Source organism: Salvelinus alpinus, chromosome 1, assembly GCF_045679555.1.
Source record: "Salvelinus alpinus chromosome 1, SLU_Salpinus.1, whole genome shotgun sequence".
NCBI lineage: Eukaryota > Metazoa > Chordata > Actinopteri > Salmoniformes > Salmonidae > Salvelinus > Salvelinus alpinus.
Window position 1 is genome coordinate 74195240 of NC_092086.1, and position 60101 is coordinate 74255340.

Here is a 60101-nt window from a genome sequence, read left to right on the forward strand (position 1 = left end):
TTATCATTTTAAAAGGCTAGTTGATCATTAGAAAACTATTTTGCAATTATGCTAACACAGCTGAAAACTGTTGTTCTGATTAAAGAAGCAATAAAACTGGCCTTCTTTAGACTAGTTGAGTATATGGAGCATCAGCATTTGTGGGCTCGATTACAGGCTCAAAATGGCCAGAAACAAAGTTCTTTCTTCTGAAACTCGTCAGTCTATTATTGTTCTGAGAAATGAAGGCTATTCCATGCGAGAAATTGCCAAGAAACTGAAGATATCGTACAACACTGTGTACTACTCCCTTCACAGAACAGCGCAAACTGGCTCTAACCAGAATAGAAAGAGGAGTGGGAGGCCCCGGTGCACAACTGAGCAAGAGGACAAGTACATTAGAGTGCCTAGTTTGAGAAACAGACGCCTCACAAGTCCTCAACTGGCAGCTTCATTAAATAGTACCCGCAAAACACCAGTCTCAACATCAACGGTGAAGAGGCGACTCCGGGATGCTGGATTTCTAGGCAGAGTTGCAAAGAAAAAGCCATATCTCAGACTGGCCTATAAAAATAAAAGATTAAGATGGGCCAAAGGCCAGCATCCCGGAGTCTCCTCTTCACTGTTGACGTTGAGGCTGGTGTTTTGCGGGTACTATTTAATGAAGCTGCCAGTTGAGGACTTGTGAGGCATCTGTTTCTCAAACTAGACACTCTAACGTACTTGTCCTTTTGTACTTGTCCTCTATAAATAGTGTGTTTTTTCAAAAATGAATAATTTTGCAACAATGCATAGCCTAATTATGTGTACAGTAAGAGTAGGCTTCTAAAACAGAAATTACAGTAAATTAAAAATGATCAGGGTGAACTATGCCTGTATGGGCAGCACAGTTCCGCTACTGCCTAGATGGCGCTGTCTTGCGGAATGCTTCTTGTCCACATTGTTTGTAGGGTCTCTGCACCGTCATGAATAAGAGCACAGATGGAACAATGAGACAGATATTTCACCGGATGTGTAAATGTGAAGCATCCGCATGGCGTTTCCACACACTACCAAAAATGTTAGTAAGAGGAAGTCCAGTGGCCAGCAGTGGGAGAAGATGTAACAAGACGGATTTTGGCTGACATAGCACATTTTGTCATTGATGAAACCTTTGCTCTCAATACAGTTTTCTGATCCCAAAACTATCATTTGTTACAAACAGAGTGGACTAAGTTTTCTAGACTTTACCCATTGCTAAAGTTTTTGAAAATTGCGTTGTTTAGATGTGCAAAAGGAATTTAGTTATTGTACACGCGCATATAGAAGGCGTTTCCTATCGGAAATATGCAAATACAGCTAAAACGCGCCAATAGGATCTTGCTAGCTCGTGCTTGACTCTGCCCACCTCCTTGCTTGTTCTGCCCACTATGACTCATTTGAAACGACAGGCTGTGGTCTATCTTGGTTAAGTTATAGTTATCTTTGATAAGAGAGCGCTTGTCGAGTCGTAGGTGGTTCGCATAGCAAGGTACTCCAACTCGGAGAAACCGACGCGTAGGTCGAACCTTGCCTCGGTTTAATTCACATATGTATTATTTTTTCCCCAATTTTTTTTTCTGGTAGAATATTCTCAAACCTCGATATTAAATTGTATTCCGCGGCATGTAGTTAGCGTGCTGTCTAACGTTACCGGCTTTGCGCCAGGAGTGAAGACCAATCAATCAACGGGTACCTTCGCTAGCTAGGTTGTGTGTACAGTGTGGTGTTGCTGAGGCAAGGGAAAAAACGCAGCGGTCACCGGTGACTGGATATTGTGGCGTGAGCACTAATGCTGTCTAGCAAACACGGCGAATCCCAGTCGCCGGTGTAAAACGCGGTGTGTAAAATACATCTTGCAGCCCTCGACCCATATTATAAAAATAGATAGGTCGATAGCGGGAGAAGCGAAACGCAAGGATGTTGCAAGTGCTGGCTTGCGGCGTCGTAGTTTTTCCCGGACTCTTCTTCGTCTTTCGGAGGGTACTCCCGTCCATTTTCAAACAGTGGACCGATGCAGACGTTGTACTGGTCAGCGAGAGGTAATTATTATATATATTTTTCAGATGGTAAACATTTAATCCTGGACATAGCTGGTCAAGCAGTAGCTGTCCCTAGGAGGCTATGCTAGCTATTACGGCCATGTAAGCTGATACAACAAATTGCTGAGTCTCGAGCTTGGCATGGGTTTTAACCGAATTAGCCACAGTTGCTATTTCAAACAGTGCTGGAAGATATTAGATTAGAAATTATGCTTTTATACATTTCATATGTCGTCATGGCCATTATGTCGTACCCGATAATGTTATTGTAGGCTGCGTTATCACAACGGTGGTGGCTAGCCCTGTGAATTACAACATAGTAATACCATGGGAATATTGCTGCGTCTTGGTCAAAATTACACAATCACATGCGCAGGGGTGAGTTCGATGCTCATTTGTACTCTGTCACTCTCTAGCTAGTTGATAATTCCCCATCAAACTCGATCGCTGTGGTGGCTACTGAGTTATGCAATGTAAAGTGCTGAACTACAGTATACTGAGCCGATCGCTTGGCCTTAATCACGCTCCTATTAATTCGCTAATGCTCATCAAACGGAAAATGCATTTCTTAGACGCATGTGTTGATGCCTCGGGGGATACATAGCTAAATAGCTAGCTCAGTAACCCTGTCAAGTCAGCCTTGAATGCCTCACCAGTTTGATTATGTCACATATCCCGATATATAGCGGGAGAAGCTATCGGGCATTATCTGGCTGCAATAACGTAGGCTAGGTTACAAAAAAAGACAACTAATGTTATCATGTTGAATGCCCATCAGCAACGTAATTAATAGTTAATTCATATACGTTTGTTTTACGATCTCTTGGCCTGCTACTGTAGGTGTTGCATTTGTTTTACCTGCCTGTTAAAGTGCCAGTGAGCATCTGGATAAGCTGCAGTGTGCTGCCCGAGCTTTTCTCGCTCTGGCGGTATTTTAGGCAGTGACATTTTTTTAAACAGATTCTATAACAAGATTAGACCAGACCATTTCGCGTGCCACATACACTATATATATATGAAAGTATGTGGACACCCCTTCAAATGATTGGATTTGTCTATTTCAGCCACACCTGTTGCTGACAGGTGTATAAAATTGAGCACACAGCCATGCAATCATTGTCAATATGATGGCCTTACTGAAGAGCCTAGTGACTTTCAACGTGGCACGGTCATAGGATGCCACCTTTCCAACAAGTCAGTTCGTCAAATTTCTGCCCTGCTAGAGCTGCCCCGGTCAGCTGTGCGTGCTGTTATTGTGAAGTGGAAACGTCTAGGAGGAACAACGGCTCAGCTGTGAAGGGGTAGGCTACACAAGCTCACAGATTGGGAGTGCTGAAGCACGTAGCGAGTTAAAATCATCTGTCCTCGGTTGCAACACTCACTACTGTATTCCAAACTGCCTCTGGAAACAACGTTGGCACAATAACTGTTCGTCAGGAGCTTCACAAAATGGGTTTTCATGGCCGAGCAGCCGTCGGCTGGAGGGGTGTAAAGCTCGACGCCATTGGACTCGAGCATGCTTCACCATCTGGCAGTCCGACGGACTAATCTGGGTTTGGCAGATGCCAGGAGAACGCTACTTGCCCCAATGCATGATGCCAACTGTCAAGTTTGGTGGAGGAGGAATAATGGTCTTGGGCTGTTTTTCATGGTTCGGGCTAGGCCCCTTAGTTCCAGTGAAGGGAAATCTTAAGCTACAACATACAATGACATTCTAGATGATTCTCTGCTTCCAACTTTGTGGCAAAAGTTTGGGGAAAGGCCTTTCTTGTTTCGGCATGACAATGCCCCCGTGCACAAAGCAAGGTCCATACAGAAATGGTTTGTCAAGATCGGTGTGGAAGAACTTGACTGGCCTGCACAGAACCCTGACCTCAACCCCATCGAACACCTTTGCAATGAATTGGAATGCCGACTGCGAGCAAGGTCTAATCGCCCAACATCAGTGCCCGACCTCACTAATGCTCGTGGCTGAATGGAAGCAAGTCCCCGCAGCAATGTTCCATCATCCAGTGGAAAGCCTTCCCAGAAGAGTGGAGGCTGTTATAGCAGAAAAGGGGGGGACCAACTCCATATTAATGCCAATGATTTTGGAATGAGATGTTCGACGAGCAGGTGTCCACATGCTTTTGATCATGTAGTATATATATCCCCTCTATATTGTTAAAATAGAAGAAAGGTATTGACATTTGTAATGAACAATAAACACTTTTCTTCTCAATTTTCCCAACTCCCCTCGAGACGGTTGTGAACAGCATTCGTCGGGGGTTTTGTGACATGTGGGTAAAGTGGTGTCTTATGGACAATTCCATTGTGGTGAGAATGATTTTTCACTTAAAATGTATGCCAAAAAAAACAACATTTACAATGTTGTTGATCCGTCCTCCGCTTTCTCACATCACAGCCATTGAACTCTAGACATTTTTATATCACCAATGACCTCATGGTGACATCCATAAGCAGTTTCGTTCCTGTCCTGTAGCTCAGTTCAGAAGAACGACAGCATCTTGGATGTGTCTGGGTGACTTAATACATAATCCACAATGTAATTATTAACTTGACCATGCTTAAATATATAGTCAGTGTCTGATTTGTTATTGTTACCCATCTACCCATCACTGCCCTTCTTCGAGGCTTTCGAAAAGCTCCCTGGTCTTTTGTAGTTGAATATGTGCTTTAAATTCAGTACTTGACTGGGGGACCTTACAGTTGTATGTATGGGGGACATAAAAAAATAATGTCCTATTATTTCACACAGTGAGTCCCTATAACTTATGTGATTTGTTATGACAAAGTTTATTTCAGAACTAATTTAGCTTTACCTAAGCAAAATGGGTGAATACTTATGCAACTACTATTTTAGTTATTAAATTAGTATTAATTTGTAAAAAGTTATAGATTATGTACATTATGGAGTATTTTGTGTAGATCGATGACAAACAATACAATTAAATCGTTCAATCCCACTTTGTAATGCAACGAAATGTTTAAAAAAAATAAGTTAAAGGAGATGTAGACTTTCTATATAGCTTTCATTTGAAACCCAATTTCACATGTTGGTGCTCATGGGTCCCTTTACATGGAAAGGACCTTATCTCCACCTGCAGTGCACCATGTGTATGGGACTGATGTGAAGGCCTCCTCCTATTGATGGGTTCAGGCAGGATAAGCCCAGGTCTTTCCATCATGGAAGAACATAAGATCACCCATGTAGCCACACTGTTCGTAGCCATGCCTAACATAATAATATAGGCCTCATATGAATTATAATATGGTCATTTTGTCAACATGCTTATCCAATGAAACATACAGTTAAAGATAGATCCATACTGACCAAAAGTATGTGGACACCTGCTCGTCGAACATCTCATTCCAAAATTATGGGCGTTATGCTGACGTTGCTTCCAGAGGCCATTTGGAACTTGTTAGCTAGTGTTGTAACCGAGGACAGTTGATTTTTACACGCTTCAGCACTCGTTGGTCCCGTTTCTGTGAGCTTGTGTGGCCTACCACTTCGCGGCTGAGCCGTTTTTGCTCCTAGTCATTTCCACTTCACAATGACAGCACTTACAGTTGACCGGGCAGCTCGAGCAGGGCAGAAATTTGACGAACGGACTTGTTGGAAAGATGGCATCCTGTGACGGTGCCATGTTGAAAGTCACTGGGCTCAGTAACGCCATTCTACTACCAATGTTTGTCTATGGAAATTGCAGGGCTGTGTGCAAGATTTTTATACACCTGTCAGCAACGGTGTAGGGGTGTCCACATACATTTGGTCGTGTGAGTGTGTTCAGTAAAGTAAAACAAATGTACGCTCATAGCAGTCAATACAAACTGAAATCATTGCGCATACAAAATATGTATGATTTAAGAGGTTGCCAAAATACAAAAATGTATAGAAATTATACAATTATGAATTAAGAGGTCCAGCGATCTTAGTGACTAATTAATGAACAGGTATGGGATTGGTGACCTTCTGTATTGTTGACTTTGGGGTTGTCAGTTGATTTTGGCTGCGGGTGTTCCTACCTGTTGCTGTGTTTCGGTCAGGGGGTAGATGGTCTCTGAATGGAGAGTTGAGGAGGCTGACAGCGAAGTCTACAGAGCTGTGTCCTCCTTTTCAAGAAGCCTGGGTAGGGACAGGGTCAGTAGTGCCTCAGTTTAACTGGAGTATCCTCCTAGGATGATGCGGCATGCATGCTCTCTTCTGAATACGCTCCGGGTCATCAGACTAGGCCTGGGTCCATGAGCTGCGGCATATTCCAGGGTGGGGCATATGTAGCCGGTGTTAATGTTCATCAGGTCTTGTGGCGCATTGAATCTTTTAAGGTAGAGGAGGGGAAAAAAGTGTTTTGCTGCACTTAGTTACCATAGATGCAACCTGCTCGCTCCATTATAGGTCCTTTTGTACAACTATCTATAAAATCTAAACATTATCACACACTTGGAGCTCCTGCCCCGCAATATGTGGCTATTGGCCAATGCAGGAATAATATAGGCCTAATAACATGGTCCTTTTGTGAACACTTGTATCCAATGAAACATAGTTAAGACGTATTCAGTAGGCTATATGTGGTAGTGATGGGGGAAGAAATCGATAGTTGCATATCACACTATTATTTTAGATGATATTATATTGATACCATATTGATATTTTCATAATCTAGCTGGTTCTCCAGCTTCCTTTTTTAAATAGTGAGCATGTTTTCAGCGCTTTTATTTCCATGACTGATCAAAACTCATTTTCTTATGCTCTTGTAACAGATGTGATCGTACTTCTTAACTCCCTTGCATTGTTTTTTAAAAGAAAGGAATGCTCAGCCAGCAGTCCCAGTTGATTGGAGTTTATTCGCTTGTATTGAATAATCAGACTGAGCTTTTGTAATCAAAGACAACAATTACAAAAATAGTATAATATACAATAGGTGTAAATACCTGAAAGTAGACAAGAACATTTAGCTGTGGAGGACAACTGTATTACCCTCCTGTCTGTAGCAAGACCAATGGCATAACACCTTATTGATATGTAATCTCAATTAACCAATATAAATACATAAATGTTGAAATAGATTTATGTAGTGGCAAGTAGAAACAACCAACCTTGTTAGACAAGAGTGTATCTCCAGCAGACACATACTGAACAAAAATTAAACGCAACATGCACCAAAAGATTTTACTGAGTTACAGCACCCCCCCATCAAGACGATCCCACAGGTGAAGTAGCTTGATGTGGAGGTCCTCGGCTGGCGTGGAAACACGTGGTCTGCGGTTGTGAGGCCGGTTGGACATTCTGCCAAATTATTAAAAACAACGTTGGAGGCAGCTTATGATAGAGAAATTAACATTAAATTATCTGGCAACAGCTCTGGTAGACATTCCTGCAGTCAGCATGCCAATTGCATGCTTCCTCAACACTTGAGACATCTGTGTCATTGTGTTGTGTGACAAAACGGTGTATTTAAAGTGGACTTTTATTGTCCCCAGCACAAGATGCACCTGTGTAATGGTCATACTGTTTAATTAGCTTCTTGATATGCCACACCTGTCAGGTGGATGGATTATCTTGGAAAAGGAGAAATGCTCACCAATATGGATGTAAACAAATTTGTGAAAAAATAGAGATAAGCTTTTTGTATGGAAAATTTCAGGGATTTTTTTTATTTCAGCTCATGAAACATGTGAACAACACTTTACATGTTGCGCTTTATATATTTTTTCAGCGTAGTAAGCAATATGTTTGGAACATCAAATCGCAGTATCGAATAGAGGTCGACCGATTAATCGGAATGGCCGATTTAATTAGGGCCGATTTCAAGTTTTCATAACAATCGGAAATCGTTATATATATATATTTTTTACACCTTTATTTAACTAGGCAAGTCAGTTAAGAACACATTCTTATTTTCAATGACGGCCTAGGAACGGTGGGTTAACTGCCTTGTTCAGGGGCAGAACGACATATTTTTACCTTGTCAGCTCGGGGATTCAATCTTGCAACCTTACGGTTAACTAGTCCAACGCTCTAACCACCTGCCTCTCATTGCACTCCACGAGGAACCTGCCTGTTACGCGAATGCAGTAAGAAGCCAAGGTAATTTGCTAGCTAGTGTTAAACTTATCTTATAAAAAACAATCAATCAATCATAATCACTAGTTAACTACACATGGTTGATGATATTACTAGTTTATCTAGCGTGTCCTGCGTTGCATATAATCGATGCGGTGCGCATACGCGAAAAAGGTACCTAACCATAAACATCAATGCCTTTCTTAAAATCAATACACAAGTATATATTTTTAAACCTGCATATTTAGTTAATATTGCCTGCTAACATGAATTTCTTTGTCACTTCTCATGCAACAGAGTCAGGGTATATGCAGCAGTTTTGGCCGCCTGGCTCGTTGCGAACTGTGTGAAGACTATTTCTTCCTAACAAAGACAGCCAACTTCGCCAAACGGGATGATTTAACAAAAGCGCATTTACGAAAAAAGCACAATAGTTGCACGACTGTACCTAACCATTAACATCAATGCCTTTCTTAAAATCAATACACAGAAATATATATTTTTAAACCTGCATATTTAGCTAAAACAAATCCAGGTTAGCAGGAAATATTAACCAGGTGAAATTGTGTCACTTCTCTTGCGTTCATTGCACGCAGAGTCAGGGTATTTGCAACAGTTTGGGCCACCTGGCTCGTTGCGAACTAATTTGCCAGAATTTTATGTAATTATGACATAACATTGAAGGTTGTGCAATGTAACAGGAATATTTAGACTTATGGATGCCACCCGTTAGATAAAATACGGAACGGTTCCGTATTTCACTGAAAGAATAAACGTTTTGTTTTCGAGATGATAGTTTCCGGATTCGACCATATTAATGACATAAGGCTCGTATTTCTGTGTGTTATGTTTTAATTAAGTCTATGATTTGATAGAGCAGTCTGACTGAGCGGTGGTAGGCAGCAGCAGGCTCGTAAGCATTCATTCAAACAGCACTTTCGTGTATTTTGCCAGCAGCTCTTCGCAATGCTTCAAGCATTGCACTGTTTATGACTTCAAGCCTATCAACTCCCGAGATTAGGCTGGTGTAACCGATGTGAAATGGCTAGCTAGTTAGCGGGGTGCGCGCTAATAGCGTTTCAAACGTCACTCGCTCTGAGACTTGGAGTAGTTGTTCCCCTTGCTCTGCATGGGTAGCGCTGCTTCGAGGGTGGTTGTTGTCGATGTGTTCCTGGTTCGAGCCCAGGTAGGAGCGAGGAGCGGGGCGGAAGCTATACTGTTACACTGGCAATACTAAAGTGCCTATAAGAACTTCCAATAGTCAAAGGTATATGAAATACAAATGGTATAGAGAGAAATAGTCCTATAATTCCTATAATAACTACAACCTAAAACTTCTTACCTGGGAATATTAAAGACTCATGTTAAAAGGAACCACCAGCTTTTATATGTTCTCATGTTCTGAGCAAGGAACTTAAACGTTAGCTTTCTTACATGGCACATATTGCACTTTTACTTTCTTCTCCAACACTTTGTTTTTGCATTATTTAAACTAAATTGAACATGTTTCATTATTTATTTAAGGCTAAATAGATTTTATTGATGTATTATATTAAGTTAAAATAAGTGTTCATTCAGTATTGTTGTAATTGTCATTATTACAAATAAATAAAATAAAATGGCAGATTTAATCGGTATCGGCTTTTTTTGGTCCTCCAATAATCGGTATCGGCGTTGAAAAATCACAATCGGTCGACCTCTAGTATCGTGATGGTGTCAAAATTCTGGTATTGTGACAACACTAATAAATACTAGATAGATGGATAGATACTTTATTGTCCATAGGAAAGAAATGATAGGCCTATTAAAGCTGCAATATGAAACAAAGGTCTGTGGAGAAGGGTGCCAGCCTCCAGAGCAGCAGGTCTCAACAGGAAATGGCTCGGTGTGCCTTCTCCCTCCTTTGACCTAGCCTGGAGTGAGACTACTGTACTGCTAAATACAATCACCTTTAATAATTTGGAAATTGAGTGATTCATAAAAGGCGTGAATAGCGAATGGCTGTGGGTAAGGGTGAAGGAATGTGATTTCAAGCTGCATATTGCCAGAGATGCCAAGATCTGTCAAACTAAGCCGGAAGTTGAGTGCCTGGTTGAACAAGCCCTTCGTCCACAATTTTAAGGCGAACTCCTTGGTTGTGTCTGAAATAGCACCCTATTCCCTTTAGTGTACTACTTTTTACCAGGGCCCATAGTGGTGCCATTTTGGTCGCAGCCCATATGAAATAGAATTATTTGGTGTTTTGGTCTTTGAATCTGTGCAGAATGAGTGGTGGTTAGATTTGTGATGGGCGATCCATATCAAGTCTCTGCGGTGTCTGTCAGTCACACATGTCTGTTATGTTCCCATTGAATTGGCCCGGAGTCCAAACTGAATGTCGCTATGTTTTACTAGCATTTTATTTCCTTCACTATAAGGATTAAGTCTAGAGCTGCTCCAATAGGGGTGCACTTGGACAGTCTAGAAAGTAACCGGTCCAATCGTTGTCCTCTAAGAAACGATGTGCTGGTTTAGCTTTAGTCAAAAGAGAGACAGGGTTGGGGTCTATTCGAATTAAGGTCACCCAATTCAGCAATTCATTTAATTGGAAAAACGTTTGAAATATATAGCTTCTCCTTTTCAGTTTATTCAGAAGTCATTGAAAAGTAAATGCCTCTTATGATTAATTGGAATTTCAGGCCACTTCCTGAATTCCAACTGAAGACACATTTCAGTTGAATGCATTCAGTTGCACAACTGACTAGGTATCCCCCTTTCCCTATCTGAATTGACTGACTCATATTATTATTATTAATAACCCTGGTTATAACCCTTTAACCCTGGTTAAAGCAGAGGTCCCATTAGCTTTCAGAAATATGTATTTTCAAAATGCTGACTATAAAAAAAGTTATATATTCCTTTCCTGTGTGGAAAAACGCAGGATTGGGTATTATTGCAACCTCTGTGAAGATGATCCAATCGCTGACAATTTGCATAACATCTCACATTACAGATATTGGGCGCAAATGTTTTCAATAAAGGCAGGCCCCGAATGAAAGGGAGAAGTGAAACGGAGTATTCCATTCTCTTATATGTGAATTGCACCTCTCAGAAATATAGTTAATAGAAGTTTGCAGACCAAGACCAAAGGAAATACCAAATGGAACGGCAAACTGATGAAATGGGTGCGTATCTATTAGCCTGCCACAATTGCTTGTGAGGCTGGATGTGGAGTACGCTACCCTTGGTAAAATGCTTACATTCTTAATTTCCCCGAAGAAAAATTATACTCTGTCCATTTGCAACTTGTGTAGTGACATCCTTACTTTAGAAAACAGAGAGTATGAGGATGCTGTTCTCCCTATGATTTGCTTGTCTCTCATCGGAATCTAACATACATTGGCAAAGTTGACCACTTTTCATTTCACTATTGCCCGTAAGTACTGTTTCTGTTTATTAACATATTTCTACTTCAACTTGTATTCATGAGGTGGCAAGATGGCGCCGACAGAGATGGTCGCCTCGCTTCAGGTCCTTAGGAAACTATGCAGTAATTCGTTTTTTTATGTATTATTTCTTACATTGTTGGCCCAGAAAATCTCAAGTGTTATTACATACAGACAGGAAGAACTATTGGATATAAAAGATACGTCAACTTACCAACATTATGACCAGGAATACAACTTTCCCGAAGCGGATCCTTTGTTCGGACCTCCACCCTGGCAATGGGATCTGATCCCAGAGGCCGACCCAAAACAACGCGGTCAGCGCAGGAGAGGCTGATGGAGGCCTACTGGTCAGTTCTTAGAAGGCGAGCACACCAGCCACCGCTTCCGAGCATATTACTCACCAATGTCCAATCTCTAGATAACAAGGTGGGCGAAATTAGGGCATGAGTTGCCTTCCAGAGAGACATCAGATTGTAACATTCTCTGTTTCATGGAAACATGGCTCACTCGGGATATTTTGTCAGTCGGTACAGCCACCCGGTTTCTTCATGCATCGCGCCGACAGAAACAAACATCTCTCTGATAAGAAGAAGGGCGGGGGTTTATGCCTTATGATTAACGACTCATGGTGTAATCATAACAAACAGGACCTCAAGTCCATTTGTTCAACTGACCTGGAATTCCTTAAAATAAAATGCCGACCACATTATCTCCCAAGAGAATTCTCTTCGATTATAGTCACAGCCTTATATATCCCCCCCAAGCAGACACCTCGACAGTCCTGAAAGAACTTCACTGGACTATATGTAAACTGCAAACCATATGCAGTTGAAGTCAGAAGTTTACATACACCTTAGCCAAATACATTTAAACTCAGTTTTTCACAATTCCTGACATTTAATCCTAGTAAGAGTTCCCTGTCTTAGGTCAGTTAGGATCACCACTTTATTTTAAGAATGTGAAATGTCAGAATAATAGGAGAGAGAATAATTTATTTCAGCTTTTATTGCTTTCATCACATTCCCAGGGGGTCAGAAGTTTACATACACTCAATTAGTATTTGGTAGCATTGACTTTAAATTGTTTAACTTGGGTCAAACGTTTCGGGTAGCCTTCCACAAGCTTCCCACAATAAGTTGGGTGAATGTTGGCCCATTCCTTCTGACAGAGCTGGTGTAACTGAGTCAGGTTTGTAGGCCTCCTTGCTCGCACACGCTTTTTCAGTTCTGCCCACAAATTTTCTATAGGATTGAGGTCAGGGCTTTGTGATGGCCACTCCAATACCTTGACTTTGTTGTCCTTAAGCCATTTTGCCACAACTTTGGAAGTATGCTTGGGCTCATTGTCCAATTGTCTTGAGATGTTGCTTCAATATATCCACATCCTTTTCCAGCCTCCTGATGCCATCTATTTTGTGAAGTGCACCAGTCCCTCCTACAGCAAAGCACCCCTTCACAACATGATGCTGCCACCCCCGTGCTTCACGGTTGGGATGGTGTTCTTCGGCTTGCAAGCCTCCCCCTTTTTCCTCCAAAGATAACTATGGTCATTTTGATTCATCAGACCAGAGGACATTTCTCCAAAAAGTACGGTCTTTGTCCCCATGTGCATATGCAAACCGTAGTCTGGCTTTTTTATGGCGGTTTTGGAGCAGTGGCTTCCTTGCTGAGCGGCCTTTCAGGTTATGTTGATATAGTACTCGTTTTACTGTGGATATAGATACTTTTGTACCTGTTTCCTCCAGCATCTTCACATGGTCATTTGCTATTCTGGGATTGATTTGCACCTTTCGCACCAAAGTACGTTCATCTCTAGGAGACAGAACGCGTCTCCTTCCTGAGCGGTTATGACGGCTGTGTGGTCCCATGGTGTTTATACTTGCGTACTATTGTTTGTACAGATGAACGTGGTACCTTCAGGAATTTGGAAATTGCTCCCAAGGATGAACCAGACTTGTGGAGGTCTACAATTGTTTTCTGAGGTCTTGGCTGATTTCTTTTGATTTTCCCATTAAGTCAAGCAAAGAGGCACTGAGTTTGAAGGTAGGCCTTGAAATACATCCACAGGTACACCTCCAATTGACTCAAATGATGTAAATTAGCCTATCAGAAGCTTCTAAAGCCATGACATCATTTTCTGGAATTTTCCAAGCTGTTTAAAGGCACAGGCAACTTAGTGTATGTAAACTTCTGACCCACTGGAATTGTGATACAGTGAATTAGATGTGAAATAATGTGTCTGTAAACAATTGTTGGGAAAAATGACTTGTGTCATCCACAAAGTAAATGTCCTAACCGACTTGCCAAAACTATAGTTTGTTAACAAGAAATTTGTGGTGGTTGAAAAACGAGTTTTAACCTCTCTGGGATATGTGGGACGCTAGCGTCCAGTGAAAATGCAGAGTGCCAAATTCAAATGAATTACTATAAAAATTCAACTTTCATGAAATCACACATGCAATACACCAAATTAAAGCTACGCTTGTTGTGAATCCAGCCAACATGTCAGATTTCAAAAAGGCAAACGATGCTATTATCTGAGGACAGCACCCCAGTAAACAAACACAGACAATCCTATTTCAACCCTCCAGGCGCGACACAAATCGCAGAAATAAAGATATAATTCATGCCTTACCTTTGACGAGCTTCTTTTGTTGGCACTCCAATATGTCCCATAAACATCACAAATGGTCCTTTTTGTTCGATTAATTCCGTCTATATATATATATCCAAAATGTCCATTTTTTTGGCGCGTTTGATCCAGAAAAACACCGGTTCCAACTTGCGCAACGTGACTACAAAATATCTCATAAGTTACCTGTAAGCTTTGTCCAAACATTTTAAACTACTTTTGGGATACAACTTTAGGTATTTTTTAACGTAAATAATCGATCAAATTTAAGACGGGATGATCTGTGTTCAATACCGGAGGAAAACAAATTGTAGCTAGCTTTCAGGTCACGCGCCTCTAACAAAAAGTACACTTCCCTCGAGCCTCATTCTGAACAGTACTACTTCTTCATTTCTCAAAGGAAAAACCTCAACCAATTTCTAAAGACTGTTGACATCCAGTGGAAGCGATAGGAACTGCAAGAAGGTCCCTTAGAAATCTGGATTCCCAATGAAAACCCATTGAAAAGAGAGTGACCTCAACAACAAAAAAAATCTGAATGGTTTGTCCTCAGGGTTTCGCCTGCCAAACTCAGACATGATTCAAACAGTTTTAGAGTGTTTTATATCCAAATCTACTAATAATATGCATATCTTAGCTTCTGGGCCTGAGTAGCAGGCAGTTTACTTTGGACACGCTTTTCATCCGGACGTGAAAATACTGCCACCTATATATTACCCCATCCTATAGGCAAAGATTAAAACAGGAAATGCCCGTCTTCAGGTCTATCCAATGCTGGTCTGACCAATCGGATTCCACGCTTCAAGATTGCTTCGATCAAGTGGACTGGGAGATTTTCCAGGTAGCCTCAGACAATAACATTGACGTATACGCTGACTCGATGAGTGGGTTTATTAGCAAGTGCATCGGATATGTTGTACCCACTGTGACTATTGAAACCTTCTCTAACCAGAAACCGTGGATTGATGGCAGCATTCGCTCAAAACTGAAAGCGCTAACCACCGCTTTTAATAATGGCGAGGCGACTGGAAACATGACCGAATACAAACAGTGTAGTTATTCCCTCCGTAAGGAAATCAAACAAGCAAAGCGTCAGTATAGAGTAAAAGTAAAGTCGCAATTCAACGGCTCAGACACGAGACGTATGTGGCAGGGTCCACAGTCAATCAGATTACAAAAAGAAAACCAGTCTTGTCGCGGACATCTTGCTCCTGTTAACCCTCGCAAGACTGCCGGCCCAGACGGCATCCACTAGCCGCGTCCTCAGAGCATGTGCAGACTAGCTGGCTGGTGTGTTTACAGACATATTCAATCAATCCCTGTCCCAGTCTTCTGTCCCCACATGCTTCAAGATGGCCACCATTGTTCTTGTTCCCAAGAAAGCAGAGGTAACTGAACTAAATGACTTTCGCCCCGTAGCACTCACCTCTATCATCATGAAGTGCTTTGAGAGACTAGTCAAGGATCATATCACCTCCAGCCTACCTAACACCCTAGACCCACTCCAATTTGCTTACCGCCCCAATAGGTCCACAGATGACGCAATCGCATGCACACTGCCCTATCCCATCTGGACAAGAGGAATACCTATGTAAGAATGCTGTTCATTGACTACAGCTCAGCATTTAACACCATAGTACCCTCCAAACTCGTCATTAAGCTCAAGACCCTGGGTCTCGACCCCGCCCTGTGCAACTGGGTCCTGGACTTTCTGACGGGCCGTCCCCAGGTGGTGAAGGTAGGAAACATCTACACCCCGCTGATCCTCATCACTGGGGCCCCACAAGGGTGCGTTCTCAGCCCTCTCCTGTACTCGCTTTTCACCCATGACTGTGTGGCCATGCACGCCTCCAACTCAATCATCAAGTTTGCAGACAACACTACAGTGGTAGGCTTGATTACCAACAACGACGAGACGGCCTACAGGGAGGAGGTGAGGGCCCTCGGAGTGTGGTGTCAGGAAAATAACCTCTCACTCAACATCAACAAAATAAAGAAGATGATCGTGGACTTCAGAAAACGGCAGAGGGAGCACCCCCCCCATCCACATCGACGGGACAGTAGTGGAGAAGGTGGAAAGTTTTAAGTTCCTCGGCGTACACATCACGGACTAACTGAAATGGTCCACCCATTCAGACAGCATGGTGAAGAGAGCGCAAAAGCGTCTCTTCATCCACAGGAGGCTGAAGAAATTTGTCTTGTCACCTAAAACACTCAACTTTTACAGACGCACAATCGAGAGCATCCTGCCGGGCTGTATCACCTCCTGGTACGGCAACTGCACGGCCTTCAACCGCAAGGCTCTCTTTAGGGTAGTGCTGTCTGCGCAATGCATCACCGGGGACAAACTACCTGCTCTCCAGGACACCTACATACAGCACCCGATGTCACAGGAAGGTCAAAAAGATCATCAAGGACAACAACCACCCGAGCCACTGCCTGTTCTTCCCGCTATCATCCAGAAGGCGAGGTCATTAGAGTTGCATCAAAGCTGGGACCGAGAGCCAGAAGCTGTTTTTCAGTCTCAAGGCCATCAGACTGTTAAACAGCCATCACTGACATTGAGTGGCTGCTGCCAACATACTGGCTCAAATCTCTAGCCACTTTAATAAATGTATTTAATAAAGGTATCACTAGTCACTTTAAATAACACCACTTTAATAATGTCTACATATCCTACATTACTCATCTCATATGTATATACTGTATTCTATACCATCTTGCCTATGCCGTACGGCCATCGCTCATCAATATTTTATATGTACATATTCTTATTCATCTCTTTACATTTGTGTGTATAATGTAGTCGTTGTGAATGTTATATTACTTGTTAGATATTACTGCACTGTCTGAACTAGAAGCATAAGCATTTCGCTACACTCGCATTAACATCTGCTAACCATGTGTATGTGACCAATAAAATTTGATTTGATGAACAAGCTGTTAATTACGGTAGTGCATCTAAAGCTTCTCCTAAAATGTGTAACTTTCTATTTTGAACAATTTCTTATCCTTCTTTCTCAGGCTCGTGTCCTCCATCCACGCCATTATGGCCACCACGGCGGGAGTCATCGTCGTGTTGGCGTGCAGAGGTAACATCATGACTGACAGGTAGGTCAGCCAGTAACAAACAGGGGGATGAGTTCCTTGACTCAGGTGGCCCAATCAGTGTGGCCGAATAAGTCATGTTTTCTTTGTCTGCATAGTTTTTTTTACGCTACACCGCAATGCTTCATGCAAGCAGTTTCAGGACCATAAAAGTAAGAGTTTCTTATTGGACAAGTGCCTAATGAACGCACCCCTGATCTCCCTCTCTTATCATCTGGGCGTTTCTTCATACCTAATGATAAACTGTAGGACATACTATTTACCGAGAGTTTTCATTTATATTTTTCATAGTGGTCTATATACCACCTAGTGGTTAAGTTATTTTAATGCAGGAAAACTGAAATCCATTTGACCTCATTTCTACCAGCATGCCACCTGTGCAACTAGAGGCAAAACTCTAGATCATCTTTAATCCACACACAGAGACTCATACAAAGTTCTCCATTTGGCAAATCTGACCATAAATCTATCCTGCTGATTACAAGCTAAAACCAAAACAGAAAGTACCAGTGGTCAATGAAAAAGCTGATGCTAACTACAGGACTGTGTTGCTAGCACAGACTGGAATATGTTTTGGGACTCATCTGATGGCATTGAAGAGTTTACCACATTAGTCACCGGCTTCATTAGTAAGTGCATCGATGACGTCGTACATACATATCCCAACCATAAGCCAAGGAAGTATCCGCACTGAGCTAAAGGCTAGAGCTGCCGCATTCAAGGAGCGGGACTCTAATCCAGACGCTTATAAGAAATCCCCCCATGACTTCTAACGCCATCAAACAGGCAAAGCGTCAATACTGGAGTAAGCTCGAATCCTACTTCACCGGCTCTGACGCTCGTTGGATGTTGCAGGGCTTGCAAACTATCACGGATTAGAAAGGGAAACCCAGCTGCGAGCTGCCCAATGACGCAAGCCTACCAGACGAGCTAAATGCTTTCCATGCTCGCTTCGAGGCAAGCAGCACTGAACCATGCGTGAGAGCACCAGCTGTTCTAGATGACTGTGTGATCATGCTCTCCGTCTCCAATGTGAGTAAGACCTTTTTAAATAGGTTAACATTCAAAGAGTCCGCAGAGCCAAATGGATTACCAGGTTGTGTACTCAGCTGACTCGTCATTTTCAAGATGGTCAGCTAATTCAGCTAAAGCCTGCACTTACCTTGTGTTTAGCCAAGCTGACAGCAGCTAGCTAGCATAGCCAGCTACAGATATCACCACGCTATCTTATCTAGCTGATATTTCTGTCAAATCAGTTATGGCAGGAGCCAGTGTCTGGAATGTGTTTCATAAGACACTTGTTCTACAACACCTTGCTATGAAAGTAGCTTGCAACTTAGTTTTAACGTTTCGTCATGTAAATACATGTTACCGTTGAAACCGTGTCAACTGTGAGTTGAATGCCCAGTCTTGAGTCAGCTCCGCTGTCCTATATCACAATGTTCTATAACTGACTAGTTTTGTCTCATCTCTCCTTATGTCCGCTGTTAGATCTTTCCCGGGGTAGAAATCCCAGAACTAATATCCCTACAGGTGTAGTCTACATCGCCTACAAACATCGCCTAGCTTGAGTGTAGATCCATATATCAACTAAAAATGTATGTGTGTTTGTTACGAAGACACATTTTTATGCTGTAACTATCATATTGATGTCTATAAAGACCAGTATGCCTACACTTACAGAGCAAATAAAAATCAGTTGTGTGTAGAGCACAACTTCAGCTGTCTAACCAGAACTAGAATGGCATTCTATTAGTCTATTTGGCCGAATCTAAGGATTTGGCTGTCTAAGCACACACTGACATGCACAGTTCTCTGGGTGTGGTTCTGTCTTCAAGTCAAGTGGGTGATGAAGTCCCTTCCATCTATGTAATGTATTACAGGTTATAGAATGGTGCCGTTACATGGCAGGGAGATGAAATGCATGACACTCCATCCCGGATATGACAGACTTTGCCTCAACCCAGCAGAGTTCAATAACTACAAGCAGATGTGAGATGCAGGAGGATGGCACTCTTCTCATACCACTCAGGAGGAAGCTTTGCATCGGTCAGTAGCCTAAAGAGTCATTTGAGACAAGTGCAATTGCTGAACTTATGTAGATATTCTAAACTAAGTGTTTTGATAACTTTAAAGTGTAACAGTTCTATGTAGAATAAACTATACTTCACATAATAATGTGGAAGCGGTGTTATGCTAATATAACAATGTGCAAATATTAGTTGTAATAGTACACATTCGTACCAAACCGTTCAGTATGGTGACCTCTGTTCGGTCCACACTTTGAAACCGAACGAATACATAAAATACGTACATAAAAACGGTAATAAAATAACAAGGCTATATACAAGGAGTACCAGTACCTCGCAAAGAAGGACATCTATTGGTAAAACATTTTTTTAAAGCAGACATTGAATATCCATTTGAGCATGGTTATTAATTACACTTTGGATGGTGTATTAATATACCCAGTCACTTAAAACACAGGCATCCTTCCTAACTCTGTTGCTGTATCACATCCGGCCATGATTGGGAGTCCCAAAGGGCAGCACACAATTGGCCAAGCGTCGTCCACAGGTTTGGCCGGGGTAGGCAATCATTGTCAAAAAAAATTACCTAAATAACAGTGTGAAAAGGAAGCATGTACATAATTGTTTTTCTCCAAAACATGCATCCTGTTTTATAATAAGGCACTAAAGTAAAGTAGCAAAAAATGAGACAAAGAAATGAACTTTATGTCCTGAATACACAGCGTTATGTTTAGGGCAAATCCACCATAACCACACTTCATATTTTTGAGCATGGTGGCTGCATCATGTTATGGTTATGCTTGTCATCGGCAAGGACTATGGAGTGTTTTTTGGGATAAAAATAAATGGAATGGCGCTAAGCACAGGCAAATCCAAGAGGAAAACCTGGTTCAGTCTGCTTTCCAACAGAGATTGAGAGACAAATTCACCTTTCATACACTGGAGTTGCTTACCAAGACATTGAATGTTCCTGAATGGCCTAGTTACAGTTTTGACTTAAATCGTATTGAAAATCTATGGCAAGACTTAAATGGCTGTCTGGCAATGATCAACAAACAACTTGAGAGCTTGAAGAATTTGAATGTGCAAATTGTACAATCCAGGTGTGCTCTTAAACTTACCTGTAATCGCTGCCAAAGGTGCTCCTACAAAATATTGACTTAGGGGTGTGAATACTTATGTAAATAAGATATTTCTGTATTCAATTTATTTCATTTGCTAACATTTATAAAAACATGTTTTCACTTTGTCATTATGGGGTATTGTGTGTAGATGGGTGCGAAAAACATGTTTAATCCATTTTGAATTGACTAACACAACAAATTGCTTTTGCTTTTTCAATATGGGGTATTATGTGTCGATTGATGGAAAAAAACATGTAATCAATTTTAGTAAGGGGTATGAATACTTTTTGAAGGCACTGACTGTACAGTTGAAGTCGGAAGTTTACATACACTTATTTTGGAGTCATTTAAAACTAGTTTTTCAACCACTCCACAAATTTCTTGTTAACAAACTATAGTTTTGGCAAGTCGGTTAGGACATCTACTTTGACACAAGTCATTTTTCCAACAATTGTTTACAGACAGATTATTTCACTTATAATTCACTGTATCACAATTCCAGTGGGTCAGAAGTTTACATACACTAAGTTGACTGTGCCTTTAAACAGCTTGGAAAATTCCAGAAAATGATGTCATGGCTTTAGAAGCATCTGATAGGCTAATTTACATCATTTGAGTCACTTGGAGGTGTACCTGTGGATGTATTTCAAGGCCTACCTTCAAACTCAGTGCCTCTTTGCTTGACATCATGGGAAAATCAAAAGAAATCAGCCAACACCTCAGAAAATATATTGTAGACCTCCACAAGTCTGGTTCATCCTTGGGAGCAATTTCCAAATGCCTGAAGGTACCACGTTCATCTATACAAACAGTACGTAAGTATAAACACCATGGGACCACGCAGCCATCATACCGCTCAGGAAGGAGATGTATTCTGTCTCCTAGAGATGAACGTACTTTGGTGCGAAAAGTGCAAATCAATCCCAGAACAACAGCAAAGGACCTTGTGAAAATGCTGGAGGAAACGGGTACAAAAGTATCTATATCCACAGTAAAACGAGTCCTATATCGACATGACCTGAAAGGCCGCTCAGCAAGGAAGAAGCCACTGCTCCAAAACCGTCATAAAAAAGCCAGACTACGGTTTGCAACTGCACATTGGGACAAAGATCGTACTTTTTGGAGAAATGTCCTCCGGTCTGATGAAACAAAAATAGAACTGTTTGGCCATAATTACCATCGTTATGTTTGGAGGACAAAGGGGGTGGCTTGCAAGCCGAAGAACACCATCCCAACCGTGAAGCATGGGGGTGGCAGCATCATGTTGTGGGGGTGCTTTGCTGCAGGAGGGACTGGTGCACTTCACAAAATAGATGGCATCATGAGGAAGGGAAATTATGTGGATATATTGACGCAACATCTCAAGTCAGTCAGGAAGTTAAAGCTTGGTCACAAATGGGTCTTCCAAATGGACAATGAACCCAAGCATACTTCCAAAGTTGTAGCAAAATGGCTTAAGGACAACAAAGTCAAGGTATTGGAGTGGCCATCACAAAGCCCTGACCTCAATCCTATAGAAAATTTGTGGGCAGACCTGAAAAGGCGTGTGCGAGCAAGGAGGCCTACAAACCTGACTCAGTTACACCAGCTCTGTCAGGAGGAATGGGCCAAAATTCACCCAACTTATTGTGGGAAGCTTGTGGAAGGCTTCCTGACATGTTTGACCCAAGTTAAACAATTAAGGCAATGCTACCAAATACTAATTGAGTGTATGTTAACATCTGACCCACTGGGAATGTGATGAAAAATAAAAGCTGAAATAAATCATTCTCTGTACTATTATTCTGACATTTCACATTCCTAAAATAAAGTGGTGATCCTAAATGACCTAAGACGTGGAATTTTTACTAGGATTAAATATCAGGAATTGTGAAACACCAAATACATTTAAACTCAGTTTATGTAAACTTCTGACTTCAACTGTATATGTAGGTAGGGATAAAAGTGACTAGGAAATCAGGATAGATGATAAACAGAGAAGCTGTGTGTGTGTTGGCATGTCTGAATACTTTCTGAATGCCTGTATGGGTAGTGAGTGTGCATAGAGACAAAAAAAGGAGTAAAATGCAAATAGTAGCCAGGAGTTAGCTCCCTGACATGTTTGAAGAATACACAGGGTCTCTTCAGCCCATCTGTAGAAAAGCGAGGAGGAGTTTGATGAGTGACATTTATTGAAGGGTCATATTACTAAACACGTGTATGTACTGTCTTATTAGTAATCGCCTTATCAAATGTTATGTATTGCATGCTTCGTAAACAACAGGTGTAAAAGTGGCTGAAGAATTGCAACATTTGCCTAGAACTAACGCTGCAGATAGCAATACTGGGTGATTTGAAAAGCCATAGTCAATCAATCAATAATATAATAATTATTTTAAAAATGTTTATTTTAATTTTACTATCTGTAGAAGCTATGAGAATAGAAAGGTTCAGTACTTTTGTGAAGCATCACAGCACTGTTGAAAAATATATGGCAAATGGAAATCCAATATGGATGATATTAAGAGATAGATGGGAGGGGTTGAATGGAGCTGAAGGGTGGGACTAATAACAAGATAAACAATGTAAAACATACGGGGTCTGTAAAATGAATATAGGTTCAGAAATGTAAATAGCACAGTTACAAATAGAAATCAAACTGGATGGACATCAGAAGGAAGGAAGGAAGGACTAAAAACAAACAAAATATAACTTGTCTGTAAAATGTGTATAAGATGTATAAACTGAAGGTAGAAGCCTAAGTGTTTTTTTAGTTTACTCCAATTGGGGGAGGGGTGGTAGGGTTTGCGGGGAATAATAAAGGTATATTCTTAAAGTATGTATGTCTATATAGGTATGTGTATGTATATATCTGTATATGTATGCTTGCATGTATGTATATGGATATATATATTTACCCCAAAAATATATGGGCGATTGGAAATGATGCAGACAATTACATTGATGGAAGCAACAATCTTTCCGCAATATTAAGCTGATCCACCCCTTTTTTAAATTTGATATTAAAAATAAATAAATAACAGGTGTAATCTAAAGCGTTGTTCACATTGGCAGTTTTGTAGTGACTCCAATCCTATTTATTTGCATATTCTAATTGGTTATTTTTCCTGCAGTCTGGACAGCCAAAAAGCACATGAAATGTGATATTTCAAGCCACATTTCAAACTACCGTAGCTTGCTATATAGCTTCTGAGTGACAGGAACCACGAGCACCACCACGAATCAATCAACACCACTGCGTGAACACCCGACATTACTACGACAACTAGCGTAGCCATGTCAGCAAATGGCTGCTGTTTGATCACACACACATCTGATTTGGTCACTTGTGACTTGCTATTTGGACAGTCCATAGTCCAAAACGGATTTTAAAAACCAAACTGATTTTTGCGTTAAGCCTGTAGTGTAAACAAATTTTAACTGTGAAATGCTTATGTACCCATATAGCCATTGAAGCCAACTATAAATGCAAGGTTGAACATAGCCAATCAGAGATCCTGATTTACAGCGAATTCACAAGAGACACGTGCCAGCATGGCATTACTTACTCGGTCCAAGGGAGTAGTCCATTTGCACAGTGGAACATTATCTCAGCCAATCATGGCTAGTGGGAAGGTTCTTGTCTTTTTTCATGGCTAAACCAACTAGGCTTGTAATTTAACAATTGTATTCCTATTTATGGATGGAATACAAGTTTGTTATTAAGGCACATGTTCTAGAAGGCATTTTTGACAAAAAAACATATTTTGATAATATGATGCATGTTTACGTTCAAATGCTGCTCCTGTGAAGTAGTGGCATGCGACATACACCTAGTTTTCTGAAACGGGTCATAAATGTGACCAACCTGATTCAAGTGTCTCCCCATTACTCTGAAGCAGAACTGCCACTGCCTCAGCCTTCTGTAACAGCTCCTGATATGGGAGGAGATCCCACAACATTGCTGAATAAAAAAATCCACCATGTTTTGTTTGTAGCCTGTGAATGGAATGAAATTAAATGAAATAAAATATTGTCACTCAATAAACATATAGCGAGAAATTTCTGTCACTAGTTTGGAAGTAATTTATGCTAATAGAGGGAATAGATTCAGGCCGGTGACGCTGACGCCATTACTATGCAACCAGCTGTGTACGTCGCTGAATGCTTGCTGATACAATTTGCTATTTGCTGGCAGAGCCATAGCTGTGTTTGTAGTAAACGAGTACTATCCTTCATTTATTTTTGCACAAGAAAATACACAAACTGAGAACACGTATGTTGTTTTGGGTGAACAGACGAAGCCCCCGAATGCTAGCTACATAATTTTGCAAATCCAGGTTAGTTATCATATCTTTGTCCGAGTTGAAATGAGTTGGCTAACGTTAGCTAGCCAGTTTGAGTTGAAGCGTTTTTTGAACGCAAGCTGGCTACATCCTATGATTAACGTAAACTCACCCCATTCTGTACAAATGTGCGCAACATTGAAACGAGGCTGCAAAGAAAACTAATGGGACTGTAGCGACTGTGTTGACTTCAAAATCTGGGGTGTGAACTACGTTTCTATTCAAGCGTTGATCGACATGGTAATGGCTCTATAGTATTGGAGAAAGGTTTAAAAAACTGACCCTCCGTTACCGTTACATCGTGAGGTGTCATGCCGTAACGTACAGCACGCATACAACAACTATTTCCGTCTTACAATCTCTCTCCACCAGGTGTAGCACTTCTCTCATCGTTTAAAAACAAGAAATGGACAATGACGGGGTAAGGGGGGATACCTAGTCATTTTTTGCATCGTCATTGCATGCGATCATCATTCTCAAAGCCGCTGTTTACTTCTAAGATCACTTTAGCACCGCCCTAAAAACCCGATTCAAATTCGACACAAACCTTCAAATAGGTATGTAATGACCCATTATATAAACTTTTTATAGTGTTTTATTTACATTTTAGAGGCGATAAGGTGATAAGTTGGACAGATCGAGTGAAAAAAGGCAATTTTTTTTTCTCCTTCTCACTATCACGCATTAGTTTCGCTTCCCCACCCGGTATTTTTTTAAAGACCAGACGGAGCTCATTGCCTTGTTGTATTATGCAGAAACGGGCCGCGTGGGGGTCATGTAATTGATTCTGTTGGAAAGGGGAGAAATTGTGCTTTACAATGGTATTGACATTACAGTTGATCTGGAAGTATTACGTTTTGGGGGTGCTAAAATAAGGTCAATTGTACGGACCAAGGCGATGTACAAAAGTGAGTGAGTTTACGTTAGCAAGCTAGTATTTTAGTGCCTGTATTGACGCTAAATGTCAATGAGCTACAGTTGGCTGTTGTTAGCAAGGTAGCTAGCTAACGTGAGCAATGCACATCTTCCTCTGACATGCTACATTACACTTGATGTATTTAGCTAGCTACAGTATCATTCCCCTTTCATCAAGTATCATAGCTAGCCTGGCTCGCTAGCACTATCAAATGTTGTATAACCAAAAGTAGCTATTAGCTAGCTAGTACCAGCTATCTACTTAGCTAACATACTCACAAACATCCATTCCTGGCCATCTTTCCATATTGTTGAAATGCATTGGAAGTTTGTACCATCTTTATGGAAGCCCATTTTCACTATTTGCTGAGTGAAATGCGCGTGCGTTGCAGACTTGACGACAAGTGTTCACATGGCAGCTGAATGCGGACCACAATGTGTTGTTTCTGGCCAATTGGGCCTTATTCGCAAAAATAGCCATGTAAGTAATCCATACCCAACCATCCAGTAACTCATGACGAGCTCCCTTACAAAACACTGTACACCTGGCGACCATGTCGGCGTGCACTGCGCCCGGCCCGCCACAGGAGTCGCTGGTGCGCGATGGGACAAGGACATCCCTGCCGACCAAACCCTCCCCTAACCCAGACGATGCTGGGCCAGTTGTGCGCCCGCCCCATGGGTCTCCCGGTCGCAGCCGGCTGCGACAGAGCCTGGACTCGAACCCAGAATCTCTAGTAACACAGCTAGCACTGCGATTCAGTGCCTTAGACCACTGCGCCACTCGGAAGGCCCTATTTACACTTCTGACTCATATCGATGCCACACAGGCAGTTTTAAATCAGAAGAAGTTGGTTCTATAAGCGGCAGTTGACTTTTAACAGCATCGTTTTCGATTAGCGTCCTTGTCCTTGCTCAGCCAGTGCCTAGCATAGCATAACCTAGCATAGTTTAGCATCCTTATCCCTGTATCTCTATCTTGGCTCGGCCAGTGCTGCTTGGCATTATACTTACGCTAATGCTAATAGTCTGATGCAGAGCACTGATCTGAGTTAGGTCAGACTGCACTGACTCAGGGCAGCCTCCAACCCTGGCCCAGCCGCAGTCAGTGCAATGCCCTGGCTACCTTCTGACCTAACCCAGCATCAGTGCTCTGCTAATCCCCCCCCCCAGGGCTTAATACCCCCACAGCGCAGTGTAGAGCCAGAGTGCATGAGTTACCACTTGCCTGCCAGCCTGTAACATTGCAACACACACACGTGTGTGCCAACTACTGTGCTGTAATCAACTGGGCTAATTGGACTGGGGGGGAGTGTGTGTCATGCGTTTCACCCTCTCCACATTATTTAATTCCCATGTTTAGGTAATGTTATAAAATTTATGCCAAAAACACTGGACACTTTTATTCGAAGTGACTTCCAGTACAATGTGCTGTATAAGTGTTTTGTATATGTGTGTGATCCTTGTGGGAATGAATTGAACCCATGACCTTGCCCACTTAGCTACTCACTGAACTCGTCAAATAAGAAACTCTTGTTTTCATTGCATAATGGTGTGAAGTAATGAACCCTCCCTTTCCCTCAGGTACTGGCTGGCCACCTACTTTGTCATCTGGTACGGCGTGCCCTACATGACGTACGATATCTACGCCATGTACCTCAGCCACTACTACCGCTTCCGGGTCAAGGGTCACGAGGAGTATAAGGAGCACTCGTTGACCACGGTCAACTCGTTTGTCCGCCGTGAGTTCCTGCTGGTGCTCCACCACATCGCGCTGCTCACCATCCTGCTGCCCGTCACCCTGGTCAGTAACACACACTACCAGTACTTAACACACAGTACTTATTGACCAGGGATACTTGTCAGGTTTTGGATGCCCTGCTGACCATGACCTCACTGATGAGGGAGAGGAGGGGAGAGTGATAAAATGATATGGCCCTTCTGACCATTATGCTGCCCTTCACTCTTGTGAGAGATAACGGAGATTGGGAGGAAAGGGGGGGTGAGAGATGTCCTGCTGACCATTCTGCTGCCTGACAGTGAGAGGGAGGGAAGGGTGGATAGAGGGGAAGGAGGATGGCATTGAGAGAGAGATGGCACTAACTCTATTTGGCAAGTGTTTTGAAAATGAAACAGGTCAGAGAGTGTGTGAAAGAGACCTGTGTGTAGCCTGACTAGCTGATATTTTCCTCTCCTTTTAGTTTTCATTACATTGTCTTCCCGTCGACTGCATTTTCGGTCAAGAACACTATCTAATATCCACATAACGACAGATGAGTGTATAATGACAATAATCGAGAGAGAACACACACACCCACACCAGAGTTTCTGTTAGGAAAATGTGGCGCCGGACAATTATGGTAATGTGACCAGGAAGATTTTAATTTACCGCCCATTTGAGAAATTAACCGGACCCATATGCATTGGGTGCATAACCCATTAAGGCGTCCACCCATGGTGCTCAGAATGACAGAAATCACAATTCCATTATGGTAATGCACCTTAACAGAATATTCAACTCATGTAATGAAGCAGCCAATAAAACGTCATTTTCAAACATTTGCCGAAATGCAATTCGCGGGAAAACCCCATTCTAAACAGCGCACCTGATAGCGGTTCCATATGTGATAGAGATGAACATCTCTGTTAGGAACTTTGAAAGAGGTGGAATGTAAAGATGCAACAAATGGGATGGGTTGCTAATATGACTAGAATTGTGCCTTTGGCTTCTGGACAACGACAGAAAGTTGATGTGACAACCAATAGAACAGGAGAGAAATGGCATAGTGGTGGGTCCAGTAGGGAAGTATATAATTACTCCTGTCCATACAGAAATAAATGCATTATTCAAAATACTTCACCAGAAAGAATTGAGGATCATTAGCCCGAAATTTGGGCAGTGTGCGTGGCAATGGGGCTAACTGATTATTGAGTTGCGGCTGTCAGTGGAAAGCATCTAAAATAAGTGTGAAGATAATGTCTTGAGTAGAATTTAAAATGTTGAGACAAGAAGGGGAGGGGTGTGTGGCGAATCTCTCCAGAATGGCTCGGCTGTCTCCTGCCAATTCTTTCGCATTCATTGTTTCGTTGTGTGAATTGTTTACCCTTTTATTTATTTTTATCAATTCTCCATTTACATATGTCAGCAGTTGTAAATGTAGCATTAATCTCCGTCATTTGGTTACATTAATTTCTGTTAATGCGTGTTAATTAGTAATTTACTGTTCTCATTCTCGGAGTGGAAACATTGTTTGCGGAATTTACAACTTGCTACACTTATGAGAAACAAGCTTTGGTTTATTTGGTTTATTTCATAACCCTCTTTTACGAGATTTGTCTTTCGTTTGGATTGCTCCATGTGAGCAATGAGCACGTCTGTATTTCTCTGTCCTGATAATGTTGGGGGAGCGTGAAAATCTAATTAGCATAATACAAAAATCCCCATGAGAATCCGTAAATGTAAGCTAAAGATCTCTGTTTTTCTATGTCGCACTTCCGCATATGCGGTGAAAGGTGACAGAGCTAGAGAGGTGTTCGTCAGACCATGAAACACCCCGAAAATCGGCCTTCTTACAAAATCGTCTGTAGCGTCCAAACGGTTTGGCCTAAACGACTAATATGATCCCGCTATGGAAAGATGAGATTCTCACGAACATGATGGTTTTCTCCACAAGTGTCAGAAGACTTGTCTTAATGGGGTTAAATACATGTGTGACGACAAAAAAAGTGTGTGTATATGTTTCCTGATCTTATATCTGTCAGATATATAGAAGAAACACTTCAAAACAACCTTTTTGATATTTTTTGGGTACTATATGATGTTCCATGTAGTGAATCTGTTATTCAATGCATTTGTATGGGCTAATAGCAGTAAAGCCAAAAATAATTTATTTAAACATTTTTGTACATATTTTTTTATACTTCAAGGGGTCTTAAAATTCTAAATCAATTAACTTAATGCTCCTTGGTATAACTTTAAAACAATTCCATATGGCTTAGTGGAACCTCAGGGACTTAGACTCGTATGGGTTAACATCTAATGTGAATGATATTAAAACTATAATTCCCCAAAGTATACTACTTCAAAAATCTTTCCAACAATCTCCCTCTCGATAATCCTCAATGTGAAGTTCTAGGCCTGCATTGGCCTATAGGCTATGAGTTCCATGCTCTCATGTCTTTAGCCGCCAATGGATCACGTATCAATGTGTCCCTATGGCAGAAGGCTGGTGATCTCGCATTAGTTCCAAATTTTATGATTGACCACGTGACAATGATTTTGAGAAATGCATAACTGGCACACAGAATGGTAGAAATGGTAGGATAAATTCTAAGCTTCTCCAAACTTGAAACTCACGCTCTGCCAATGAAGTAATAATTGCGTCCAAGCTCCCATGGTCAGATTTTGCCAATAGGTTACTTTGAAGCAGAGTAAGACATTCCTCATAATATTAAATAAAACATTCTGATTTTAAAAAATTAACTTTTTTCAAAATGCGTACTGCCTCCAGCTCACATTGTAAAGTGGTGGGTGACGTGCTGATAGCCTGTTGCCTGCACTTGAATGGGAGGCTAGCTTTAATTACTAGTTGAGAAATAAAAATAATAGCCTTTTTGAAAAATGTTGCACCAAAACAGTTTTCAGCACGTGGTTGCATTTAGAATTGTGCAATTAATTGGCTTTTAAAAGCACATGTTTTGTTCCAGCTGCAGGAGAAATCCCACTGTGCGCGTGTGATAGTTGTTGGTTAAATAAGATGCGTGATGGCTAACAAAAATACACAGTCTAAAGTAATTCCACTAAATTATGCAAATTAACCTATATACCGATAAGCCTGAAGGTCAAATGCATTTACATCAACTGGTATTTCCATCAATTAATAAAAAGCATTAGTTTGCAATGGGATTTGTTTTTCCGACAACAGTTTTATTTATAGGCTTTTCATTAAAAAAATTTGGGACAAAAGCCGGCAATTGCCCGCTAAAGAAAACCCTGAGATCTCGCTCGCTTGCGCCATCACTCACTCACTCTCTCACACACACACGTGTCGTATTAGCGGCAGGTAGCCTAGTGGTTAGAGTGTTGGACTAGTAACCAAACGGTTGCAAGATCGAATCCCCGAGCTGACAAGGTAAAAATATGTCGTTCTCGCCCCTGAGCAAGGCAGTTAACCCACTGTTCCTAGGCCGTCATTGAAAATAAGAATTTGTTCAAAACTGACTTGCCTAGTTAAATAAAGGTAAAATAAGAAATTGTGTCCATTTCATGTAGAGAGAAGGTCAAGTGCATTGGAAACCTGGCATCTTAGTTTTCAGTGGCTTTCAATGGTGATATGAGATCACCTTACCCTACACCTCCATTATTCAGGCTCCAGCTGCTGTGATCCTCCTCTCATCTCCTTCTCCTCCTCCCTTGCTCCCTGCTTCGTTCCCCTCCCACACAAGTCAGGTCACACACACACTGGGTCCAGCAGGCAGGTACAGGGCGTAGGTAGGTATAGTGTTACATGGCAGCAGTTTGTGCTGCAGGTCATTCTTCCATTGGGCAGATGGCAGAGCTGGTGTCTGGGCCGCACACACTACTGGTTTATTCATCATCACATAACACACACAGAGCCCTCTGTTGGGCATCCTCTCTGTCTGCAGCTTCCATCAATGCTCCTCCATACATTTACTAATTTACTCATTGGGATCTATTCCCTTACCTTAACGTCTGGTCTTATGGCATAAGTCTGGGTCGTGTTCATTGTTGCATGCCACGAAATGTGAGTGTTTCTTGTTGGAAAAGTCCAGAGTCCCTCTCAGTTTCAGTCCATTTTCTTTTGTTTGTTGCCTGATGAACATGACCCTGGGCCTGGTTTGTCCTCTGTTGGCCAAGTTGGTTTGTAGCCTTGTTGGTGTTATTGAGCTGTGTCCTGACTTGTGTTTTTGTATGTGCAGCCCTAGGGACAGTCAATTTGCATACAAGTCCTAAAGTACTGAGGGCCATTTTGGATGGATGTGTGTGTATCTCTGTGTGTGCGTAGTCTTGTTTCAGATTGTTGTAACTGTGTGCCGTCTCCCTCCCTGTGCCTTTCAGTTCTTCAGGATGGACCAGGGCGATTACTTCATCGGCTGCCTGTTCCTCACAGAGCTCAGCACGCCCTTCGTCTCCTTAGGGAAGATCCTCATCCAGGTGAGGAAGACGCGCACACACATTAGAACACCCTAATCACCACTTATAACAACCATGTATACACACCAAGGTTTCCGTTGGCCAAAAGCCAGTTATTACAGGCTAATAAAAAAAAATCTACACCGGCCAATTGCCGAGAGAAGAAAAAATCCCATTGCGAAATAATGATTTTTAGCCTGTTCATTGATGGTAATACCAGTCTATCGGTCTGTAGGTAAATTTGCATGATGTTGTGAAATGAAATTGGCGCGTGTACAGTATATTTGTTCTGAATCTTGTTGATCACACGCGTACAGATACAGAGCCTTGGTGTGGAAAATCGGAAGGCGGGCTTCATCAGCATGTCACACACCATTGAGCTGGAGGCAACATGCATTTTGAAAACATAAAGCTACTTAATAGTTTGAAACTTGAAACTTTTACTACATATTATGAGGCATGTCTTACCTTGCTTCAAAGTAGCTTCGCCAAAATCGGACCATATCCGTGGAGGCAATCCGCTTTAGACAAGGGTGTTTTCCCGCTAATTGCATTATGGAACGAACATTTGTGGGTAGCCTACTGCCTTGTGTGCATTGCTGCACGCATAATGTGAACAAGCAATAGTATATAGCTAAACGTTCTGATCTGTTGCATCAGACTCATTTGGTTAAAAAAAATATTTATTTATGTAGCCTAGGCCTACTGGTTCATCTATCATCCTACATCTGTCCCAGAGTGTTTGGAATAGGCTTTTTCTTTATTGACAAGCTGACCAATAGAATACGTTAACTTTTCTGCTATGGGGGATAGTAGACTGACATAAGCTAGTGATTTTGCTGTTTCGTTACTTGTCTTGTTGGCTGAGGGAAAGTAAATGTGAACAGTTATTCTATGATCAAAAGTGCACGTCAGAATTAGGTAAAGATCACCCGTCGTTGCATCCTCGACTTGCATGTTCTGTTAATATGAATGACCATAATCTAAATGTGATTTCTGTCATTCTGAGCACCAATGGGTGGACGCCCTAATCAGGTTACCACCCTATGGATATGGGTCCGGTAAATTTAAAATGCTGCCGGTCAAATGTCCGGCGCCACATTTTCCTTACGGAAACCCTGATACACACACACCAGTATCTCCACCTAACAATGTGTATATATAGGTATCTGCCAAAATAAAGGAAACTCTTGAGTAAATGAGGGATACAAAGTATATTGAAAGGTGTTTCCAAACAGTTAAGCAATTAAAACATCCCATTATGCATAGGGTCATGTATAAAAATGCCCAGTTGCTCATTATTTTGGCTATCATGGCTAGAAGTGATCTAACTGACTTTGGAAGAGAGGTCTCAAAGGAGCATAGAGGGTTCAAAGGGTGGGTCTGTGTGTCTGTCTCAGTCTCTGTCTGTCTGTCTCGGTCTCTGTCTGTCTGTGTGTCTGTCTCGGTCTCTGTCTGTCTGTGTGTCTGTCTCGGTCTCTGTCTGTCTGTGTGTCTGTCTCGGTCTCTGTCTGTCTGTGTGTCTGTCTCGGTCTCTGTCTGTCTGTGTGTCTGTCTCGGTCTCTGTCTGTCTGTCTCGGTCTCTGTCTGTCTGTGTGTCTCGGTCTCTGTCTGTCTGTGTGTCTGTGTCTCGGTCTCTGTCTGTCTGTCTCGGTCTCTGTCTGTCTGTGTGTCTGTCTCGGTCTCTGTCTGTCTGTGTCTCGGTCTCTGTCTGTCTGTGTGTCTGTCTGTCTCGGTCTCTGTCTGTCTGTGTGTCTGTCTGTCTCGGTCTCTGTCTGTCTGTCTGTCTCGGTCTCTGTCTGTCTGTGTGTCTGTCTGTCTCGGTCTCTGTCTGTCTGTGTGTCTGTCTGTCTCGGTCTCTGTCTGTCTGTCTCTGTCTGTCTCGGTCTCTGTCTGTCTGTGTGTCTGTCTCGGTCTGTGTGTCTGTCTGTGTGTCTGTCTGTGTGTCTGTCTCGGTCTCTGTCTGTGTGTCTGTCTCGGTCTCTGTCTGTGTGTCTGTCTCGGTCTCTGTCTGTGTGTCTGTCTCTGTCGGTCTCTGTCTGTGTGTCTGTCTCTGTCGGTCTCTGTCTGTGTGTCTGTCTCTGTCGGTCTCTGTCTGTGTGTCGGTCTCTGTCTGTGTGTCTGTCTCTGTCTGTGTCTCTGTCTGTGTGTCTGTGTCTCTGTCTGTGTGTCTGTCTCTGTCTGTGTGTCTGTCTCTGTCTGTGTGTCTGTCTCTGTCTGTGTCTCTGTCTGTGTCTCTGTCTGTGTGTCTGTCTGTGTGTCTGTCTCTGTCTGTGTGTCTGTCTCTGTCTGTGTGTCTGTCTCTGTCTGTGTGTCTGTCTGTGTGTCTGTCTCTGTCTGTCTCTGTCTGTCTGTCTGTGTCTGTCTCTGTCTGTCTGTCTGTCTCTGTCTGTCTGTCTGTCTGTGTCTGTCTGTCTGTCTGTCTGTCTCTGTCTGTCTGTCTGTCTGTCTGTCTGTCTCTGTCTGTCTCTGTCTGTCTGTGTGTCTGTGTGTCGGTCTCTGTGTGTGTGTCATCGGATCTCAACCCAATTGAGATTCAGCAGCGCCTGAGACAGCGTGTTCCATCAACAAAACACCAAATTATAGAATGATGTTGCATCCCTCCAATAAAGTTCCATAAACTTGTAGAATCTATGCCAAGGCGTGTTGAAGCTGATCTGGCGGCTCATGGTGGCCACGCCCTATTAAGACGCTTTATGTTGGTGTTTCCTTTATTTGTACTTGTATCCATACAGCTACTCACTAAATAAACACTCCTGGTATATGTTTATCACTAAAAGAGCAAAGAGCAGGCAGCCTGCTTGGTCTCTAGCTCACTTTCTGCTGACTTCTGACTCTTCATTCAGTAGGGCCACTCTCTACTCTCTTACTTAGTGTCCTCTGGTGGACTGGTCGGGTACTGCAGAGCCACTGTCATAACACACAAGACCACACATGGGCACTGTTAGAATGCCTCCTTCGCTTCCTGTAATAGTGTATCTATCAACAGATCTACCATGATGCATGGGTACCACTTCATAGCTTTCACCAGTCCAGTCTTCAGATCAGTGATTACATCATGGAGGGAGGAAGGAAGAATGTATTTTCAAAGTATTCAAACAGGTCCAGGGATTCCAGCCCAGTTTTGCTCACTTAGAATTTCAGGACTGTTTGACCATATAATGACCTTTTTTCTCCCTCTTTGTCTCCTTTCAAAATTCTCCCAACACATCTCTCCCTCCATCCTCCTCTCCTCTTGTTTCTCACAGCTGGGTCTGCAGGACTGCTGGATCCATAAGGCCAATGGGGGCATGGTGTTGCTCAGCTTCTTCCTGTGTCGAATCGCCCTCTTTCCCTACATGTACTGGGTCTACGGCCGTCACTACGGCATCCCCATCTACGGCGTGCCCTTCCACCTGACACTGTCGGTCAACCTGGGCAGCCTGTGTATCCTGGCGCCGCAGGTCTACTGGTTCGTGCTGCTCTGCCGCAAGGGCTGGCGGCTCTACCAGCGCCAGTGTCACTCCACCGCTGCTGCCGGCAGCCAGGACTCCTCCCCCCTGCCCCCACCTAGCCCCCCCTCCCTCACGGACAACCAACCCAAGGGAAACCATTAGAGCTGGAGAGCTCACTCCGTCACCATCGTGCTCTCTCTGTTCTTTCTCGGTTCTCTCTACTCTATATGCGCTCGAGTCACACAAAAATGAACCACCATCGACTACTACTTCTACTGCAGAAGCACTTCGGCTACATACCACAGTCTCCCCAAAACTACAACCGTTACTACTATGATTACACTGCTACTGCTCCTCCTCCCCCTGAGCCCCCACCCCCATGTTTCCCTTTTGCTTCGATACTACTGATCGCTCCATGTCCAGTGCAAGCTCTACTCTATTTTTTTTTGTGGGGGGGGGGGGGGTTTACTTGGATTAGAGTGATTGGACAGGGGTTATATTTGTTGTGCTACACTGGAGTTTCCCTAAAAGATATGAAGAAGACAGAATGGAGCTCCTGGCTTTTTTCGGAGGGGGGGAGGTGCTGAGACACTCCCCCGGCCCCTCCCCTTCATCTATTACTTGCTCTGCTGATTGGAAGATCAGTTAGTGTGGATGAATGTGTCTGTAGAATTTGTTGATTTATTTTGTTTTGTCAATGATTTTTTTTGTCAAGTTTTACATTTACATTTAAGTCATTTAGCTGACGCTCTTATCCAGAGCGACTTACAAATTGGAAAGTTCATACATATTCATCCTGGTCCCCCCGTGGGGAATGAACCCACAACCCTGGCGTTGCAAGCGCCATGCTCTACCAACTGAGCCACACGGGACCACGTTCTGAAGATTCACATTTTATGAAGTGTTTGTCCACCCACCCAGTCCTCATCTTTAAAAGACCGCCGGCGGGAGAGGAGGAGAAGCGGGAAAGGGGACTTGGCATGCAGATTGTAATGGTCACAGGGCTGGGTGGTGGGACGAGGGGTGGAGGGATGGGATGGGGTGTTTACAAACTAAGATAGGTACAGGTGTCACCTCATCTACATTTGAAAATGAGAAAGAAATGTTTGCACCAGCATAGCTACACAAAAACCCATTTAATGTGATTGGATTGTGGAACTCCACCCTCCTTTATCCACCTCAGCGCCTCCCATTGTCCCGTTTCCTCATTCACCGCTCTCCATGGCTGCCGCCGCTGGCCAATCGGTGTGCCTGCAGCGCTCCCGTCTTCCTCCTTTGTTGTTTACGGCCCAACAGGGTTCTGTGTGCTGTACTGCTGCCCTGCTGCGTCTGTTTACATGAATTCTCTAAACCCCCGCCCCTCATTGTCACACAGGGTGGGGCATCACAAGCTAGGAGCCTCTCTCTATATTATGTGCTGTGTCCTCCCTACCTAAATGGGGTGGCTTAGCAAAAGCTTTGTCCGTATGTTTACATACACAAGACTTCTCTGGGAGCGCTGTAGCAGCATTAGAAGGAATGGGATTGCTCGTTTAGTCCCGGGTTCGGCTCCATTGCAACAGCTGAAGCTGCTTTTAATGGGTGGAGACAAGACTTTACGGTCACTCGACGTCAAGTTTGCGGGGTGGGAGTGGTGGGGTAATTCTGTTAGGTCAATGCTGCTCTCTGGCAATGGGGTCTGGGGGGCCACGTGGGAGGGGCTTGTATACCACTGGGCATCCCTTTAAGGTCACATTGTGCCCTCCAGGGACCGGCCCACTAGGTGCCAGTTGGAGCAATAAACCAGACGGGGTTGAAAACGGCGAGGACAATTTAAAACCCCATGTAGTAGAGATGAACCTGATGTTTAGATATAAAAACAGTAAAGTTCCTAGCATGATGCTGGAGCAGGATGATTACACAGCTGCATGCGGCCCTGCTCCAAAATTATACTCTATTTTCAAACAGAAGATTGTCGAAATAGAATAAGAAAGGCTTGATGGTGGCGATACACTCATTTCATGTATTCTACTTTTACTCATGATTGCCTATTCTGGGGACGAATTATGAGTTTTCCCCGACTTGGTTGGCTTCTTAGGACAGGTCAGCAAGCGGGAAACAACCCCAGTTTTTTTTAAAGTATTCCTGTCCAGTGAAAATCTCACTTTTAAAGTTCATATTCTGTTAACTCGTACCCAAATGTTGACTCATCCTATAGTTGTATTTGTGGCCAAAGCATAAATTGGAGGGGGAAAAACACCTCAAAATTGTATCTAGAGCTGGGACGATAAGCAGAAAATTATCGACATTACCTTCCCCTTACCGAAGCATTTTGCATACATCAGGAATTTTCTGTGATTTTGCTACACAATGTTTCTGTAGTTTGTCCTAAAATCATTATTTGGTCAACAGTAATAGCCTATGCATTATGTTGATTCCTGCCTGTACCTGTTTCGCTGTTGGCTGCTGACACCCACTGCACACGGCGGAGGAGAGATGCATTCTGAGAAGCACAAGCATATGGCCGTTGCTCAAAATGCTATTGGGGGAAAAATACAGTTTTCAAAGCAACTACTTTTGTTCTAGTTAGAGAGGAGACTCAGCTTTCTGTGAGTATATCATGTATTTATCACCTCAAAATTGAGTTCATGGCAACACTTTACAACCGGAATAGGCTGTAGTTAGTATGGTTTTGATGCAGCGGAGATGAGCAGAGCCTGCCATTTGCAGTTAATAGGCCTACATTAAGTAGCCTAGGCCTAGTGCTGGAAAGTTTTTGTAGGACAATCGCCTATGTTTACTGATAGCCATGTAGGCTAATTATTTATTCTATATAGCAACAATATCCTATTTAGAGTTAGCAATCTAGCTGTTTTGAGTTCCCACTTCCTCAGGTGGTGAATAATATAGCCTTTAGGCCAATGTGCACAAAGATGTCATCAAAAATAAATCTGCTAATATTGGATCCTATTTTAATAGGTTACACATCAAGATATCTCATGCATTTCCTGGATATGTTAGATGAAATGGCTTACTTCTTGAGTCAGGCTGCCAAGTATTACTTGGCACTGAAAAATAAATAATCTAGAGCCCTGCCGCTAATGTAAAGTAACTGTCCATTTAAAAAAAAAAAAAAAATGTATCATTGTATTTGTTATCGAGCAATATTGTTACATTGATTGCAATACTACTTTTTGTCCATATCGCCCAGCTCTAGCACCTCCCAATTTTTTTTATAATAATTTATCGCAGAATTATCATTAGCGCATTTTTTTTACATTATCGTGATATGGATTCTTGACATATCGCCCAGCTCTACAGACAGTTTAAAAAATGCTTGCTATTTCCACATAGAGGATGATGTCATCCTCCTTGAGGAAGATGAGCTGGCCAATCAGCAGTCTACTCGCATTAATATTTTTGGACTAGTCGACGCCCACACCATTCAGCTGTTGGGGTACGCCCACACCATTCCAAAACGGAAAATATGCTTTTTAACATAATTACTTTTTTGGGGAGAAGAAACAATTCCAGTCATTGTAATTCATTATTGGTCATATTTCATAGAAATCTGGACACTGGCCAGTTACTTTAAATGTGATACATCTTATCATATTGTCCACACAACCCATATGGCCTTGAATACTTTCCCAGAGTTTTATGTTGTCTTTTAACCTACTCGTCCTTAGCCTTCAAATATGAAGGCAATAGTTCTGTATAAATTAAACACCGTTAACTTGTAGATAATTATTACTAATTTACCAGTAAATTTAAGTGCTGGTTATTTTAGCCAGAGTGCCCATCCACGGCATGTGTTTTATAGTGGCAAGGAGGAACAGACGCTTGGTGGCATCAGTGCTGCTAGCATGGAGCACCAATCATAGGGCTGTAAATACAGGATAATAATAACTAAATATGTTTGTTTTTAGAGAATGCATTACCATATGCACATGTTTTTTTTTTATGACGACAACCTTGATAATGAGAAGCTTCTGTAGATTCTGTTAGCACTTTGACAAGTCTGAAGCCGTGAGAGGTACATTTATATCACGTACACACACACTATTTCTGCTGAAACTCAACACATTCTTCTAGTTTTAACACTGACCAGACTTAAGAAGGCTGCCCTTGGCAATTGGATACATTTGAGAATGGTGGGAAGTGTTTGTGTGAGCACCAAAACAACTTTGCTTCAAACCTACATGCCCTGACCACATTTTAGCTTGAGCAAATCATCATGTATTTAATCAACGTTATCTAGTCTTAGAGGCTATTTTAATAAGTATTGGGCCCTGGTCAGGATGCACCTTTGCATCAGTTTTGTCAACGTGGCCCTGTCCGCTGAAGTTCTGTCTGCATGTTAGGTTGCATTTTGGGGATTCTGCTGTCCTCTGTAGGAGACTACTGCATTGTGGGGACTGAATGATGCATTGTGGGGACTGCTCTCTTTAGGAGACTGCGGCATTGTGGAGACTCTGCTCCTCTCTAGCGGACGGTTGCATTGTGGTGACACTGCTGTACTCCGTAGACCCCTGCATTGTGGGGACTCAGCCATTTTCTGCTGAGAAACACTCCAGTCCGGGACCAAACCAAACCAGGCCACTGTGCTTCCGGGGCGGCGCTGGAGCAAGAGCAGAGCAGGCAGAAGGCTGGGGAATGGAGGAAGGGCAGCTGAGTGCTACTGCTTTTAAATGATGGACTTGTTTGTCTGGTTTGGCCCGGACCCAGAGACAGAGGCAAAGAGTCCAGCTTTATCAATATGCCTCGACTCAAGTGTCTCTTGTCTGTCTGTCTGACTGATGCGACCACAGAACTCCATACAGAAACATCCCAGGCCTTCTCATTGTGCGCTCTCACTCTCTTGTCCTCCCTATTTCTCTCTCTCCCTTCCTGTCTCCATCTTTCTCACTCACTCCTCGTACCCTTACTTTACGTTTACCAGCATTGGGGAACATCCCGCTCATGCGCCTGTCTATTTCTATGGGCACAAGCACTGTTCATGACAAACTGTTCACACCTCTCTTGTTGGTGGAGAGAATGCAGGTTTAAAGCTAATTTCCTGCAATTCTGCCAATTTTTTATTTTAATTATTTGTTTTAATTTTTTATGCTCATTTTTTGTTGTCATGGGGTGCAAAGAAAATTTTGCCGTTTTAATGCAACTGTTTTTGCAATTCTATACATTTTGCCATGTCTAATGTGTGTTCATGTGATATTGAGTGACAAAAAAATTACAACAATATCTATGAGCTAAAAAAATGTTAGCTGACATGGGCTAGTTGATCTGGGCATTTCTAACAAGTTGTAAATAGCTCTTTAAGGTATGCAATGACTAACATGACAAGAGGACCTGATGATGCACTACCCAATTTCGAAATTGCACCTTGAGCATTCTACTATTACAGCTCTCAAGAGTAAGTTTTTAAAGCTGGACTGTGTTCCTTAAAAAAATTATGCCGACCGCAGGGGGTGCGCCCCACAGTTTGGGAACCACTGATCTAGATGAGTTGCCGTTGCTAGCATCAGGTGTCCAGTCTCTCCACTCAGCAGCTCAAGAGTCCAGGGAACGCAGGGTTAATTAGGCTACAGTGCCATTTCCTAACAAGGCCAATCAGCCTTCATGGCTTTAAAAAGGCTCTCTGGATGTGCTGCTCACAGTGACACGCCTAAAGGCCAGACTCTCCATCTGTTCACATGGGTTACCTCCCAACTGGCACCCTATTCCCTTTTATAGTGCACTACATTCTACCAGAGCCCTATTTTATGTACTGCACTTGATTTTATGTAGGCCTACTTTTAATGCAAGATGTCCTTGACTATCTTGAAATGTGTACCCCAAGTAAAATGTATTATTATTTTTGGACCAGAGCAGAATCTGCGTGCCCTCACAAGTCAATGCCACGAATGTCCTCACGATGCAGGACCGCCGCAACCAATCGCCTCACAATACAGGACAACCACTGTTGGGAACCTTATATGGTTGACATCGACATGTCGGAGACATTTTCCCCCATCTTGAAGCGTTTTTTTATTGATTTGATATGTAAGACCATGACAGATGGGGTTTGGCCTGAAAAGGTGAGGGTGACATTGATGGCTTAAGGGATTTCCATGGTATACCTTTGAAATTTCCCTTAGTCTGTTGCAAGGTCACGGTCGACGTCATCGTGAGGTATGGGGCGGATTATAGAGAGCTAGTAGTCTCGTACACTTTGACACTCGGGGCACCTCGACGTGTCGCTAAAGTGCAATCCCCCGCCCCCTACCCTGACATCCAATCCAGAGCCTTCGAATCATGCGGTTCATAGGGTTCAAGGGTCTGCATGCAAAACACATATCCTGTTAATCAACTTTATTTTAATTCTTATTCCGGACAGATTTGTTTTGTTATAATATATGAAGTCTTATGTTCGGCCTTCTCGGAGGCTCCTCTCTTTGCTCAGGGTTTGATGAAGATGTTAACATAACTGTATAACTTAGATTTGTTTAAAAACTTTGTGAAACGAGTTACGATGAAAACGATGGATTCTGAAATATGAAAATACCTGGAATGGCGTGCGGTCTTCTCCTGCTTGTGCCATTGTTTTCTTCTTTGCTTTCTTCCAAATGCATTTTGACATGGCTTGTGGTATTGCAACCTTTAGGGTTGGTAGACCAAAGATTGTCAGGCACTTTAGTCAACCCCTCCTCCCGCCCCAGACTGCATGGGGCAGTGTCTCCCCTTCTCACTAACACAACCCTTATCCCAGGTCAGCATCCATCCATATCCAGTCTATGTAGGAGCCTCGGCACAGTGAAGCGTGAGTTGTGCATTATCAGTGTGATCAGGATTAATGGCTGTGCAGAGGTGGAACACTTAGCTGGGGTCTGGGGGCAGTGCCCCCTAGGCTTACTTTTCCAGTAGTTTTGCTGCTTTGATTTCACACACATCCACACAGGGCCGGTCCCTCTTATCAAGGGACTCACATCGGCCTGGTAGGTGTCGAGGGTATGGCCCACTGACTGGCTGGCCACTGGATTCAAGTTAAAACTGAATTGGGTTAAAACAAGGGGGCTGATATAACTGGGCTGATAAAAAAAAATTTTAAATATGCATTTTATCCATTGCATGCATTCCCGCCGTTCTCTTAGTACAATACTACTGTACACGTCTTCTGTTCAAAAAGCCCCCATACTTAATTTTTTACCCCCTTTTTCTCCCCAATTTCGTGATATCCAATTACGATCTTGTGTCATCGCTGCAACTCCCCAACGGGCTCGGGAGAGGCGAAGGTCGGGTCAGGCGTCCTCTGAAACGTGACCCGCCAAACCGCTCTTCTTAACATGCGCCCGCTTAACCCGGAAGCCAGCTGCACCAATGTGTCGTAGGAAACAGTTCAACTGACGACCGAGGTCAGCCTGTAGGCGCCCGGCCCGCCACAAGGAGTCCCTAGAGCGCGATGAGCCAAGTAAAGCCCCCCGTGGCTAAACCCTCCCCTAACTCGGATGACGCTGGGCTAATAGGGCATCGCACATTGGGACTCCCAGTTACGGACGGTTGTGAAACAGCCTGGGTTCAAATCCAAGTCTGTAGTGACGCCTCAAGCACTGCGATGCAGTGCCTTAGACTGCTGCGCCACTCGGGAGGCCTTATATTGGGGGGGTCTTCCAATGTGCTTCTCTCTTCCATCATCACAGTTTGGTTAAACATTTTATATACTCAAGTTCTGAATTTGTTTGCTGTGCTTTTTGGGGGGGGGATTTAGACTCTATGACAGTACACGGTTTACTGTTAACGTTTTCTGTCCTGAATCGGACTTCCATCCTCACAATAGTGTCTGTCACCTCATGTCCCATTTTGGCTGTGTAATTTACTAAATGCAGCTTATTCACTACCTTCAACACTCCCTGCCTCCTGTTATTTTTGATAACATCTGATTTTTTTCATATTTATATATCTGATTTTGATATATACATATAAAGTTTTTTTTTGTTTGTAGTGTGCCCTTTTTTGAGGAATTTCTTATCTGAGAAACGAATGGGCGCTTTAACTAACCTAAACATTGATTGAGGAATTATTTTGTTGCAACTTGTAAAATCAGACACCCCATAAAAACAAATAAAACTGATTTGATGAATCCTTTTAAACCAGAATCTGTGTTAATTGCTGTACATGCCTCTGCCTCAATTTTCTGAGAACCCTGGGGTGTCTGCAGTAGGCACGAAATTGAAGAAAATTCTCAAACGGAGGGAATCACGGAAAACAGGGAGGTACTATCTGAAGTTGTCCAAGAAGAACTCTTTCGTTTCCCGTTTTGCTATGGTGTGTCCCAATGAACACCACCCAGAGGTGCGTTCAGTACGACAGAACGTTGTTCAACGTTTAATTTAACAGAAAAGGTACTGTACTGAACGACTATTTTGAAGAACGGTGTGATTATGGTGGCCCAGAGGGTGATTTGTGTATGGTGTGCTTCATGAGTTTTATGATTTCTAATGGTCACACCCATTTTGATCAGGCTACACCCACCCAATGGGAGCAAACACACGGTGCACAGTTTTGGGGAAACATGCCATTCAGTACAAACCTTCAAGCAAGTAGCAAACGTTGAACCTAACTCAGAGGTGCAAATTTTTTGGGGCTTGAAGCCCACATCGGGATGTAAAAATTAAACGGGGGGCTGCACAGATTCTTTGATTTGTTTGCCAAAACCTATTTGCAGGCCAGAAAAAGGGCAGTTATTTGAATTGAAAATATATAGGTCCATTAAACCCTATAGAAAGTATGTAGAAATTATAGAGGTTCAAGTGTGGCCTGGAGTCCCAAAATAATAACCCCCCCACTCCAACCTCCCAATGATTAAATGGGCTTGCGGGCCGGATCCGGGCCGTAGCTTTCCCACCCCTGACCTAATTGAATGCACCTCTGATCTGTTTCACTCTCTGGGTGCATCCCCACTCTAATCTCTAGTCTGTAACTGATCAGAAAGAACTGGACAGGTGAAAGCTAGTTTCCGGCAGGCATCATTTGTTGTATAGTTTCCACCTAGCCTGTCTTTTTCATATCAGTGCGGATGGAGAGGATGCCACTTAAGGTTAATCTCAATAAACGGATGTTTCTTTCCTCCCACGTTCCTAGCCTGATACCAGATTTGTTTGTGCTTTAAAGCCAACTTCTATAGTCGCATATCTACTAGAGTAACAACAAAGACCACACAAATTGATATGGGACCAGGCTGCCATATTCCTTAAGCAAATTAAAGGATAATGTTCTCTCCAAGACCAACAGAGGGCAATCACACGCAACACAATGAGGCACCTGAGTTGGACTGAACCACAGGAGGTTGGTGACACTTTAATTGGGGAGGACGGGCTTGTTGTAATGGCTTGAGTGGAATGGTATCAAACACATACTTTCCATATGTTTGACGGCATTACATTTACTCTGTTCCTGTATTATGAGTCGTCGTCCCGTAGCAATAAATCTTTTTTTTAAAGAGACGTTCAGATCTCCACGTTTTGGCGCAGGTCTCCAATTGCCATCAATGGATGATTTACTTGCGTCGTGCATGGATCTTCAGTCAAACTACCATTCATCGGGCGATTATCGGTGTTTGATAGAGCAGATCCTTATTACCCATACAATGGGAGATGCTATTTCTATGTCCTGTACAGTTGTGGGAGCAGATGGAGCCTATAAGGCAGCTCTATTTGGGCCAGGAAGAAGCCCTTGTTATCATGTGCCTCATATCTGTCTCTGTCAGTTTGACCCGATTGATGACTAATGGGTTTATACTTATCTAGTTGAACCTTTTTAAAATGTCACTTAGCGGCTTTCCCTTGATATAGAGAAAAAAATATTCCTTTATTTGCAAGTCTGGAGGGTATGCGCAGTGTAGTGGTGAAGCTTCCACCATATTGCTTCCACCTTACATATCTGCAAACATTGAAGGGTCAGGGCCAAGGGGGAGGGGAAAAGAGTTTTGGGACTGGCTCTGTTCGTTCTCACAGTCAGGTTAAACTATGTGGTGCCAGGACAAGAACCTCTCCCTCAATGTGAGCAAGACAAAGGAGCTTATCGTGGACCACAGGAAAAGGCGGGCTGAACTGGCCCCTATTAACATCAACGGGGCTGTAGTGGAGCGGGCCGAGATTTTCAAGTTCCTTGGTGTCCACATCACCAACGAGCTATCATGGTCCAAACACACCAAGACAGTCGTGAAGAGGGCACGACAAAACCCTTTCCCCGTCAGGAGACTGAAAATTTTGGCATGGGTCCCCCCTGAAAGTTCTACAGCTGCACCATCGAGAGCATCCTGACCGGTTGCATCACGGCCTGGTATGGCAACTGCTCGGCATCTGACCATAAGGCGCTACAGATGTTGTGCTACAGTGTGACTATCATTAAATGTGAAGACTGTTATATTATCAAATCAATTCTCTGTAATTATTCCTTACGTGATTAAACGAATCATGTAAACTTTAATTAACTAGGAAGTCGGGGCACCACGGGAAAATGTAGAGTTTAAAGAGTCTATTTCCCAAATTAACTCTACAGATATTTTCATATCTTATCGATTACAGTCTTCTATTAATGTATTATTACCTCATCAGTCTCATTCCTGAATGTCGCAAACCCTTGGATTTATGCACGAACCCTAATATAAATCATGAATCGGCGATATACAAATTGGCTTAATGATTTATTTACTAACTAACTAATCAATCATAGAATTACATAAAACACACACAGTAGGTCATACATTGCTTACTAACATGGCACAAAATGTCCCTAGTGGACGAAACCGATATGAGGCCTTGGTAGACAAAGGAAAGGTGGGGACAGCTCAAAAGCGGGAAACTCAGAGTGGACCCACGGACATATAGTTGACTACACTCATGGAAATGCTAATTCTTTGAACATGCACAGCCGCTCATTCGAATATAAATTGCAATTTATATATTTACAAGTGTATACCTTTGTTGTCTCTCTGGTCGCCGGTCCATCTGCTGGATAGATTGTCGACAAAGTCTCTGGATGTCCACCAGAGATCAGTCTTTCGTAGTTGTAGCTTGTTATAATGAATACGTCAGGTGTAATAATTTGGTCGTTCGATAGTGAATGGATCTTTCAGAGTACCATTGGTAAACACATTCGATCTAGATTTCTTAACCATTTCAGCGTGGGGATGATATCCACGTTCTCTGGTCTTGTCCTTTGGTAGAGTTGTTGTTTAAACCATTTTGCAACATCCGGCTCACGCCTTAGTCTGCTTGGTCTGTAGAGTGGTAGCCATTCCAACGTGGAGACTTTGTCCCTACATTCTCTTGACTAAATGTACATTTTGTCATGAGTCATTTTATTAACTCTGTGGAAAGGGGTGTTTCGTGACGTTTGGGTATAATGTCTGCTCATGGGGGCGTGGCCACTAACTGGATAAACTTTACATGAAAAAATATTTTCTCATTTAGAAGACTAACATCACATTTTATCTTCTCACAAGTAGTTTCATATTTAATCATATACGTTCCCGCGGAGCTGGATGTGACCCTGACAACAGGGAAATATATACATTAAGATAAACAGTTATGTTGTCCTACCATCTTTAGTTGCGTCACAAATTATTAACAAATTCGACAGGACTGTTCTTTAAATACCCACGGACAATTTCAACTGTTTGGAATACAGAAATGTTGTTTCATTATTCAGCCTTTTGAGGTTACCGTACTGCAAAGTCTTTCTCTGTGGTAACAAAGGGATTCTCAACTTTCATTTTGGCAGAGTGGGGAAAGGAGTTTTGGTATTTACGACCATCACAAACCTGTAGTGGGAGAGCGCGAGAGAGAGGGGGGCTATGATCCTCACCCAAAAAGGTGCATGTCATGACAGAGGGTAGTGTGTACGGCATCACTGGGGCCAAGCTTCCTGCAATCAAGGACCTATATAATAGGCGGTGTCAGAGGAAAGCCCATAAAATTGTCAGACTCCAGTCACCCAAGTCAGACTGTTTTCTCTGCTACCGCACAGCAAGCGGTACCGGAGTGCCAAGTCTAGGACCAAAAGGCTCCTGAACAGCTTCTACCCCAAACCATTAGACTGCTGAACAATGAATCAAATGGCCACCGGACTATTTACATTGACACCTCCCCCCCCCTCCCCAGTCCATTTGTTTTGTACACTGCTGCTACTCGCTGTTTATTATCTATGCATAGTCACTTCACCCCTACCTACATGTACAAATTACCTCAACTAACCTGTACCCCCGCACACTGACTTGGTACCGGTACCCCCTGTATATAGCCTCGTTATTGTTAATTTTTTATTATTTTTTACTTTAGTTTATTTGGTAAAAAATGTCTTAACTCTTCTTGAACTGCACTTTTAGTTAAGGGCTTGTAAGTAAGCCTTTCACGGTCAGGTCTACACTTGTTGTATATATAATTTAGCTTGGTATCTGAGAAATTAAGCTAATTGATTGCACCCAAATTGGCCCTTTTTTTAATTCATAGGATTCACATAATATTCCACAAATATAGTGCCCAGTATCCGATTTGGACCAAACTTCTTCCTACTTTTGACTAAGATGTGAGAAATCCAATAAAATGGTCAAAAGCCACCCACGGACCCCCCCCCCCCCCCCCCCCCCCAAGCCAATCCCAACTCAAAAAACAGTATATGGTATCATCAGTTCTCTGTCTGACAATTAGTATGGAGCGGAGGCTTAAGGTATTGCTTCTTCATACAATGTGATGTATCTGATGTTTTTTTCCCCCCTCTGTTCAGAGAAATTAGCCATTGAAGTCGCTTGCATTATTTATTATAAATTAGTGTGAAAGTACCAGGTTTTGCCCACTAAATGCAGCTGTTCCTGCTTCTGCCACCCCCTTTTATCAATTTTGCGCAGGAAGCACGCACATACACCATTGGATAGAAAACCAATCGCTTTTGCTCACAATGAAAATAAATGTGTGCTCATCCTCATAAGTCAAGCTAGTCCTTCATGAAAGCAATTCAGTTTGTCCTTCTCTTAGCAGCCTAATGCTTCAACCCAACTCTCCATGAATAGTCCAACAAGTGACATCTCTAAGAGAGGGCTATACAAATGGTGCAAGATTTTTCCTAGAAGCCCAAACCTTTGATAGAATTGGGCTAGTGACAAATGTTCCAAATGTTGTAACAGCCCTAATAAAATAATAAAATTATATACCATTGCATGTCAGTCATGTTTTTCAATACAATTATTAGAAAACATTATGTAGTGTGATTAGTGCCATTTACCAGTAAACCCAAACAATTACCATTGCAAAGCACTATACAGTGTGTCGGGTCTTTTACCATTGAATACTATTAGAGACCATAACATTGAAACCATTAGAACTGCTGTTTGCTTTCAACCCAAAGTTGTAAAGAAAAGGTTCTGATCCATTTAAAAAAAACACAAGAGACCAGCAAAATTGATAAAAGGGTGTTGGAGAACCATCACCAGATTCACAGGGAATACATTACAAGGACCAAAGCCCCATATACTACCCACCACTGCGACCTGTACGCTCTCGTTGGCTGGCCCTCACTTCACTCTCGTCGCCAAACCCACTAGCTTTAAGCACCAGTTGTTAGAGTTGTTATTTATTTATCTTGCTCCTTTACACTCCAGTATCTCTACTTGCACATTCATCTTCTGCACATCTACCATTCGAGTGTTTAATTGCTATTTTGTAATTACTTCGCCACCATGGCCTATTTATTGCCTTCACTCCCTTATCTTACCTCATTTGCACTCACTGTATATAGACTTTTTTAAATTTATTTTTTCTACTGTATTATTGACTGTATGTTTTGTTTATTCCATGTGTAACTCTGTATTGTTGTATATGTTGAACTGCTATGCTTTATCTTGACCAGGTCGCAGTTGCAAATGAGAACTTGTTCTCAACTAGCCTACCTGGTTAAATACATTTAAAAAAAGAAGCAATACTCCAAGCCGCAGCTCCAAACTACTTGTTAGACACAGAACTAATACTGTATACTGGTTGTTGGGGTGGGAATGGTGTGGAGGGTCCATGGGTGGCTTTTGACCATTTATATTGGATTCTTAATGTCTTACTCCTTGTTAAGAAGAATTATGGTCCAAATCGGATGTAAGTTAACTATATTTATTGAAGATTATATGAATCTTATACATTAAAATGGCCAATTTGGGTGCAATCAATTAGCTTAATTTCTCAGATAAACAAAATGTTTCAGGAATGTTATCTATTTTGTTTCTAACTACAAAAACGATTTCCGCACAATCCAAGATGGTGGGTGTGAATCCTTTTCCTTGTGCTTTTTGAGGTGGAACGACACCTATGTGATGTATGTTTATGTTAAGTCTTGGTGCGTGTCAATAGTGGTGCACGACTCCATGATTTTTGGAGTCCTTGATCGAAGGGAGTCGACTCTTGCTCAGTGATATTTCTGTAGTGTGCAGCCAAGATGGATCCCATGGGATGATGTGGCACACTCTACACTGATAAACCTATTCTTTGCCATGTTATAGCGCTATTGGGACAGGTATTACTAGGTTTTGTAATTATTTTCCAAGCATGTGCATTATTCCACAGGACGATTCACACAGGATTCATTTTTCCCAAACTGCAAGCGTGGAGTTATTTCAACGCCATGTCTAGACGATAATAGGCTACACTGATAACTCGTGCTTGACTACCAAATGTATAGGTCTCCCCATCATTTTTAAATTGATGAAGTGTGATCATAATCATTATTTTAGCGATCCATCCATGGTAGACGTCCTTCCTAGTAACATGCACCACATCATGCTGATTTGATCCGCTGAACCGTATTTGCAGTTGACTGTGATTATGGATGAGAAAGTGAACTTGCCATTTCCAAAAAGTTTAGCGGGGATTCTGCTTTGCAATCTATTGCCTAGGACAGGGCTCTCCAATCCTGTTTGTGGAGAGCTACCATCCTGCAGGTTTTCACTCCAACCCTAATCTAGCGCATCTGATTAAATAATTAGATGGTTGATAAACTAAATCAGGTTAGTTACAACTAGGGTTGGAGCGAAAACCTACAGGAACAGGGTTGGAGAGCCCTGACCTAGGACATCAACAGCCAGAAGCTATAGGAAATACTTTTTATTGCACATGTTCAATTTCAATTCATTGGCACTATGAAGAGTAGCTATGCCTGGCTGTGCCCCTCCCATCTCTAAATTCAATTCAGAGGGTTCTCTCCCTCTCCCTCGCTTGCTCTTTTTGTCTTTGCTGTGAAATCTGCGACAGTTGGAAAAGTTTCCTCCGTTGCAAAGATACTGAATCTTAGGAGTCGAGGAGATGATTCCTAGCGGAATCTAAGCTTGACACCCAGAAATGAGGGTTGACACGGGGAGTCGAGGAATCTATTATTTTGGAGTCAACTCCCCACCACTAAGCGTCAATCTGTGTGTTAGTTCAAAGAGTTGGGTCAGGCTGTGGTGTACAGATGTTGCCAGCAAAACAGCAATAATGACACCTAACATGGTAAGTTGTAGGTAATACAGCTAATACCCATCTGATCCTTTGAGAGCTATCACTGCTTATCGGCCGAGGGACGCTTTTTTTAAATTGCAAGACTAACAAAGTGCTAGATTCCTCAGGATCCGGCTAACATTGTGCTAACTAGTTAGGCTACTAGATCACAAGGCGATCGCTAGTTACATTCACATTGTTAGAGGATTTGTTTTCTCCGGCTAGCACTGTTCTAACTAGCTAGGCAATTAACCGACGTGGCAAACCCTAGTTACGTTTCACTTTGTTCTCGGACTAGCTACTACTTGGAGCCATGGAGCCTGCTACCCTTGCCCAAGGGGAACCAAGCACCCATGCTAGCTTTAACAATCTTGGCCTACGTGCTGGTTGCTTGCTAGCTAACGCCTTCAATAGCCCACCATGGCTATAGCGTTTATACACCGTGCTCACTCCAGCTAGCCATTAGCCACTGCTACCCCGCCCGAGGCAGGCACTCGAACCCCCTCGCTCTTGCGCCGGCGGCTCGACGATGCTGGCTGCTACTAGCTCTCCCACCTATGGGGCAATTTCCAGCTTACTCTCTCATTTAGTACATCTAACGTTCACTCGTTTCGCTGGCTAAACTGACCGGTTACACCGCACCTTGCGACGATCATAAGAGACTCTCTAGACCGAAAATAAAACTCTACTTGTGCACCTTTCTTGGGATAATGTGGCTAACACAAAAGCCTCACGGGCCCCCATACCCCATGGGAAACTGGCTACGCTACTAGCCGTCACGGCGAATGCTAGCTTGCTAACCACCATTTATCTATTGCTAGCTTGGCTCTCATTTTTAGTTTGCCTAATATTGAATTGCTTTGTTCCTACTAAGCACCTTGCGGTGATCCAGTCCACGAGATGGCCTGTAACAGGCTAGCTAATGTGGCAAGGCTGGCTGTATCATCACTGTTAACGTACGCTGGGCGAAACGCTCACGCTGCCTACCTCAACTAGCTCACCACTAGCTTGCATGATTTACATTGCGCTCTGTTTTTGTACTTACCGACTTTACCGGCTCCACATACTAGGTTTTCCAGTCCAAGAGACTCAAAAACCAGGTCAACTACCACGTCAAGGCTAGCCTTGCCACCATCTGCCCGGCAGACACAGATATCGTGGCAACTCGGTCTCCGCTCACTCCTTTATGAGCTAAGGCTTTAAATAAGGGAGAGGGGCAGTTCGCTAGCGTTATTGCTAACTGAGCGACCACGAGCAGCAGGCTGCAAGCCCACAGTCCAAGACTGACGACAGAGGCAGACAGTGTTGGAAGCGGTCCTCTGCTGCAACCACATTGAGGTCCTGCCCAGCTGATTCCCCTGTGAAGAGGGGTAGCCAACAGTTCAATCCGTGTCCTGGCCTGACACTTCTCAGGTGGAGCACATACTCCCCTTCCCCCAATCACAATGGGGGAGAGGCACATCTGTGCTCCTAGAATCCTTCCCTTCGGGTCGAAACTAATTTCTATGCGTTCGCTCACAACACTGAGGGAGCCCACTCTACCCCCCGAGTGTCCTTCATTCTAGCATTAGCTTCCCAAATGTTCAACAAATGTGTAGAGGCAGAAACAAGGGGCTAAGAGTCTCCGCCTACATAGATAGACAATTACAATGCCTTGCAAAAGTATTCATCCCCTTGGTGTTTTTCCTATTTTGTTGCATTACAACCTGTAATTTAAATTGATTTTTATTTGGATTTCATATAATGGACATAAACAAAATAGTCCAAATTGGTGAAATGAAAAAAATGACTTATTTCAAAAAATTCTAAAAAATTAAAAAACGGAAAAGTGGTGTGTGCATATGTATTCACCCCCTTTGGTATGAATTCCCTAAATAAGATCTGGTGCGACCAATTACCTTCATAAGTCACATAATTAGTTAGATTGCACACAGGTGGACTTTATTTAAGTGTCACATGATCTCAGTACATATACACCTGTTCTGAAAGGCCCCAGAGTCTGCAACACCACTAAGCAAGGGTCACCACCAAGCAAGCAGCACCATGAAGAGCTCTCCAAACAGGTCAGGGACAAAGTTGTGGAGAAGTACAGATCAGGGTTGGGTTATAAAAAAAATATCTGAAACTTTGAACATCCCACAGAGCACCATTAAATCCATTATTAAAAAATTGAAAGAATCTGGCACCACAACAAACCTGCCAAGAGAGGGCCGCCCACCAACACTCACAGACCAGGCAAGGAGGGCATTAATCGGAGAGGCAACAAAGAGACAAAAGATAACCCTGAAGGAGCTGCAAAGCTCCACAGTGGACATTGGCGTATCTGTCCATAGGACCACTTTAAGCCGTACACTCCAACAAGCTGGGCTTTATGGAAGAGTGGCCAGAAAAAAGCCAATGCTTAAAGAAAAAAATAAGAAAACACATTTGGTGTTTGCCAAAAGGCATGTGGGAGACTCCCAAAATATATGGAAGAAGGTACTCTGGTCAGATGAGACTAAAATTGAGCTTTTTGGCCATCAAGGAAAATGCTATGTCTGGCGCAAACCCAACACCTTTCATCACCCTGAGACACCATCCCCACAGTGAAGCATGGTGGTGGCAGCATCATGCTGTGGGGATGTTTTTCATCGGCAGGGACTGGGAAACTGGTAAGAATTGAAGGAATGATGGATGGCCCTAAATGCAGGGAAATTCTTGAGGGATACCTGTTTCAGTCTTCCAGAGATTTGAGACTGGGATGGAGGTTCACCTTCTAGCAAGACAATGACCCTAAGCATACTGCTAAAGCAACACTATAGTTGTTTAAGGGGAAACATTTAAATGTCTTTGAATGGCCTAGTCAAAGCCCAGACCTCAATCCAATTGAGGCCTGGACACAGGTCGACCTGTAGACAGATCGAGAGAGAAATTTGAGATGACAGACAGTGACGAATTCAATACCTCCTTGCACGCTCTTGCCTGCATCTAGCTTATCTAGGGTGTAATCATTAGTCCAACAGTTGCAAACAAGAGTTTTTATTGGACAAATTCAGGTATTTTCATCCCCGTTTTGTTGGCTTCTGTTAAAGAAACGTTTTTCAACAGAATCGGCAGAATGAATATACCCCTGATCACGCATAAACACAGTTCACTTTCATAGCAGCCACGTTGTATTCCTTCTTGCCTCTATGCACTCTCCTCTCACTTTTTCCCTTTGTTTGTGGACTTCAATGAACACATCAGCTATGTTACCAGGCTAAAAAACCTTTTGAAGCCAAACCATGTCATAACCACTACACACAGCCTACATAGTTGTCCCCATATTAGCTAAAATAACATCCTAGTCAACATAGCATAGAACTAATGCATTAGTAAACCCGCTACAATTATGCAGTAACGCTACGGTGTATAGACAGTGCTTCTCCTTCATTTTGAAGAAATTAAATTTGTTAAACTGTTCAACTATTGCAATTGGATTTTAAGCAATAGCCTATAACTATTTTAGCACCGTTTCGCGCTGCTCTGAGACAAGCATGCGGACTGGTCTTGATAAATCAATGAGATTTTTATTTTCACTGAATCTCCGTTTGGGTATTGGTTAGACTAGAATTAGAAAATTAGGGTGCAGAAATGTTATGCTCTTAGTGTAACCTTTATTTAACTAGGCATGTCAGTTAAGAACAATTTCTTATTTACAAGAACAGCCTACTCCTTCCTCCGCATCGTGGAATTGAACCTCGGTCTCCCACGTGCCCTGCCTGCACGACACAGGGATTCTTTAGCTAAATACCCCAGTACTGTACTGCCGGCCGTCATGTTGTACAGTGCCATATTTTCCATTGCATCCTAACGAAAACCCAGAGGGTTTTTTGTTTCTTGGAATAGAAACACCATAATATTAATCAAATGAATTAAGCAAGTACCAGTCAAAAGTTTGGACACACCTACTCATTCCAGGATTTGTCTTTATTTTTACTATTTTCTACATTGTAGAATAATAGTGAAGACATCACAACTATGAAATAGCACATATGGAATCAGTTAAGAACAAATTCTTATTTACAAACACTTCCTACTCCTTCCTCCCCATCTGGGAATTGAACCCCGGTCTCCCACGTGCCCGCATTCTAGTACAGAAATGGCCTGCTCTCCCTTATTTAAGGAATTAGGCACTTTCCCATGTTTACTACAGTGTGTATTGTAGGCTATGTTTACTTGTCAGACTGCACAGTAGCCTAATAAACAAATGCAGGTGGCTTTTATCTTAAATGCTTTAAAATCCAAATGTAAAAGCATATACTGTACAGTACTGTATTTGTTCATCAGCATCTTTATGCTTTCGTGAACTGGTTGTCAATGCAACCAAATACAAATATTTGAAGGAGATGTATCTTTCGTCCCACTGACTTAGCTTGGATTTCATTCCAAATTTGATATGTTGGATTCACGTCCCCATCTCAACCAAAAATGTAATTGAAAGAATTGGACTAAATCCAATCAAATCAAACTTTAAATGTACTTCAAAGTTGGATTTGATTTAGTCCTGTAATTTAACTTAGATTTTTGGTTGAGATGGAGACGTGAATAGAACATATATATTATTCATTTGTAGACAAACTGGAATTAGCCAGACTAAGTCAGTCGCATAGATGGAACTATTCTTTAACTTAGATTTTTGGTATCCAGCATATCAAATATTAATTTGTAGACAAACTGGATATTGAATTGCATCAACATTTGAAGGTCTTCTGCTTGGATTGGACTAAATCAAGTCAAATACAATTTGATTTGATTTAGTCCTATTCTTTCATTTCGATTTTTGGTTGAGATGAAGACATGAATTATTAACTTGAAAATTACAATTGAAATCAACCAAAGCTTGAAACGCTAGGCCTATATGTATTGTCTATTTTTAGTTAAACCCTGGGTTGAATTGAAATAATTGCTGTTGGTAACTTTGCAAATGCAGTGCATTCGGAAAGTATTCAGACCCCTTCACTTTTTCCACATTTTGTTATGTTACATTAAATAGCTTTTTTCATCATCAACCTACACACAATACTCTATAATGAGAAGGCAAAATCAGGTTTTTAGAAATGTTTGCAAATGTATATAAAATACAAAACTGAAATATCACATTTACATACAGTACCAATGAAAAGTTTACACCTACGCATTCAAGGGTTTTTCTTTATTTTTACTATTTTCTACATTGTAAAATAATAGTGAAGACATCAATACTATGAAATAAGGTTTGCGCTTAGTCGGACTGTCATTTGTTTTTCAACAGGACAATGACCCAACACACCTCCAGGCGGTTTTGGATCAGTTGGACCGTAGAGTGAAGGAAAAGCAGCCAAAAAGTGCTCAGCATATGTGGGAACTCCTTCGAGACTGTTGGAAAAGCATTCCAGGTGAAGCTGGTTGAGAGAATGCCAAGAGTGTGCAAAGCTGTCATCAAGGCATAGGGTGGATACTTTGAAAAATCTTAAATATTATCTAACACTTTTTTGGTTACTACATCATTCTATGTGTTATTTCATAGTTTTGATGTCTTCACTATTATTCTACAATGTAGAAAATAGTACAAATAAAGAAAAACCCTCGATCCTGACTCGTCTCCCTGTCACTGAAAAACATCCCCATAGCATGATGCTGCCACCACCATGCTTCACTGTAGGGATTGTGCCAGGTTTCCTCCAGACGTGACTTTTGGCTTTCAGGCCAAAGAGTCCATTCTTGGTTTAATCAGACCAGCAAATCATGTTTTTCATGGTCTGAGAGTCCTTTAGGTGCTCTTTGGCAAACTCCAAGCAGACTGTCATGTGCCTTTTACTGAGGAGTGGCTTCCGTCTGGCCACTCTACCATAAAGGCCTGATGGGTGGAGTGCTGCAGAGATGGTTGTCCTTCTGGATGGTTTTCCCATCACCACAAAGGAACTCTGGAGCTCTGCCAGAGTGACCAAAGCGTGGAGAGCGTGGAGATGAAGTAACTCTCCGTCAAGACCGCTTTACTGGTCGCCCTTACGTCTGCAAAGTGGATGAGTGAGCTGCACACTGTCAGTTCACCATTCGTGCCTCCAGTTTGCCCAGGGTTTTTCCAAGGTTTTCTTTTTGCCTAACCCCGACTTTATCCCTAAGTTCAGCAACAAATACAATTTTCTCACCTTGGAGATTGTGGCTTTCCACCCACCACCCTACACTTCTACAGAAGAAAAGCATCTCCACTGTTTGTGTCCATTTCTCCCAGTGTGAAAATATTCCCAGTTCAATAATTGCATGCGCATCTCTTTATGTGGATGGCTGAGCTCGTGTGGATGTTTCTCTCACACCCTCCCTCGACCTCAAAAAACTGTTCTGTGGACAGCCGCATTTGCTTCACACATCTGCCAGTCAGTTCTGGCCAGGATTATTAACTCTGACCAATCAGAAGCTTGTTGAGGCGTGAGGTCAGCATATAAATACCCGGACTCACGCGTCAAAGTGCTGAGGGTTGATGTGAGGAGCGATATTTTGCAATTGCAAAGACTTGGGCCCTAGGTTTTCGTAAATGACAATGACAGTGCATATATTTGTTGGTTTGTTAGTTAATTAGCTAGCTATACAAACAAGTTAAAACTGCACACCTTTGAGAAGAAGCCATCTCGACCAGTTTACAGCTAATTATGCTAGTTAGCTAGCTAAATCAAGGGCGAGAGGGTGTGAGAAACATCTGCACGAGCTCAGCCATCCACACAGATGAGCATGCAATTATTGACTGGGATCATTTTCACCCTGCAAATTTTTTACAACATGACGTCACAAACCACAACACAATCAGAACGATTGGGAATTATTTCACGCTGGGCACTTCCCTGCAAGGGGAGAACGCTCTCTCGTCAATGGTTATCACATTGTATTGTGGCCTATAATAGCAGCCTCCGGAGGGCCTGAGGGCTCACTCCACCACAGCAGATATGCGATGCGGCTGTTGGGCGTCCCCTGATACTTTTATTTACATTTATGAGGTTCTACCGGCTAGACGTCACTGCGCTTTCTTTTGAGCATACTGTCCTCATTGTCGGGTTCTCTGAGGGTTGATGCGATGAGAACAGTGGCGGTCGGTGCCATTTAATTTTGTGTTTATTTTAATTTAACCTTTATTTAACTAGGCAAGTCAGTTAAGAACAAATTCTTATTTACAATGACAGCCTATCAAAAGGCAAAAGGCCTCCTGCTGGGACAGGGGCCTGGGATTAAAAATAAATAAATAAATGCAATATAAATATAGGACAAAACACACATCACAACAAGAGAGACAACACAACACTACATAAAGAGAGACCTAAGACAACAACATAGCAAGGCATCAACACATGACAACACAGCATGGTCGCAACGCAACATAACAACAACATGGTAGCAACACAACATGGTACAAACATTATTGGGCCCAGTCAACAGCACAAAGGTCAAGAAGGTAGAGACAACCATACATCACACAAAGCAGCCACAACTGTCAGTAGAGTGTCCATGATTGAGTCTTTGAATGAGAGATTGAGATAAAACTGTCCAGTTTGAGTGTTTGTTGCAAGTTTGAGTTGCTAGCTGCAGCGAAATGAAAAGAGGAGCCACCCGAAAAGAGGAGCGACCCAGGGATGTGTGTGCTTTGGGGAACTTTTACCAGAATGTGACTGGCAGAACGGGTGTTGTATGTGGAGGATGAGGGCTGCAGTATCTCAGATAGGGGGGAGTGAGGCCTAAGAGGGCTTTATAAATAAGCATCAACCAGTGGGTCTTGCGACTGGTATACAGAGATGACCAGTTTACAGAGGAGTATAGAGTGCAGTGATGTGTCCTATAAGGATCATTGGTGGCAAATCTGATGGTAGGATGGTAAAGAACATCTAGCTGCTCGAGAGCACCCTTACCTACCGATCTATAAATTATGTCTCCGTAATCTAGCATGGGTAGGATGGTCATCTGAATCAGGGTTAGTTTGGCAGCTGGGTTGGAAGAGGAGCGATTACGATAGAGGAAACGAAGTCTAGATTTAACTTTAGCTTGCAGCTTTGATATATGCTGAGAGGAGGACAGTGCACCGTCTAGCCATACTCCCAAGTACTTGTATGAGATGACTACCTCAAGCTCTAAACCCTCAGAGGTAGTAATCACACCTGTGGGAAGAGGGGCATTCTTCATACCAAACCACATGACCTTTTGTTTTGGAGGTGTTCAGAACAAGGTTAAGGGTAGAGAAAGCTTGTTGGACACTAAGAAAGCTTTCTTGTAGAGCCTATAACACAAAATAAGGGGAGGGGCCAGCTGAATATAAGACTGTATCATCTGCATATAAATGGATGAGAGAGCTTCTTACTGCCTGAGCTATGTTGTTGATGCAAATCGAGAAGAGCATGGGGCCTAGGATTGATCCTTGTGATACTCCCTTGGTGACAGGCAGTGGGCTGAGACAGCAGATTTTCTGACTTTATACACTGCACTCTTTGAGATAGGTAGTTAGCAAACCAGGCCAAAGACCCCTCAGAGACACCAATACTCCTTAGTCGGCCCACAATAATGGAATGGTCTACCGTATCAAAAGCTTTGGCCAAGTTAATAAAAATAGCATCACAATATTGCTTAGAATCAAGGGCAATGGTGACATCATTGAGGACCTTTAAGGTTTCAGTGACACATCCATAACCTGAGCGGAAACCAGATTGCATACCCGAGAGAATAATATAGAAAGCCAGTCAGTTGATTATTGACAAGTTTTTCCAACACTTGATAAACAGGGCAAAATAGAAATAGGCCTATAATAGACAATGCCCCTGTGCACAAAGCGAGGTCAATACAGAAATGGTTTGTCGAGATCGGTGTGGAAGAACTTGACTGGCCTGCACAAAGCCCTGACCTCAACCCCATCAAACACCTTCGGGATGAATTGGAACGCCGACTGTTAGCCAGGCCTCATCGCCCAACATCACTAATGCTCTTGTGGCTGAATGGAAGCAAGTCCCCACAGCATTGTTCCAACATCTACTGGAAAGTCGCTACTGGAGGCAGTTATAGCAGCAAAGGGGAGACCAACTATTAATGCCCATGATTTTGGAATGAGATGTTCGATGAGCAGGTGTCCACATACACTACATGGCCAAAAGTATCTCACTCATTATATCAGAGAAGGAGCTTAACCTTGAGTTCTCATGGCAACCGTTATGTAATGGCTGAGACAGAACAGACACCAATATCAATCCTTCATTGATAGACACGTTTTATAGCGGTTTGTCAGCACATCAAAGGAAGCTGTGTTTTGGTGTCTCCAGTGTGTATCTACCTGACTGTGTGATTCTCCTAAAGCACCCACGGGATATGTCTATACACGTTTGTTTGTATCATATGCGAACTTGGCATG

The 60101-nt window shown here is 42.6% G+C and overlaps 1 protein-coding gene across 1 annotated transcript; it reads left to right on the forward strand.

Moving 5' to 3' along the window:
• Positions 1–1452: 1452 nt before the first annotated feature.
• On the forward strand, positions 1453–43360 carry LOC139530296 (ceramide synthase-like). The gene is made up of 5 exons (XM_071326563.1): positions 1453–2039; positions 17190–17276; positions 27252–27471; positions 31747–31842; positions 35070–43360. Exons 1-5 carry the CDS (start codon positions 1918–1920, stop codon positions 35415–35417), a joined length of 873 nt encoding a protein of 290 aa, XP_071182664.1. The 5' UTR covers positions 1453–1917; the 3' UTR covers positions 35418–43360.
• The last annotated feature ends 16741 nt before the right edge of the window (positions 43361–60101 follow it).

Coding starts and splice junctions, on each gene's coding strand:
- LOC139530296 (XM_071326563.1), top strand. CDS start 1,918: ATGTTGCAAGTGCTGGCTTGCGGCGTCGTAGTTTTTCCCGGACTCTTC. Junction 27,472..31,746: donor TCCTGCTGCCCGTCACCCTG/GTCAGTAACACA, acceptor TGTGCCTTTCAG/TTCTTCAGGATGGACCAGGG. Junction 31,843..35,069: donor TAGGGAAGATCCTCATCCAG/GTGAGGAAGACG, acceptor TGTTTCTCACAG/CTGGGTCTGCAGGACTGCTG.